The sequence below is a fragment of the Nerophis ophidion genome, linkage group LG05, assembly GCF_033978795.1.
Source record: "Nerophis ophidion isolate RoL-2023_Sa linkage group LG05, RoL_Noph_v1.0, whole genome shotgun sequence".
Classification (NCBI taxonomy): domain Eukaryota; kingdom Metazoa; phylum Chordata; class Actinopteri; order Syngnathiformes; family Syngnathidae; genus Nerophis; species Nerophis ophidion.
Genome location: NC_084615.1, coordinates 51,144,031 through 51,212,474, shown reverse-complemented (window position 1 = coordinate 51,212,474; position 68,444 = coordinate 51,144,031). Strand labels below are relative to the sequence as shown.

The following is a 68,444-nucleotide window of genomic DNA, read 5'->3' as shown; positions in this document are numbered from 1 at the left end:
AAAAGAATAATTCAGCTAAACCCGTCCAGACTGGGAAAAACGTCACAAATAGAGCTACCTTTCCTTGGCCGCACCCACCTGGTCCCAGCGGGCCTTCCAGGTACTTCTGGTACTCGGTCTCTCTGATGAAGCTCCGGTAGACCGTGCGCTTGACGAACCGGCACACAAACTGATTTCTGTGAACGCAGTCGAAGAGGGTGCATGTAAAGTGGTCGGGCACGTCGTGCTGCTCCAAAAGCGCGATGTTACAAAGGGTATTCGCGCAGCACGCTCGCCGGCAGTCGGCCATTGTGGGCGCGTGCTCAACGGCCAATATCACCGCGCCCTCTTTCACCGCGTCCTCCACGTCCAGGACGAAGCCGTCCTTACCCGACCGGAAGCTGGTCTCGCAGTCTGCGACCCCGTCCAACGGTACAACGAACAGAAAGAGGAAGAGGAGGGAAGATGAAGACATCACTTTCAGTCTGGAATTCTCCCCTGAACGTACTTCAACGTCAGGAGTGCGCGTTTAGATCCTCCCAGGTGTGGTCACCCGCTCAATAACAGGAAGTCAAATGAAACTATAGCCCCGCCCTGCTCTGTGACGTCATACAGGTGAATCATCTCACAATCGAGGATTTGCAAACATGTTTCAACTCTTGTGTTGAAGTTAACATTTGAACTCTTGACTACGTTCACATGCACTGTGCGTCATTGTTCTTCCAGTGCGCATGCTCACCAGATTAGTTTATAGTGGCTGTCTCCACCTGTTGAACACGAATCGCACGACAATGATGAGCCCAACAGTTATTATTACTGTAATAGACATGAACAGTCTTTCGCCAGAGGCTAAAGAACAGAGCACAACAATAACATGTTCAACTTTTTAATGACAAACTTGACAGCTGTGTGTGTGTGTTCAATGTGTTGAAAATTTGGGAAGCTCATTTCCAAGAATGACTTTTCTCTCCACTCCGTCCTCTGAAATTGATGCGAGTCTGATCACACCGCCGCTAGAGCCGTCCCTCTCCATTGCCAGGGATAACGCTGAGGGTGATATAATTATGATATATAATATATATTATAGTACATTGTGATCACTGTAACAAAACAATAACTTAGCGAGAGTTTTAAGCATGAACCTTTGCCTGCTATTAGCACAAGAGTAAAAATACATCTAAAGTTGCATCCATGATTGAGTTATGACTTGTACTGGGATATAAACCCCACAGGAGAGCAGCCACACATTTCAGCTGTAAAAATCAGTTTCGAGGACAAGTGACAACTCAGCTTTGTTTTAAAGCAGAAATGTTTTCACATTTTAATCTCACCAAATCTTATCACCCCCCCGTAGTTTATATTAATAGTGTGTGTGTAATGGAGTGTGTAGTACTGTACCTGCAGCAGTTAGCTCCAAGCATTTTTCTTTGCTCATTCCTGCTTTGTAGTTGGAGTCCATGAAGCCATAAATGTACGAGCTGCCACTACCGCCAACAGACACTGGCTGCCTCACCAACATTCCACCAATAGGAACACAGTACACCTGACGCACACACACACAAACATGCCGATTACTGCTGCTGAAACACTAACACACTAGTCTACTGTGTACTTTACTTAATATTTAATTCTATGTCATGTAATATAATGTGTAGTATGGTACACACTACTAGGATAATAATGTACTGTGTAGTATAATACACAGTACTATGTTGTGTACTGTATACAGTAGAGATGTCCGATAATGGCTTTTTTGCCGATATTCCGATATTGTCCAACTCTTTATTACCGATTCCGTTATCAACTGATACCAATATATACTGTTGTGGAATTAAGACATTATTATGCCTAATTTTGTTGTGATGCCCTGCTGGATGCATTAAACAATGTAACAAGTTTTACCAAATAAAGAGAACAACTTCAGTTCAAGTTATGGAAAAAAGTGCCAACATGGCACTGCCTTATTCATTATTGACGTTACAAAGTACATTTTTTTTTTAAACATGCCTCAAAACAGCAGCTTTGAATTTGGGACATGCTCTCCCTGAGATAATCCTGATACCCATTACAACTATGGGAAATACTATACTTGGACTTTCACAAAGTGCATTATTTTTATTTTAAACATGCCTCAAAACAACAGCTACAAAAACAATAAAGGCACACAGCTTCAGTCCGGAGTATACTAGAGTAATAAAGTACTAAATAACATAGTCCTACTTTAGTGCAAGACTACCTGGTTTACTGTAAAACAGGAGATTATAAACTGGGCTCAATCTGCTCTGCTCTGAAGTATTCGTATGAGTAACAAGAATGTGCTGCAAGCTAATGGTGAGTGCTTGAAGTGGCCTACCAGTCAGTTAGAGCTTCTGAAATGCTGCGTTGAGACAGGGCACCTCTGTTGCAAGCTGCAAAGTCTGCGCCATGCAGGGCAGACTATCCACACCAAACTCCACTGTAGCTTTTGCCATATTGCGTGGGCTCTCGCCTTGGGGTGGGTTTTGTTGTATTTTTGTGTTTTCTCGGCGGAGTCTTTAAGCAACAGGGTCTACAGGCCGCTGACTGTGAGAAGCAACTGCTCTGTACTTCTCCCTACGTCCGTGTTTTATCGGATATGTACCGCTCCTTACAGCGGCGTTTTAAAAAGTAATTAATTTTACTTTTTGAAACCGATACCAATAATTTCCGATATTACATTTTAAAGCATTTATCGGACATCTGTACTATGCAGTATTGTATAGTGTATTGTAGTGGCAGTATAGGTGTAATAGTCTCATACAGTACTGTGTGTGTAGTGTAGTGCATAGATACCTGTCCACCCTTCCTCTTATCCCATCCTGCCACCAGTATCCCAGCCATCAGTTCTTCTCTGTAGCGGTAGCAGCTAGCTCGGAATAGATTAGCGGCCGTCTCCACCAATGGGGGCTCGTCTAGCTCGATGCTGGGGGCGCACAAAATCATTGGCACAAGCCTGTCAATCAAAGAGTAGATGCAGTCAATTACATGCACATGGCAGGGTGTGTGTCACCTATGGAAGCCCAGCTGGTAAGTGACCACATCAGCGATGGCCTGAGTGTCGGCAGCTGATCCAGACCTGCAACACAAAAACACATCCACAAATGAGGAAGAGAAGTGAATATGTGGAAAAGGAGGAAGTGGTGCACACTGACCTGCAGCAGAAAATTCTGTCATGAATGGGCGTCAGTTTGTCCGTCACTCTGTTGGCGATGTACGCACTGAAAGAAAAAAAACACAGTTGAAAAAATAGCAAACATGATGATAAACACTAGATGTAACTGTTGCGACTAATAATTATAATTTGTTTTATTTCTCTAAAAACGGAATAAGTTAAGTTCATCAAAAGGAATTTAAATCAAAATGTATAAAAGTTCATCAGAAGGCTTTATTTATGTTACTATGGTTAAAAATGTAATTTCATGCCTTTTTGTTGGGTTTGTGGGCATGCTTTTGTTTTGAAGTGTCTCGATTGGTCTGTGAACAGATATAAGGAAGCTGCTTCCGGGTATGAGTGAACATTTGTTTGATGCAATGAGAAGGGATAAAGAGAGCGACTGATCGTAACAAGGACTAAAAAGTGTCACAAGGACTTTCAGCGTTTGGGCTATAAGAGACAGAAGATCACAATTTCCTCCTAAAAGAAGCATGCAGGCCAACGAGGTATTTGTCATTTCTGTTTGTATTTTACTTCGGTAAAATGTTTAAGCCACATGCTGTGCATGTTATTTTGACGTTTGTAACGTGCTTTATTTTATTAACAGTTTTCACAGTGAATTGAAGGGAAAGGAAGCCTTCAATAAATCAGTCAAAGAAAGCCAGTGTCAGTGCTATTTGGAGGGCGTTACACTAGAGATGAAACAATACTCACAAAAATACCAGAACCTGCAGTCTGCTATGCACAGGAAAATATGCCTTTCTAGATCGCTGTTCATGTGTGTGTGTGTGTTACTTATACTGCTGCACCCCTAATAAACACAAAAGGATAGTTACCCAGTTGTGGTACGGGAGTCCGCACCGATGACCACGCCTCCATCATACTCAACTGCCATGATGGTGGTCTAGAACACAAACAGCATAAAGTTATGCACAAAATACAAATGGTGACGAGTGGTAAGGTAAGTGCTCCCAAACGAGCTATAGGAATGTCTGATATTAGAGGTTAGCCCTGGGAAATATGGTCTAAAAATAAAATAGTTTCATAAATAATTCCATCTACAATTTTTTCCCCTACTAAGAAACTAATGAATACAAATGAGATCATTCGAAATCTTCGAAATGTTATTTGATCAAAAACTAGGGTACTGCATACATTAAATCTTACTCTATGCACAATTATAATATTTATAAACGTTTTTGTTTTTTTTAGAACTTTGCATAAATTGGAGTTTGCATCCTCTGCAAAAGGCTGAGGGTGTTAGTTATTTGTAGAAATATTCCCTTTCATTGTTCATGTGTCCGAGCAAACGCAAAAACTCTTGAGTATTCAGTGGAGTACATGTGCGCAACATCAAACATGCACACCGTCCAAAACCTGACTTAATAACAAGTTAAATGTTTTATTATAATAACCAAATGGCAGCAGTCATTTTCATGTGTTTTTTCCTAACATAAGTAATTTGGCCCACTTAGAATTAAAAAAAGAAAAGAAAAAGGTTTTTATGAGCTATGTACTAGTATTGTATGCTTGGGTGGTGGTCCTACTTTGGAAACTATTTGTACACCTTTCCGATATCACATTAAGTTCCCCTTAATACATTCTCATGTTGCACAATGAGATGTAAGTATGGGTTATAACTTTCTGTCCGTAATATATATATATGTATATATATATATATATATAAATATAAAAGCAATTTTAGTAGTAAAAGCATTTTGTGATTAATACACATCATTTAACATTCTTAATAAATTACAGTAGAATAAGCACTCTTTTGATTGAGGAGTCCATCCATCCATCCATTCATTTTCTACCGCTTATTCCCTTTCGGGGTCGCGGGGGGCGCTGGCGCCAATCTCAGCTACAATCGGGCGGAAGGCAGGGTACACCCTGGACAAGTCGCCACCTCATCGCAGGGCCAACACAGATAGACAGACAACATTCACACTCACATTCACACACTAGGGCCAATTTAGTGTTGCCAATCAACCTATCCCCAGGTGCATGTCATAGTGTTAAAACATGGCATTTACACTTTGTATGATGTTGGAGTTGTCAGACTTTTTTGTGGCCACAAACATCAATGGCTCAGTGCCATGAGTGCCCATGTTGGATGCAGGTGAGACAGAGTGAGCGGCTGCTGTTTTTGTGACAGATTACAAAAAGTTGCTTTTGGCCTGGTTTGTATGGCAGAAAATTACCAGTTTTTGTAGATAGAAGATCTTGACTACTGTTTTTGGTATGGTAACATATAAACAGTTTTGCTCAAAAAAGTGATCGATGGAATTCCTGTACTCTTAAAGCGTCTTGACTGAAATTGCAAGCTTCTCGTCACCAGTCATATTTGGTCAATCGATAAACTTTATCGTGCAATCTCAAAGCAGCCCCAAAGACAAAATAACACCAGGTTATTTTCGAATTTTAATTAACTGCACACTGCCAAGGGATAACATTCGATATCAAATTATTGTTATGTCTAGCAACTTGAACTCGGTCTGCTGGTCCAGTTTCAAATGAAAACATGAATCATCACTTAGCGTTTGAAAAATATACACGTTTTATTTAATTCACAGCTTAAATACACGCCTAAGCGAATGAGAAGATGAATGTTCCTGCTAGAACAAATACATGGTGCTTGTCAACAGTTAGCTGTTAGCTATTAGCTGCTACAGAATCGCTGTCTCATTCAGACGCTGTTCAGTGTTTTAAATACTTCATTAAACGTCAAGTGAACCCACTTACAGCTCAACATGTCGCCATTAACGATGCTTACCCCGGTGCTGACTTCTTTGCGTGTCCAATCCGGCACCATATGGTTTTTTAAAGAATTGCGTTGGTCAAAACGCAACATTGCTGATGAAGCTCCCGCCATCTTGATTCTGGTTGCCGCACACTTGGAGCGGGGACCATCGATTTCGCCTATTGTAATATCTATATGCAAAATGAACATATGATGTTGTGAAAGGACACAATTCTGTCTGTAACAGCAAAACGTAATTAAATACCATTGTCTATGTATGTGTGTGATTTGATACCTACATCTACCGCATAATGCTTTACGGTATTATTCAGGCATTTAGAGGGAGGCCTCGACATTTGGGTCCTAACGCAATTGTGTTGAGTGATACTGAATTGGTAGTATCGGACCCATACCAAATAAATACTTGTATATTTTTCAAGATTAATAAATCATTTTGTGATTTATTTTGTTCACCATTGTTATAATCAGAATAAAACCTTAAACAAATATTCGTTTTACAAGTCTTTAAAACAATATGTAAACACAATTATTTAAGACAATGTAAAATATTATAACACAATAATATAAGTATTGCCTTTTATTACATATTAAAATTGTGGGAGCAAAATACATAATTTGTTCAAAATAGAAAAGCACGGTACTTCGGCTCTCATTTAAATCATTATGTCCAAGTGTTTATTTCCTGACTTTAGGCAATATACAAATGTCTACGATAAAGCTAAAACACACATTGTGAATACATATAATGTACAATGTATAAAAGTATATTTATATTCAGTGCATTAAACATGGACGATAAACTATCATCTCATCAGTATCAAGTCGATACAGTACGCTTTGTTTCAATACAAATCATATTAGGATTGACCCCCTCGCTCACGTTTATGAGGGCCTGATAAGCAAAGACAGCAATCTAAATATTGTATATGTATAATTTGTTAAATCAAGTTTCATTTAACGTCAAACCAAGCAAAACGTTGAATAATGTAGTGTTTTTGCCAGGGTTTTTAAAATATTGTGTATTTTTCTATTAATAGCTGTGTCAAAAACTGGTACAATGTCACATCCATTTTAATGTATTTATTTCATACCATTAACAACTTTGTAGACCCCATGTAGTAAAATGCGTATTTGTTTATTTAAGGAATGAATGTACAGAAATACAGGGAAAAAACACTCTAATTTAATTTCCATTGGTATCAACATCCATCCATTTCCTACCGCTTGTCCCTTTTGACAAAATGCAACCATACAGGACAAGCAAGGAAAAACACAAACAATTGAAAATAACAACAAAGTAATTATACGTCAAATTATTGACGTGAATGACGTTCAACCATTGAATACTGTATGCGGTAGTAATTGATGGATGGATGTTTATTAATCCATCCATGAATTGATTAACGTGGACCCCGATTTAAACATGTTGAAAAACGTATTCGGGAGTTACCATTTAGTGGTCAATTATACGGAATATGTACTGAACTGTGCAATCTACTAATAAAAAGTATCAATCAATCAATCAATCAATCAATCAATCCATAGGCACGCTTTTGTTTTATCAGGGCAAACTCACACTGAACGGAAGTGACGAGGTGAATTGTGGGTTGCCATGTGCGTATAAGTGAACGCAGAGCCGGGTTAACTGTTTAGAGTGCAATACACGAAACATTTAAATTTAACTGAACTAAAAACATAACTAGGATATAATAAAATTATCAATAGCAATTATTTATAATCACTGTTCAATCTCTAAAGTATTTTTTAACACTTCCGACTTAAAAGTGTTTCCGTTTCATTCCTTGAAGCTCCGCCGAGCATAGATAAAAAAGTTGGGTTGATTAGATGCTTGCTATTTTATCCAATTAAATTAAGCTTGAAAAAATACCTTAATGGTTTTAATAGTTCAACTCAGTTGTTTTAATAGTTATTGTAATTCCAATGAAATAGAACGTCATTTCAAATACAGGTGACATTTTCTGATTCAAGTACACCTGGCAAACCAAACAGGATGAAGAAGAGCACGGATTATAAACATACGAGCTCTCAAAAAGTCGCTTCCAAAAGTTGCCATGACGAAAAAACATTTTTTTAAACAAAGTCAATTGGTGAATTTGAGGTGGCGATACAAGGAGAATTGGCGATGATTTGTGTTATCTTGTGAAGAGTACTTACTTTCATCGTAAGTAGTTAGCAGTTAGCCAGTTGGCTAGCAGCTCGACTTCATTTTTTGAGGTACATTTAAAGTACATGTTTAAGTACATGTTGTTTTTTAGGCCCTGTTTTAGGATGGTGGGCGGTGTTATGGTGGCTTTAAAGCGAGCACTGAGGCTGGACGTCGTCTGTAAAGCAGCCTGTCAGTATCCTGTCTTCTGTTTCCTGCTTGTCTTCATGCTGGGACTCACCTTGCTGCTCAACAGGTAAATCAACTCGTAAGAATCAATCTCTATAAATGTATACATTACCATAACACACTGTTATAATGAACGTTGGAGCATTCTTTATACAGTATGTACTTTTTAATACTATCAATATCAGATACTAATACCATGAATACCATGAATTGATTAACGTGGACCCCGACTTAAACAAGTTGAAAAACTTATTCGGGTGTTACCATTTAGTGGTCAATTGTACGGAATATGTACTGTACTAATACAAGTATCAATCAATCAATCAATCAAATCTGTTCACATCAAAAGTTTAATTTTTGATTGATTGATTGAAACTTTTATTAGTAGATTGCACAGTTCAGTACATATTCCGTACAATTGACCACTAAATGGTAACACCCAAATAAGTTTTTCAACTTGTTTAAGGCGGGTCCATGTTAATCGATTCATGGCTAAAGAGACAACACTTGATTGTAGCTGTTTTAAGGTCCTACCTTGTATTTTGAAATGTTTTTGTGCATCAATTGATTGTATACTTTGCTAGATTACGTTATTTATTTAATAACCCAGCTAGGGTCACAGGTTGCAAATTAACAATAGCTATAAACTCTTGCATTAATGATTTTGGAACTATGTTGAAATGTCTCATCTCTTTTGAAATATAATTATATTTCCATACTATATATCTACTGTATCATGCGATACATCTACTTTATGGTACTCTTTTTACTATATATGTTTAACATTCATCATCAGCCGTTGTCAGTTCACTGTTGGACGAAAGCCTCAGCATGTTTCTGCCATCTTCTTGGCGTACTTTTCCTGCTGGTTATTAGCCTACACCTTCCACGCTGGCTTGGTGCGGGTTGGAAGGGGTATTTTATATCAGAGATCCTTCTCCTAGACTAATTGTCTTACTGGGCTGTTGAACTTAGTCTGTCCTGTTGGTTGTCCGCGCCCCATTTACCCAGGGACCCACTCAGCTTTATGGCGCTGACCGCCCGCCAGTCACAAGAGAAGGTGCAAACGGTTCTTTGTGTGCATTTTATTGACGTTAGTTGGGACTCACTAACTCCACACACAACCTCCCATCTCATGCCTGGATGTAATTTAATGTCATACCCCGTCATACTATACATTTATTAATATTATATTAAACTTACATTTTTTTTTAATATACCACATACTGTATGTTTGTGTTGGTTTTGTGCTAAAATGCTTATTGCAATGGATAATTCCATGGTGTGATGACTCAGCATATTTTAAAAACGGTTGTTCTATCCATCCATCCATTTTTTACCGCTTATTCCCTATCTCAGATATACAATTGGACGGAAGGCAGGCTATACATTGGACAAGTTGCCACCTCATGGTATTGTTTTGAATTTTATCACACTCATTTCTGGGGCTGAGGTTGCTAAAGTAGTTAAAAAGCTCCTTGGTGGTAGAGCCACGGGGGTAGATGACATCCGCCTGGAATTGATTAAGGCTCTGGATGCTGTGGGGCTGTCTTGCGTGACAAGACTCTGCAGCATTGCATGGACATCGGGGCGGTGCCTCTAGATTGGTTGACTGGGGTGGTTGTCCCTCAATTTAAGAAGGGGAACCAGAGGGTGTGATCCAACCACCGTGGTTCCTGGTAAGGTCTATTCAGGTATACTGGAGAGGAGGCTATACAAGATAGTCGAAGCTCGGATTCAGGAGGAGTATTGTGGTTTTAGTCCTGGTCATGGAACTGTTGAAAAGCCCTATACTCTCGGCATGGTCCTCGAGGGTGCATGGGAATTTGCCCAACCAGTGTGCTTTGTGGACTTTGGGGGCAGCGTGGCTTTGTTAGTCAGATTTCCGCTTCTGCCATTCTAGTCACTGCTGTTTTGTCCTTGGACAAGACACTTTACCTACCTGCTCATAGTGCCGCCCACACTGGTTTAAATGAAGTTCAAAGATGAAGATAATGAGTTTCACTCTGTAAAGCACTTTGAGTCTCCAGAGAAAAAAGCGCTAAAGAAATATAATTCACTTTAATTCACTTAAACCGTGTTCATTGGGAGATCCCGTGGGGAGTGCTCAGAGAGTAGGGGTACCAGACTCAGCCGGTGTCAAAGCTTGGTCCGCATTGCCAGCAGTAAGTCGGACCTGTTTCCAGTGAGGGTTGGACTGCGCCACGGCTGTCCTTTCTCACCGATTCTGTTTATAACATCTATAGACAGAATTTCTAGGAGCAGTCAGGGCGTTGAGGGGATCCTGTTTGGTGGCTGCATGATTAGGTCTCTGCCTTTTGGTGATGATGTGGTCCTGCTGGCTTCATCTGGCCAGGATTTTCAGGTCTCACTGGATCGGTTCACAGACAAGTGTGGGGAAGTGTTTAGGTCACATCCAACCTGTCGGAGGCCGCGGGGAAGACCAGGAGACGTTGTAGGGACTATGTCTATGTCCCAGCTGGCCTGGAAACGCCTTAGGATCCCCCGGGAGGAGATGGACGAAGTAGCTTGGGAGAGGGGAGTCTGGGTTTCTCTGCTCAGGCTGCTTTCCCTGTGACCCGACCTTAACTAAGCAGAAGAAGAGGGTTGGATGGATGGATAAATGTTATATAAAACTAAAAAAGGAAACACTAATGAATAATAGCAACAACAGTTACAATAGTAATGACAATAGTAATTGTAATTTTTAAAAGCCTTAAATAAGCAAAAACAAACCAAATGATCACAATCTCAATAATAACAATATTTAATATCATCACTTCCATCACCACCGCAGCCAAAAATAATAGCCAAATTACAACAGTCAAAATGCATCTCATTAGCTCGACAATGTCATAAAGTGAAGTGAATTATATTTATATAGCGCTTTTGTATAGGGACTCAAAGCACTTTTACATAGTGAAACCCAATACCTAAGTTACATTTAAACCAGTGTGGGTGGCATTGGGAGCGGGTGGGTAAAGTGTCTTGACCAAGGACACAACGGCAGTGACTTGGATGGCGGAAGCGGGGATGGAACCTGGAACCCTCAAGTTGCTGGCACGGACACTCTATCAACCGAGCTATACCGCCCCAAAGTGCTACACTATAACCATTGTTCATGGAATCAGATTGAAATGTATATTTTAAGTTTATTGATAGTTAAAAAAAATCTTACAATTGGATCTAATATTTCAAGATAATCTAACTCGTTCTTGTTTAATTTAAATGCAGTTGTTTGTATTTCCATAGCTTGTGTATTATTTGTTGTACCATCATCATCTATCATTGTTTTTGTTTTAATGCATTTTGACAAAAATGCATTTTTATTTTTTGATGACAGAATTGTAAATTAATGTCCCGTAAATGTCAAAGAGGCAATAAAGTTTCAAACAATTTTTTGTTTTACTTACACAATATCACCTTCAATCACTTGTTGCATGATCTGAATCTGTATTCATATGACAGCTTCTTCTTTTTTCCTTCAGGTTATTAATGGTTATGTTTATGATATATCCAGGTTTCTGTAGTCATAGCGAATCAATAGTGGCAATGCCATGCATGTACTGCTTACAGCCAGTAGGGGGCATGCATGTGTGATATTGATGAATCGATATATGTTGTGATGAATATGTGATGATGTGGTTGTTGTATTTGCAGGTACATCCACATCCTGATGGGCTTCTGGTCCTTCCTGGCAGGTGTCATCACGTTCTACTATGCTCTGGAACCAAACTCCCTGCTCCCAAACGTCTTCTTTAGCAGGACACCAAGACAGCCTGTGAGTCTTAGTGGAAGTGGGCATGTCTCGTGAAGATGATAATGACAACGACAATGAAAAAGATGATTATGATGGTTTCCTTGCCATCACAGCGTCAGGAACAAGAGTTGTTCCCTTCTGGTCACAGCTGTGCAGTGTGTGGGAAGGTGAAATGCAAGCGTCACAGGTATGTTGTTGTGTTGCCATGACAACACAACTGTGTCATCTTACTGCCACCTAGTGGACATTAGTAGCGCATGTGTACATGTTTTTTTTTCAAGGTCAACGTTGCTGCTGGAGAACCACCAGCCCTGGTTGGGCCTGAAGATTCATTCTAAGATTGACTCTTCCATAGCAGAGGTCCGGAAATATTAATAATGTCTGACATTGATCATTAATATTAATCACCTCCATTTATCATCGACATTGATCATGTCCAATGTTTATCACTAACATTGATTACCTACATTGATCACCAATATTGATAACATCCAGCATTAATCACTGACATTGATCACTAACATTGATCACATCCAACACCCATCACCTAAATTGAAAATGTCTCACATTGATCGCTAATATGGATAGCGTTCAACATTGAAGACTTCCAACACTGATCACCAAAACTGATCATGTCCGCCCTTGATCACCAACTTTGAACACCAATATTGATCACCGACACTGATCACCAACGTTGATCACATCCAACATAAATCACCAACTTTGATCACATCCAACACTGATCACCAACATTGATCACCCATATTTCTCATTAACCATGATCACCAATACTGATCACCAACATTGATCACATCCAACAATGATCATGTCTGACATTGATCACCAATACTGATCACCAACACTGATCACGTCCAACATTGATGGCATTCAACACATACTGTATTGATTAATAACATGTGTTGTTGTGGTTGCAGGTCTTTGAGCTGGTTCTGGAGAACGTTGTGTACCCGTGGTATCGGTGAGTCCATGCGCTTGTTTTTCTTCTCCCAAAGTCCAACTTAATGTCTTCTTGTGGGCTGCAGTGACATCACAGATGACGAGGCGTGTATTGACGAACTTCGCATGAGCTTTCGCTTCTTTGCGTCCGTGTTGGTGCGGCGAGCTCAGAAGGTGATGTATCTTTACACTGCTTCCATGCGGGAACTGTAAAATGAAAGATGATCGCTGTGTGTGCAGGTGGACGTACCTGCTGTGTTTGCAGACAAATTGATGAAGGCTGCAGTCAAACATATAGAGATTCTGGTTAAAGCTGGAGCTAAAGGTAACACTGTTTGTGTGCTCAATGACATCCTTAGTTTTTTTTGTATTAATCTCCTTAACATCCTTACAGCTCGTCAAGGTCGTGCATTGCAGCAGGCATGTCTGGAGGAGTACGGCGCTGAACTCCACGTGGCTGTGCGCAGCCGCAAGAAGGAGCTGCTGTACGTCAGGAAGCTGAGCGAGATGCTCTTCCCGTACCTGATGCCTCCAAAAGCAACAGAGTGCAGGTAGGCTCACGCCTCAATTTGAGGAAGTTCCGGTTGTTGAGTGTCTTCTCCCGCCAGGTCTCTGGCGCTGCTGCTGAGGGAGGTGATGGCCGGCTCTGTCCTTCTACCCACCATGGACTTAATAGCTGATCCGGTGAGTCAGACTGTGCTGTTGCAAATTGCTCTTTTTTGACTGCATTGTGCTCTCACTTCTTTGCAGGACACGGTTAACTTAATGGTGCTGAAATTTATCGACAACACGCCAGTAAGTCACAGAAGTGTCTTCACATTTGTCTTTAAGTTGAATCTGTGTGCTTGTTGTGTAGACAGACGCTGCCTCAGAAGCTCCATCAGCTCTGGTTCCTTTCCTTAACAAATACACAGACTGCAGCCACAAGAAATCCACGGTCAGTCCTCAGCTCTCACATGAGCTTCTCAATTGGCATGAGTGTTTGGTTAGTTACTGAAAACCAGTAACTAGTTACAGTTACTAGTTACTTTATTTCAAAAGTAACTCGGTTACTAACTCAGTTACTTACACCAAAAAGTGTGAAAAGTAACTATTTAGTTACTTATTTTTTCCCCTTTTTTTAAAGCTCCGTTAATTCCTTTTTAGCCTTCATTTCAGTACTGTTATTGCACTGTAGAATAATACAATCTGTTGATCAACTTGACATGTATTTGCCTCACTGAACTTTGCTAAGCAATATGGTCTACATAGAACAAATTGAGAAAACTATTTTAAATAGCTGCAACATAACATACATAAGTAACAAACCGCATAATAACCACATAGCTGTAAACCTGGCTTCACCCAAAGAAGGGACAAATGACATACACAACTAACCAGCCGTTTTTTTCTCTCAAGGAATTGTGAAATAAAATCATGTCTTCGGGAGATCAACACTGTACTGAAGCCCAGAACACTACGCATTTCCCCAGTTTTAGTTTAGAGATAAGGAAAGGTTGTCCTGGCCCACTAGGATCCCTCTTTATGATTGTGAACTTTATAGTCTATACATTTAGAGTGATGTGATAATCAAACACTCTAGAAGTCTAGAATGAAAGAGCAACAGTATATGAGATAATTGACAGTGTGTGTGTACCTTCAGTGCTGAATGATGAGCAGCGGCAGAGTTTGAGTTTGGAGTGTCTTCTTTAGCTCGCTTTTTATGTTTATGTCCTCACTGTCCAGGTACATGAAAATGTTCTCTGTGCCATTTGCTGTTTTCACGCCAGTATCATGCTAATTAACTGCCTGAAAGCGGGTGACTCCACTGTAGAAATAGCCTGCATGTCTTCTAGCACATACGCTCTATCAACGTTGTCCTGGCTAGCAGTGCCTCTGTTAAAATCTTTAGGTGGAGGTGAAGTGGCATCAGAGTCTGTGTCTCTCTTTACTGGCTTTGTCGAACATGTTGCTTTTGTAGCTGTTTCAGCAGATTTGAATTGCTGTTTTGGCCTGTAGATGGGATCTTTGATCCAAGACACAACTTACATTTAATCAAAATGTTCTTTTCTTTGTGCTCGACAAAAGAAAAGTAGTGGGATTATCTCCATGTTAACATACTTGCCAACCCTCCCGGATTTTCCGTGAGACTCCCGAAATTCAGCGCCTCTCCCGAAACCTTCCCGGGAAAAATTTTCTCCCGAAATTCAGGCGGAGCTGGAGGCCACGCCCCCTCCAGCTCCATGCGGACCTGAGTGACGTGTCAACAGCCTGTTTTCATGTCCGCTTTTCCACAATATAAATAGCATGCCTGCCCAATGACTTTATAGCTGTAGAATGTTTGAGGGCGAGTTCTTGGTTTCTTATGTGGGTTTATTGTTAGGCAGTTTCATTAACGTGCTCCCAGCGCGATAACAACACACAACAACAGCAGTCACGTTTTCGTCTACCGTAAAGCCATTCGTCTGCCGTAAACAGCAATGTTGTGACACTCTTAAACAGGACAATACTGCCATCTACTGTACATGCACCACAACACCTCTATGCAACACCTCCAGGCAACTTCAACCCTCCTCCCCGGATTGTAAATAACCTAATGTAAATAATCGAATATATTTCTAATGTATATACTTGTTGTTATGCTATCTGAACTCACTACGTTCTCTGCCCGCTGTACATATCCTACTAAGTAAGACCTACACTGTTTCAATGTCCATTTCTCTGTTGATGCAATAGTTGATGACTGAAGTACTGATATCAACCAAAACTCCTCATCCCAACCCCTGGATTGTAAATAACTAATTGTATATACTATGATGGTTAACTTGTGTGATGACTGTATTATGCTGATAGTATATATTTGTACCATGAAATGATTAACGTGGACCCCGACTTAAACAAGTTGAAAAACTAATTTGGGTGTTAACATTTAGTGGTCAATTGTACGGATTATGTACTGTACTGTGCAATCTACTAATAACAGTTTCAATCAATCAATCAATCATGCATATGTGACAATAACATCTACGCTTTTAGAGAGTGCAGTGCACAACTGCGCGCACACAGCTGTAAATATACTCCTCCCCTCTTAACCACGCCCCGCCCCACACCACGCCCCCCACCCCCACTTCCCGAAATCGGAGGTCTCAAGGTTGGCAAGTATGCATGTTAAGAAACTCGACTGCGGCCCCGCAATGATGTTTTGTTAGTGTTTCTCCCCCCCTCCCCACACCCACACACACACACAGCGCACTTCTTCTCTTCTCCCCGTTGTGACACAAGAAGATTCAGAAGGACGACACTGCAACTCTCCAATAAAACACACTCAGATCTTCTGTTTCTAGCCAATACTACATAAAAAATAACTTAAAATAACGCAGTGATGCATCATGTAGTAACAGTAACTCAGTTACTGAATATAAAAAATAACGCATTAGACTACTAGTTACCGTCAAATAACGGCGTTACAGTAACGTGTTACTTTGTAACGCATTAGTCCCAACACTGCTTGGCACACACGAGCATTGCAAGCTGAAGACTAGCATGTCCATCCAGCAGGTTCTCAAGTTGGAGCTGAAGGAGATCAGGGAGCAGCAAGACCTTCTCTTTCGTTTCATGAACTTTCTGAAGCAGGAGAGCGCCGTGCACGTGTTGCAGTTCTGCTTGGCCGTAGGTGAGAGCCTACATCATCTTCTTTTTCTCCTCCTCCTACGACTTCTCTTCATTTGAATCAAACCTGCAGTGAATTTTGGTCTTCTCACAATCATCCATAAATGGTCATGCTAATTAGATCATGAATATGCTGATGAGTTAAAGGATTTAGTGTTGGACCGTCAATAAAAGGCAATATTTTCATATTGGTGTTTATTACCTCCTCTCTGAGCTGCAACCTTATCGTGGTAGAGGAGTTTGCGTGTCCCAATGATCCTAGGAGCTATGTTGTCCGGGGGCATAAAGCCCCCTGGTAGGGTCTCCCAAGGCAAACAGGTTCTCGGTGAGGGATCAGACAAAGAGCAGCTCGAAGACCTTTATGAAGAAGAAACATCATGGACCCAGATTTCCCTCGCCCGGACGCGGGTCACCGGGGCCCCCCTCTGGAGCCAGGCCCGGAGGTGGGGCACGATGGCGAGCGCCTGGTGGCCGGGCCTGTTCCCATGGGACCCGGCCGGGCACAGCCCGAAGAGGCAACGTGGGTCACCCCTCCAATGGGCTCACCACCCATAGCAGGGGCCATAGAGGTCGGGTGCATTGTGAGCTGGGCGACAGCCGAAGGCAGGGCACTTGGCGGTCCGATCCTCGGCTACAGAAGCTAGCTCTTGGGACGTGGAACGTCACGTCACTGGGGGGGAAAGAGCCTGAGCTAGTGCGCGAAGTAAAGAAATTCCGGCTGGATATAGTCGGACTCACTTCGACGCACAGCAAGGGCTCTGGAACCACTTCTCTCGAGAGGGATTGGACCCTCTTCCACTCTGGGGTTGCCGGCAGTGAGAGGCGACGGGCTGGGGTGGCAATTCTTGTTTCCCCCCGGCTCAAAGCCTGTACGTTGGAGTTCAACCCAGTGGACGAAAGGGTAGCCTCCCTCCGCCTTCGGGTGGGGGGACGGGTCCTGACTGTTGTTTGTGCTTATGCACCAAACAGCAGTTCAGAGTACCCACCCTTTTTGGGAACGCTCGAGGGAGTACTGGAAAGTGCTCCCCCGGGTGATTCCCTTGTCCTACTGGGAGACTTCAACGCTCACGTTGGCAACGACAGTGAAACCTGGAGAGGCGTGATTGGGAAGAATGGCCGCCCGGATCTGAACCCGAGTGGTGTTTTGTTATTGGACTTTTGTGCTCGTCACAGTTTGTCCATAACAAACACCATGTTCAAACATAAGGGTGTCCATATGTGCACTTGGCACCAGGACACCCTAGGCCGCAGTTCCATGATCGACTTTGTAGTTGTGTCATCGGATTTGCGGCCTCATGTTATGGACACTCGGGTGAAGAGAGGGGCGGAGCTTTCCACCGATCACCACCTGGTGGTGAGTTGGCTGCGATGGTGGGGGAGGATGCCGGACAGACCTGGGAGGCCCAAACGCATTGTGAGGGTCTGCTGGGAACGTCTGGCAGAGTCTCCTGTCAGACAAAGTTTCAATTCCCACCTCCGGAAGAACTTTGAACATGTCACGAGGGAGGTGCTGGACATTGAGTCCGAGTGGACCATGTTCCGCACCTCTATTGTCGAGGCGGCAGATCGGAGCTGTGGCCGCAAGGTAGTTGGTGCCTGTCGGGGCGGCAATCCTAAAACCCCTTGGTGGACACCAGCGGTGAGGGATGCCGTCAAACTGAAGAAGGAGTCCTATCGGGTCCTTTTGGCTCATAGGACTCCGGAGGCAGTGGACAGGTACCGACAGGCCAAGCGGTGTGCAGCTTCAGCGGTCGCGGAGGCAAAAACTCGGACATGGGAAGAGTTCGGGGAAGCCATGGAAAACGACTTCCGGACGGCTTCGAAGCGATTCTGGACCACCGTCCGCCGCCTCAGGAAGGGGAAGCAGTGCACTATCAACACCGTGTATGGTGCGGATGGTGTTCTGCTGACCTCGACTGCGGATGTTATGGATAGGTGGAAGGAATACTTCGAAGACCTCCTCAATCCCACCAACACGTCTTCCTATGAGGAAGCAGTGCCTGGGGAATCTGTGGTGGACTCTCCTATTTCTGGGGCTGAGGTCGCTGAGGTAGTTAAAAAGCTCCTCGGTGGCAAGGCCCCAGGGGTGGACGAGATCCGCCCGGAGTTCCTTAAGGCTCTGGATGCTGTGGGGCTGTCTTGGTTGACAAGACTTTGCAGCATCGCGTGGACATCGGGGGCGGTACCTCTGGATTGGCAGACCGGGGTGGTGGTTCCTCTCTTTAAGAAGGGGGACCGGAGGGTGTGTTCCAACTATCGTGGGATCACACTCCTCAGCCTTCCCGGTAAGGTTTATTCAGGTGTACTGGAGAGGAGGCTACGTCGGATAGTCGAACCTCGGATTCAGGAGGAACAGTGTGGTTTTCGTCCTGGTCGTGGAACTGTGGACCAGCTCTATACTCTCGGCAGGGTTCTTGAGGGTGCATGGGAGTTTGCCCAACCAGTCTACATGTGCTTTGTGGACTTGGAGAAGGCATTCGACCGTGTCCCTCGGGAAGTCCTGTGGGGAGTGCTCAGAGAGTATGGGGTATCGGACTGTCTTATTGTGGCGGTCCGTTCCCTGTACGATCAGTGCCAGAGCTTGGTCCGCATTGCCGGCAGTAAGTCGAACACGTTTCCAGTGAGGGTTGGACTCCGCCAAGGCTGTCCTTTGTCACCCATTCTGTTCATAACTTTTATGGACAGAATTTCTAGGCGCAGTCAAGGCGTTGAGGGTTTCCGGTTTGGTAACCGCAGGATTAGGTCTCTGCTTTTTGCAGATGATGTGGTCCTGATGGCTTCATCTGACCGGGATCTTCAGCTCTCGCTGGATCGGTTCGCAGCCGAGTGTGAAGCGACCGGAATGAGAATCAGCACCTCCAAGTCCGAGTCCATGGTTCTCGCCCGGAAAAGGGTGGAGTGCCATCTCCGGGTTGGGAAGGAGACCCTGCCCCAAGTGGAGGAGTTCAAGTACCTAGGAGTCTTGTTCACGAGTGAGGGAAGAGTGGATCGTGAGATCGACAGGCGGATCGGTGCGGCGTCTTCAGTAATGCGGACGTTGTACCGGTCCGTTGTGGTGAAGAAGGAGCTGAGCCGGAAGGCAAAGCTCTCAATTTACCGGTCGATCTACGTTCCCATCCTCACCTATGGTCATGACCGAAAGGATAAGATCACGGGTACAAGCGGCCGAAATGAGTTTCCTCCGCCGTGTGGCGGGGCTCTCCCTTAGAGATAGGGTGAGAAGCTCTGCCATCCGGGAGGAACTCAAAGTAAAGCCGCTGCTCCTTCACATCGAGAGGAGCCAGATGAGGTGGTTCGGGCATCTGGTCAGGATGCCACCCGAACGCCTCCCTAGGGAGGTGTTTAGGGCACGTCCAACCGGTAAGGAGGCCACGGGGAAGACCCAGGACACGTTGGGAAGACTATGTCTCCCAGCTGGCCTGGGAACGCCTCGGGATCCCCCGGGAAGAGCTAGACGAAGTGGCTGGGGAGAGGGAAGTCTGGGTTTCCCTGCTTAGACTGTTGCCCCCGCGACCCGACCTCGGATAAGCGGAAGATGATGGATGGATGGATGGATGTTTATTACATTAAGCAATATAACATTTTTAAAAGAGCTAAGTAATGTCATATTTAATAAAAACTATATGAATGTCAATATTAGACCAATCGTAGTGTCAGCTCCATGTTGACAGAGAACTGTTGCTTTGTCCAAATCACGTATGATAATGTATTTATTTTATATATATGTATTTATTCTGTCAAGTAAGGCATAACTGACATTGTGTTGCATAACACTAGTAGTCATCAGGTGCAATATTTTTAAGGCTCTTGAGAACAATTGTTGATCTTATATAGATATTTGAGTAGTGATAATATAATATTCTTAATACATGTTGCGTGATATTTAAACATTTGCACTTCAAAGTGTTATAAACTCCAGAATTCTAAATGCATTGAAAAAAAAGTAGTTGTTTTAAGTCCTAAAAAATACTTTTTACTGTGGCACTGTTATCCTGATATATTTATATATTTTTATCATTCAATTAAAATGATCAAAGTAAACAATTCTTCAATGACCCACTACATGGACAATATAAATACATGGATACAGCACTAAAGTTTCATATTTAGGCTCTAACAAATAAATATACCATATATATTCATAATCATGAAATATGTGTTTTTTTTAGGATTATGAGCTTTATTTCGTGGTGACATCATCGGGCATAGCTGGTTCCTGTGTCTAAAAAATGTAAAAGTATATAATGTTTATAAATGACGCACTTAGTCAAAAATAATGATCGTCATGTTTTAGTCTGGCCAGTCGGGTCGCAAGTCTTGAAGTCTTTCAGGTTGAGGTTGGAACACCCCATGCCACTTGTGTTCCAGTTTACGCGTGAGCCAAACTTTGCATGGAATATCCCCTCCTACTGATGGTGGGGTGTTTTTAACAGGCTGCATGTCCTGCCATTGAATTCTCCACAAGTTAGTCCAAATTCTTGTCATGTAGTTTCATGGAAGCGTTGATGAAGAAGACTGATGGACGTCTACAATTCCAGCAAGGACAGGCAAAAGCTGTGTGGACATTGTGATGATCGTAAGAGTAAGAAGGGTTTAATATATTTAGCTTGTACGTTTACGATGAGCTGGCAACAAAAGTCCTTGTTGAATGTTCGCTTCCAACCTCCATAACTGCCAACACAAGAGGACACAAATGATTGCCGTGACATTCCACCAGAGGAGCTGAACGACAAAATCTTGAGTCCCGACTTGTGCAACTCGGAGCTGCAGCGTCTACATGGCGAGGTGGTGCACATCTATGAGACGTACTGCCTGGACGAGAGCGTGGACAAGATCAACTTGGACAACGTCATCGTGAACGAGATAAGGAACGGTTAGGCGTCATTTCATCATCATCTCCAGATGCTTCGTTTTTAGTAAAACCTTGTAAGCTGTGGTCACTTGACCTCCTAAACAGTGGCTGAAGGTCCATACTACGCCGTGGTCAAGCTGCAGACCATGCGCTGTCTATTTGAGGCCAACGAACACGTCCTGTCTCTTCTGGAAAACGTCTTCACGCGCATGTTCTGTCAGAGCGATGAGGTAAGACAGCTGCACACACTACGCCTCCTGACCGTGCCTGTCCAACATTGTGCGTGTGTGCGTCAGTACTTCAGAAACCTGCTGAAAGGCACTGAGTCACCTGCAAGGAGTTCACGAGTTAGCAGGTTTGTCAATCAATCAGTGCCGGAGTGGTCCTGCTGAGAGCGCTGTGTACCATGTGACTTTGGCAAACTGGAATGCTTACAGAAACGCCTCCAAGCGGGGGGAGTCGTTTGGCATCAGCAGGATTGGCAGCAGAATCAAGGGCGTGTTCAGGAGCACCACCATGGAGGGTGCCATCTTGCCGCTCAGTTCCATGGCCGACGGCGATGACGACTTGGTGAGTGTCCTCTTCAATGTTGCCTGCCCCTGGTCGGCCAGTCATGTGACGCGCCTGGTCCTACACAGGTGGAAGAGGCCACGGTAGTAACAGAGGACGACTCGCCTGCTGAGCCAGCATGCACAACAGGAAGCTTAAGGAACCTTTCTGCCTGGACCATCACCATCCCATACATTGACTTCTATGAGGACGAGGCCAAGAAGGAGAGGATTCCTGTCTTCTGCATCGATGTGGAGCGCAACGACAGGATCAAAGGTAAGCCATGCCAAGACTCCTTTGCTGAATGTTGTCATCCTGATGGACCTTTTTGCAGTGAGTCATGATGCAGAGAGGTGGGTGGTCAACAGAAGATATTTGGAGTTCTACGTGCTGGAGTCCAAGCTCACAGAGTTTCACGGTAACACTTGCACCTTTGCTTCCTTTCTTGCCGTCACTGTCCTCAAACTCGAAGACGTGATGATTGCAGGGGCCTTTGTGGATGCGCAGCTTCCTGCCAAACGCATCCTGGGACCCAAGAACCACGAGTTCCTGGCCTCCAAGAGGGAAGAGTTTGAGGAGTATTTACAGGTATTTCATCTACACCAAAGAGCACCAAGGATGGGAATTGATCTTTGTGTGTGTTTTTGTGTGCGTGCGTGCAGAGACTCCTGCAGCATCCAGAGCTCAGCAACAGTCAACTGCTGGCAGACTTCCTGTCTCCTTATAGCATAGAGTCTCAGTTTGTGGACAGGATGCTCCCTGACGTTAACTTGGGTACCATCATCATCTTTGTCTTCATCCTAATCTCATGTCTTCTCAACTAATTATTGGTCCTGCAGGAAAGATCTTCAAGTCTGTTCCTGGAAAGTTGATGAAAGAGGTCAGTGTTTTTCCATCACTTCTTCTTATGAACAGTAGAGGGTGTTTGCTTGCAGTCATGTCATTTAGCATGTTAGCATCCTAGTTACTTGGGGGCCCAACTCAAACCTCATCATCACCATGAATTATGGGGCAGTCGGCGGCTTTGTGGAGGTGTGGTCTATGGCGCGTTGGGGTGTTTGGCGGGCATGGGCCGATGTTTGATGGGTTGATTGGCTAAACAATGGAAGAGGTTGGGCTCAAAGGGTTTGGAGGCTTCTGTAGTCGCTGTGTGTGCGCGTTTTGATTGCGGTGTCGTTTTCTCTTTACGTTGGTTTTGGCGGCTGCAGTAGTGTTTGTATTGAGATGGGCGGTGATGGTGGTGGCCGCTGAAGCTACTTTACCGTTACTGTGTTGAATTGAAGTGATCGGGGGGCCGTGGTTGATGGTTCCACGGCAATGGAATTGTGAGGGTTGACTGGCATTGACTTGCTGGTTGGCTTGGATGCTGGCATATGGGCACGATGTATTGGTGTCGCTCCGCGGTCTAAACTTATGTGATTGCATTGCTGTCTGGTCAGCTGGGATGCTGTGTTTGCGTTGAGCGTGGAGTTTGTGCAGTTTTTTTGCCGAATTGTCGACGTGGAGTCCACAGAGTGAAGGGCAGGTGGACGGACGCTGGCTGTGTTCGGCGGGGGGGCAGACTCGAGTGGCGTTGCGTGGGCCAGGAATAGGACGGCTGTTCGCATATGTTCGGGAACCTTCTATAGCGTTTGCGTATTGAAGTGATGGAGGATAGACATGTTTGGGCGCGGATGGAGATGGGACGGGCGGGGTTTGGTGGTTTCTCTGCCAAGACAGTAGGAAAAGTGCAGCTTTGTTGGAGTCTTTTGGCAAGGCTGTGTTTTTTGTTTTTTTGTTCCGTGACTTGGTTGAGTAGCTGCGCGGTGTGGTCTCTTGGTGTAAGGGACATCGGGTGTTGTTCTGGATTCTCAGGTGTCATGGTATTTTTATTTGTGTGTTTGGATGAGTTTGTCTTCCGTTTTGGTTTGTGACGTTTTGAGGGTTTTTTGATCGATGTGGATAGGATGGTCAGTTATTTCGCTTCAAGTTTGTGTAGCAGGTTTGCTTCCTGTTGGGCAGGGTTCATGTTCGTCTGTTTTGGCTTGGTGCTGTGGGGTTTCTAGCCATGGCTTGGTGCGGGAGCAGTTGAACCTTTTTGTTTGGTGTGGGTGCTGTGGGTTGGTTGTTTGGAGGGGGTGATGTGTTTTTGCACGTTTGGTTTGGGGCGTGGCGTTCCTTCGTTGGGCGGTGGTGTTGCCGTCCCCTGTTTTCACGTAGGCGTTTGGGCTGGCTAGCAGGCTAGTGCTGGTTGGTCTCCATTGTTGTCGGCTTGTGATTTCTGGTCGCGGTTTTTTGGTTGTTTTGATTTGGTGCGATGGTGCTGGCGGTCAGGTGTTTTCCGGCAGCTGTTGTCATTGCTGCCGTTTGGTGGTGTTGCATGTGCCTGCTGAGGCTGGTGCAGGGGGGTGGGTGCTATTGTGGTCTTTGGCGACGCATGCGCATGGCAGTTATTACAGCTGGCGGACTTGCCGGCTTGGTTTTTGTTTGTCGCCATGTTGATTGGCATGTCGGGTGTTGGCCCGGGCCTGCCCTCGCGTTCTGCCGCGCTGCGCCGGGCTTATTGGGAATTGTCCTTGGGCGCTCGACTGTACATCCATTTATTAAAGTCATATACAAGTCATGGTAGCATTTAGCTTTGGTGTTTTCCAGAAAGGTCAGAACTTGGATGCCTTCCTTCAGTCCTTCTTCAACTCATGCGAGTCTCCTAAAGCTAAACCCAGTCATCCTGAGCTGACCGTCTTCAGTCCTGGTGCCGACACCAGCAAGCGGGTAAGACGTCAGCGTCTCCCATTTGTCCATGCCTTAGCATGGTATTGATCATGTTTTACATGCAGCTCAACAACAAGCTCTACAGGAACAACGGCAACATGGCAGCAGGCGCCGAGAGGCAGCACCAGTACAACTGCTTCCTGGAGGCGGTCAGCATTGATGGCATGTATGACTACATGTTGCACATCGGTAAGACACCGCGCTTCCTATCAGTGGACGCACACGCCAGACGCACTAACATTTTAACCTTTTCACTACCAAGGTCGACTGTTGTTCCGAATGCCGCCATGGCTTCACCACTTGCTGTCAGCTGGCAGGATCCTCATGAAGAACACTTTCGAGGCCTACATTGAGCAGTACATGCGGTCCAAGCTGGACCACATCCTGCAGGAGCACCGCATGGTCTCACTCATCACGCAGCTACGAGGTCAGATCCCCGTCCTCATCCTTAGAAAGCGCCATGCTCTAAATGCCACGTCTACCGCCAGACGCCATCTTCTGTGAGAGCAGTGAGGAGCGAAGCATCCTGGACAAGCAAGCCAGAGCTCAGCAGACCTTTGAGCAGATGATGGACTACCTACCTGGTGAGTCTTCAGCACCTTGACACTGGGAGGACTCACTTTACAACGTGTGTGTGTGTGTGTGCGCGCGCATGTAAACAGATGTAGTTGGAAAGTGGGTTGGTGAGGAAAACAAACATGACGGTGTCCAGCTTCTCTTTGAGGGTCTGCAGCAGCCACTACTCAATAAACAGGTGCAAAGATGATTGATTGATTAATGAACTTGTCTTGTAATGATTGGTTGTTGTTTTTTTTGCGTGCTCAGATGTCCTACGTCCTGCTGGACATCACCCTGCTGGAGCTCTTTCCTGAACTGGACCATGTTGACCAGCATCAACAATGACAGCAAAGAGTTCATGTTTCCCCCTCAGTGTTGAAGGACGTTGCCATGGTAACTATTTGAAGGAAAACAGCTGATCAATCGATCCCAACTGGACAGTTCAGTTTGTCTTGAAGACCTTTTCGCCTCATCCAAAGGGCTTCATTAGTTCATGTTCATAGACTTGGATCGCGTCAGATGTAATCTAGATGCTGGTGCCAAAGTCCTAACTATTTCTCCTCCAACAAAATAAGAGCATGCTCAGGCAAGGATAGTTCCGCCCTAATGTAGTAGGAAAAAAACAACTGTTGAGATGCAAATGAGCAACCCTTCTCGTTAACATTGTGGTAAGGTGCGGCAAAACCTAAAGGTGCACCTGGAACCAGAAATGTGTTATTTGTTGGAGGCTAAATTCTAGTCTTTTTAGGAATGGTTGAAAGGACAATGTTGTCTGCGGGAGATAGTCGCTGGTGTTGCAAACCACCTCCTCTGGATGCTTTTTCACCCTTGACGTACAGTGAATGGCTTTCCTAAATCCCCTTTTGATTCATAACATGATTTAGGGACAATTTTGGTTCCAGGAACTTCTTTTGTGCCATTTTTACAACTGAATTGGATGCTACAGTGGGTTTTGGTTTACCACATTGTGCAGACTTCTTGTGCCGTCTGCATTTCCTCTTTAATGCCATAAAGGTCAATAACAAAAACGTTTCTGGAGAACATTTAAGATGACGTGATCAATAATTGTTTGTTGTTGAAAGAAGTAACAATTCAATTAAATGTCCGGCTCATTGATTGTCAAGCCAGCGTCTGTTCACAATGGGTACTAGGCAACCTTTTGCCTTTCTCTGAGAAAAATGTCTTAGGCTTGCGTTGATTTTGGTTGTACACATCGTTCAAATCGCGAAAAGGATAAATGTTTCATCAGAGTTCCTCGAGAGATCACAAAGGCGCAAAGGTGCAACATTTTACGAAAACATGAGAAAAGTAGCACGCTCTCCAGTCTAAAGGAGCAGTCGAAGAATGCACGAGTTTGCAGTGATAACTTCGTTAAAGGTTTGTTTGATATACTTTTGGTGTTTGTTGTTTCCCCATTTAAGTATTATCTTGATATTATTTGTATTTCTTAAGACACATTTTTGCTACAAAGTCTAAATAAAAGAAAGCAAATGTGGGCAAAACCTATAAGGGTAAAACAAAGGCTACAATCCTAAAAAAAGATGCTTTCAGCCCATACACAATGTTGACATTAATGGTTATATTTTGGTAAAGACGGGGCACACGCGACTTGTAAACGATGCGCGCAAGCAACAATTAGGCAATAGACATGACTGTAGAGGTGAAGTTAAATCATGAAATGCAACATTACCCGAGCAAAAACGGTGCCTATTAATCTGAGAGTCTTGATACCAATTTCCTTGACCAAACAACACACAAAAGTTGTAGACCTCCATGCTTTTCTAAGTTATCTGTTTTTTCGTTTAGAATGATTTAGGGAGTACAAAAGTTTGATGTGTCTGGGAACGCGACCGACGTACAATCCTTAATATCACTCAACAAATCTTTTTTTGATAAAAGTATAGGGATCTATTCCATTGCATAGTTAGATTTTTTTTGCTCGTATCTGCTTTTTGCAGGAAGATTTAAGCCTCTTTTGTACTTGGTGTACAACAGCCATCTTGAATGGTTGACCACCTCTGGTTTTCACTTCCGGGAAGAAGTCACGTGACGGAATACAAGCAATTCAGCAAACAAACGTTGCAAAATGAAAGAACTTCTTTCCTAAATTTCATTGTCGACTGATAGCTAAGACTAATATGAAAAAAAAAAAGTTGTTTGTTAAAATGTTGTTTTCAGATGAACATGACAAAAAGTATAAAGAGCACAATCACATAATTAAAACATTATGAGATGAAGATATTTGTTTGTATTTGTTTGCTTCTGACATGAATGTAAAATAAAAACACTCACTTCAGGAGCGCCACAATCCTCCACACTATGATGGCAAACAGAGGAAACTCCTCAGAAAGAGCAAACATTCGTTGTTCCAAGTGAAGGAGGCGGTCCACCCACTCAGACCAGTCCTCCTCTGGCACCGCCACCTCACTGGTCTGCAGATGCTCCTCCAGGATCCACAAAATGTGACTCAAGTTCTGGTAATGATCCACAGGAAACACATCAAGAGGAGAGTCGTCCTGCACGCACCGATCAATGTTAGCTACGTCAGCGGCTAATGCTAATGTGCATGTGATCAAACAAAATGTTATTCATTCATTCATTCATTTCAACATTCATTCAGACACATTCATTAATTCACACATCCATCCATTAATTCATCCAGCCATTCACATACACATTCATTCATCCATTCCTTCACTTTCATTCATACAGTTCATTCACACATTCATCCATACGTTTAATGACACATCCATTCATTCATCAATTCATTCATTCATGCTTTCCTTCAAACATCCATTCATACAAACTTTCATTCACACATTCAATACTATTCATTCTTTCATTCACACATCTATCCATTTATTTACACATTCATTCATCAAATCATTGATTCATGGATAAGGCTTGTCACATGACCATAGTGTGTGCAAGCATGTTTATGCTGATTAATCTATCATTATGAATTTGATACATATTTGTAACATATCTCCAGTGCAGAATGAATCAATATCTCTGAATATGGAATTATTATTATAGCAAAACAATTTTCACATGACATTCTGATCTATACCTGTAGAAAAGATTTTTGTGTGACTTAACATTCCTTAACTATACTCACCACGTGTTAGCGCCAAACACCAATTAGAGTTTACAGTATTTGAGCTTTCACGTATTTGAATAGTGGATGATACTGATAGTTGATAACAGACTTTTTACTTGAACTGTCAGAAACATTGAATAATTTTGCCACTACTGTAGTGCAAAATAACGGAAAAAAACTGAATTGTTTTTAATTGTTGACAAGGCAATATTTCTATCAAAATTGCAAAGAATAAAGGTTTCACAAATCACAAATGGTGTTTTTTTCATCTTCAGAGTCTGTGTTATAACATACTTTCCAACCTTGAGACCTTCGATTTCGGGAGGCGGGGGGTGGGGGGCGTGGTTAAGAGGGGAGGAGTATATTTACAGCTACAATTCACCAAGTCAAGTATTTCATATACATAAATAAAATAAATACTTGAATTTCAGTGTTCATTTATTTACACATAAACACACACATAAAACTCATCTACTCATTACTGAGTTAAGGGTTGAATTGTCCATCCTTGTTCTATTCTCTGTCACTATTTTTCTAACCAAATGCATGTACAGTAGATGGCAGTACTGTCCTGTTTAAGAGTGTCACAACATTGCGGTTTGCGGCAGATGAACTGCTTTACTGTAGACAAAAACGTGACTGCTGTTGTGTGTTACCGCGCTGGGAGGACGTTAATGAAACTGCCAAACAATAAACCCACATAAGAAACCAAGAACTCACCCTCGATCATTCTACAGTTATAACGCCATTGGGCACACACGTTTACGTATATTGTGGGAAAGCAGACGTGAAAACAGGCTGTCCTCACTCAGGTCCGCATTGAGCTGGAGGGGGCATGGCCTCCATCTCGGCCTGAATTTCGGGAGAAAATTTGTCCCGGGAGGTTTTCAGGGGAGGCGCTGAATTTCGGGAGTCTACCGGAAAATCCGGGAGGGTTGGCAAGTATGTGTTATAATCTAATCCAGATTTGAATTTTAAGTAGAGCTGTATTTGACCTTGTCCCGAACTGATCTACAGGGTGAATGAAAAGAGACATTTGTGACTTTATTTTATTTTTACAACTAAAAGGTTTCACACATTTTACAAGAAAAGCTTAACAATTTGGCAATTTTCTGAAAATAGTCGTAATTTTACTTGACAAAAGTCACAATGTTATAGGAAAACTTTAACGTTTTGGCAATATCCTTTGTTATGACTATTTACACATGTATATTCATATTTTTGTCACATTGTTTTTTGTCGGTATTTTGCACAAGTGACAATTATTCAATGATGATGACCTTTCGAGTACAAAGTGTCTGTCTCATATTAAATGAGTATCACCCACCTTTAAAATTAAAACTTACTTCTGCTTAGCAAGTACAAACCCCGTTTCCATTTGAGTGGGGAAATTGTGTTGGATGTAAATATAAACGGAATACAATGATTTGCAAAACATTTTCAACCCATATTTAATTGAATATGCTACAAAGACAACATATTTGATGTTCAAACTAATAAACATTTGTTTATTTTTGCAAATAATCATTAACTTTAGAATTTGATGCCAGCAACACGTGACAAAGAAGTTGGGAAAGTTGGCAATAAATACTGATGAAGTTGAGAAATTCTCATCAAACACTTATTTGGAACATCCCGCAGGTGTGCAGGCTAATTGGGAACTAGTGGGTGCCATGATTGGGTATAAAAGCAGCTTCCATGAAATGCTAAGTAATTCACAAACAAGGATGGGGCGAGGGTCACCACTTTGTAAGCAAATTGTCGAACAGTTTTAGAACAACATTTCTCAACGAGCTATTGCAAGGAATTTTGGGATTTTCCATCAACGGTCCGTAAAATCATCAAAAGGTTCAGAGAATCTGGAGAAATCACTGCACGTAAGCGATGATATTACAGACCGTTGATCCCTCAGGCGGTACTGCATCAAAAACAGACATCAGTGTGTAAAGGATGTCACCACATGGTCTCAGGAAAACTTCATAAAACCACTGTCAGTAACTACAGTCGGTTGCTACATCTGTAAATTCAAGTTAAAACTCTACTATGCAAAGCAAAACCCATTCATCAACAACACCGAGGAACGTCGCTGGCTTTGCTGGACCCGAGCTCATCTAAGATGGACTGATGCAAAGTGGAAAAGTGTTGTGTGGTCTGACGAGTCCACATTTTTCAAAATATATTTGGAAAGTGTGGACGTGGTGTCCTTCGAAACAAAGAGGAAAATAACCATCCAGATTGCTTTAGGCGCGAAGTTCAAAAGCCAGCATCTGTGATGGTATGGGGCTGTATTAGTGCCCACGGCATGGGTAACTTACACATCTGTGAAGGCACTATTAATGCTGAATGGTCCATACAGGTTTTGGTGCAACATATGTTGTCATCCAAGCAACATCATCATGGACGCCCCTGCTTATTTCAGCAAGACAATGCCAAGCCACGTGTTACAACAGCGTGGTTTCGTTGTAAAAGACTGCGGGTACTTTCCTGGCCCGCCTGCAGTCCAGACCTGTCTCCCATCGAAAATGTGTGGTGCATTATGAAGCGTAAAATACGACAGTGGAGACGCCGAACTGTTGAACAACTAAAGCTCTACATAAAACAAGAATGGGAAAGAATTCCACTTTCAAAGCTTCAACAATTAGTTTCCTCAGTTCCCAAACGTTTATTGAGTGTTGTTGTTGTTAAAAGAAAAGGTGATGTAACACAGTGATGAACATGCCCTTTCCCAACTACTTTGGCACGTGTTGCAGCCATGAAATTTTAAGGTAATTATTATTTGCAAAAAAAAATACAAAGTTTCTGAGTTTGAACATCAAATATCTTGTCTTTGTAGAGCATTCAATTGAATATGGGCTGAAAAGGATTTGCGAATCATTGTATTCCGTTTATATTTACATCTAACACAATTTCCCAACTCATATGGAAACGGGGTTTGTAGTATTAGTGTAGTGCATGTGTAACTGTACAGTTTAAACAAGTATTTGTTTAGTAGATGTATAAATGTACAGTTTATGTAGTACATGTAAAGATGTAATGGCAATCTTCACCTTCAAATATATTGTCATTACTCAACAGGTTTGAGGGAGTGATCCTACGCAGCAGCAAACATTGCAATGAAGCGAGGTCCAGTCGGGAGTCCAGTTTATGCATATTTATTAACGAATTTGCAGGGTGAATGAAACATACCCGGGATAATTGCAGTGATATTGTGTTATATGTTTTCCTGCCTGTTACTGTCTGCTGTTGTCTGCTGTTGGTAAGAACGGTTTGTGCTCCCACACCTGAGTACTTCCTCGTTTGGCTCACCTGTGTTCCTATATATCCCTTCCCCACTGCACTGCTCAACTAAAAAGCCCGCCACCTAGTGACAAAAGAAAGTAAATGCCAACTCAAAAATAGGGATGCCTTAAATGGCTCCTACACACCGGCCCCTTATTGTTTACACTGTAACAATTACTTGAAAGAGAGCCATTCAAATTAACTTTTACATAATTCTTCTTCTCAGTTTTTTTTTCTTTTTTCACATTTCATTTTTTTTATTTTTTCCATAATTTCAAAATAAAAACATGTTGGCATTTATAGTTCATTAATCTTGAATCTTCATTAATCTTCAATTTCAGTCTTTTGGAAGAGACATTTCTTGGTTATTGGTCTTTCCAGTATGTTGTTTTTGGTCTTTTGTCGAACTGTGCGTACAAGACCTTTTGCAAGTTTCAAGTATCCTCCCCAGTAACCAGGATCCTCGTGGGGCAGTGGAATCGACCACCACCACAATGTCACCAGGGGCAAAACTTCTCTTGACTCTGGTCCATCGCTGACGTTCTTGGATTAAAGGTAAGTATTCATTTGTCCATCGTTTCCAAAAGAGATCTGTCATGTATTGTACTTGTTTCCAACTATGTTTGATGTACAGATCCTCCTTTACAAAGAGTCCAGGTGGCAATATTGGATTGTTTTTTAACAAAAGAAGATGGTTTGGGGTCAGCGCTTCCAGGTCCAAGGGCTCATCAGGGGATTTGGTTATGGGTCGGTCATTTAAGATTGCTTCAACCTCACACATTAAAGTTTGCAATCCATCATCAAGTATTTGCTGATGAAGAACGGAGCGCAACACACTCTGTATCATGCGGATTAGTCGTTCCCATACACCACCATGATGGGACGTTGCAGGGGGATTAAAGATCCACTTTATACCTTGCAGTAGCATAGCGTTCTGGATTTCATCCTGATTCAAGCTGTTCAATGCTTTCTTTAAGTCTCTTTCCGCTCCTATAAAGTTTGTACCATTGTCCGATCTCAGAGATGAAACTTGATCTCTTCGACAGATGAATCTCCTTTTAACAAGACTTCGTCCTCTTTTGAGTCTAATAAGACCGAAGTAGTCCACTCCTACATCCGTGAATGGAGGTTTGTCTGGTTGAATTCTTTCCAAAGGTAAGTCTGACATTTTTTGGTCTCTGACTTTACTCCTCTGTCGTTTGCACACAATAAAGTGTTTTATGACTTTTCTTGCAGCAGAATTGGCTTTGATGATCCAATATTTTTTGCGGAGACAAGATAGCATGTAATCTCTTCCTGCATGTCCGAGTTGTTTATGGATGTGGCATAATAGTAGTGTGGATATGTGGAGGTCCTTAGAGAGAATAATCGGATGTTTGATATCTTCAGGCATTGCTAGCCTATTCAGGCGACCACCTACTCTGAGAAGTCCATCCTCCAGCACTGGATCCAATTTGTACAAATAACTGTTTCTTTTGACATTTTTCTCAGTCTGTAGAACAGAAATTTCCCCTTGAAATCTTTCACTTTGACTGAATGAGTTGACTGCATTCTCTGCTTGGATTAAATCTTGGGGAGATAAGCACTGTCCATGAAGTGTGGCTTTAAATACATGCATCTCCTCTTCAATGTTCTTCTTTAATTTGACATGATCATTTTCAACACTACTCACAGCAGTTTGAACTTATTTTCTTTTCCTAATCAGTTTCAAGAGTGTGGTCTTTACTTTTAAAAGCCAGGCTATTGCAATCTTCAGTCTCATCCAGGATGAGAAGTAGTGGATGAAATAGTTGGGTTCAACTGACTTTTGACAATGTCATTTGCTGTGATGCCAGGTTTGATTTCTGGATCATCAACAGAGATTTTGGATTCAACTTGCAAGATTGGCTATTCTTGGATTGCTTTCCAGAGAAAATCTGTTCCTCTTTTCCAATTTTTGTAGCCTAGGAAGCGATCTGCTGTCAGCCCTCTTGATGCTGCATCTGCAGGGTTTTCCTTTGTGCTCACGTATCTCCATTGTGATATGTCGGTAGCATCCCTTACAAAAGAGACTGTTTGCTACAAATGTTTTAAAGCGTTTGGTTTCGTTGCTTATGTATTTAAGCACGGTTGTGCTAGCCGTCCAGAAAAATGATTCCTCCAGTTTTAACTGTAGGTCCTTTCACAGCATTGTGTCAACTTCGACAGCGAGGACCGCTGCACCCAGCTCCATTCTGGGAATTGTCATTTGTTTTAAATGGTGCCACTCTTGATTTTCCTATAATGAATGCAACATGTACTACTTTGTTTTTGTTTTCCAGTCTTAGATATGAGACGGTTCCGTAGCCACTCTCACTGGCATCCGAAAAGTGATGCAGCTGTGAGTGTGTGATTTGACCAAAGTGTGTAGGCTTCATGCACCGGTCAACTTTAAACTCCTTCATTTTGCTGAGATCTGCTAGCCATCCTGTCCACTGTTGAGAGAAAACGTGTGGTATGGTTTCATCCCATTCAAGCTTTTCCTTGCAGAGCTCCTGCATAATCATTTTGGCTGGCAGAGTAAATGGTCCTAGAAATCCTAAAGGGTCGTATACAGAGCTGACCACAGATAAAATGCCGCGTCTAGTGTGTGGTCTTTCTGGTACAACAACTGTGAACTTGAACACATCAGTTTCCACACACCAGTGTAGTCCTAGGGCTCTTTCCATTGGTAGATTGTCCTTGTCCAAATCCAACTCCTTGATTTCTTTAGCCCTGTGCTCTTGTGAAATAGATGTTAATACAGCACGGCTGTTGCTGATCCATTTGGACAGAGTAAACCCACCCATTTGACAGAGAGCAGTCAGATCTTTTACTAATTGTACTGCTTCTTGTTCTGTGGGAATCGAACGTAAACAGTCATCTACATAAAAGTTATGGCGTACTGTGTCTGTCACCTCAGGTGGAAAATGAGCTTGGTTGTCTTCAGCAGTTTTCCTCAAAGCGAAATTTGCACAACTTGGTGATGACACAGCTCCAAATACATGTACTTTCATCCTATATTCAGTCAGATCTTGCAGCATATCACCGTCAGGCCACCATAAGAATCTCAGGTAGTCGACATGCTTATCAGACACCTTAACCTGATGGAGCATGGCTTTAATGTCTGCCATCAAGGCAACCGGTTAATGTCTGAATCTGATGAGGACTCCGATAAGTGAGTTGGTAAGATCAGGACCCTGAAGTAGTTCACAGTTCAGTGATGTTCCTTTAAAGACTGCACCACAGTCAAAAACAACTCTTAATGTTACTCTTTTTGAGTGGTGCACACCATCCATCCATCCATCCATTTTCTACCGCTTATTCCCTTTCGGGGTCGCGGGGGGCGCTGGCGCCTATCTCAGCTACAATCGGGCACACCATGATGTGGAATATACCAGAGTCTTACATCTTTTCTCTTCAGCTGGTCTGCTGGTACCAATTCAGCATACCCACTGTCAATCATATCTGTGAGGAAAGATGTATATTCTTTATGGAACTTTTCATTTTGGTTGAACTTGCGTTTCAGGCTCTGGATGCGTTGCTCTGCAATACAATGGTTGTTCGGCATGATGGGATCTTCTTCTTTAAAAGGTAAATTTAAACAGTAATGTTAATCTGTAATCTTTGCAGATTGGCTCACAATATCAAGAAACGTTTCCTCTTCTCTTGACATTTCCTCTGTTTCCTTACTGGATCTTTCACTGATATCTTGGTTGTACTGTTTGATTAATAACTCCTCCAGGTTTAGAATATATATTCTATTGACATCAGCAACAGGGCAGCCATTATGCCTGCTGGTGTCATCTCCTTTTAAAGGACCATAAATGACCCATCCCAATAGGGTCCTCACTGTGTATGGCCCGTCCTCCTGGCTATTGACCACCTCCCAGGGTTCCAGTGCCTTAGAGCCATTCGTGCCAATGAGGAGGTCGATGTCAGAGTCAATTTCAGGTAATGTGATATGGTTTAGATATGGCCAATGTTTCAAATACTGCTGTTTTGGAATATTGTGTGGTGAAACTGGCAGGGTTTTGTGTGTAAATACATCTGGCAATTGAATAAAGTAATTTGTATTTATCCTGGCTATTTCCAGTCCAGTGATGTGGTAGCTGGTTTCGGGTTTCACTTGATTCATGGTTTTGAGAAGGATAGTTTTTCTTTGTCCTGTAATGTTCAGTCTTTGCATCAGTTTTTCTGTGCAGAATGTGGAGGTGCTTCCATGATCCAAAAATGCATGTGTTTGTAGCACTGTGTCTCCCTTGTTGCTTTTATCTTGTACAGGTACAATGGAGTAGATGGAGGGGTCATCCACAGCCCCAATATGACCACAAGTATGCTTGGGAGGTGGGACAACAGTATTGGTTCCAATTGAATTGGTTTGAGTTTGTTCTATCTGTTCAATGTGGAGTATTTGTGGATGTTGTTGTTTACAGATTTCACATAATAGACGATTTCTGCAGTCTCGACTTAAATGTTCTATTTTCAGACAGCCAAAACAGGCTCCTTTTTCCTTAAAGAAGTCTATTTTTTCTTTGTGCTTCTTCCTCTTGAATTGTGGACAACACTCCAGTGTGTGACCACTCTTCTTACAGAACAGACAACTGTGAGATTTGACAATCACATTCCTTTTTCCTTTATTTGGCTCCACAGTTTCTATGGGTATTAATGTTGTTGCAAAGCTGCTTCTTGGACTTGACTTTACTCTTGGCTTAGGGACGGATGACGGCTTGACAGTTGATTGCTTAGTGTCCTGAATGTTACCAAACAGTGGATCAGAGAGTATTTTGACATGTTTTTCAATAAATTTCACAAGGTCTGGGAAAATGACACGATGGCCTTGCATCTCCTGTAGGTCACAGGCCTTGTTCCTCCACTGCTCTCTGAGCTTGCATGGAAGCTTTAGGATGATGGTCCTCATATTAGAAACAAGATTAATTTCTTCCATATAGGCCAGACTTCCCATTGCATTGGAACAACGTCTGAGGAATAAAGAGAATGCTCTTAAACCTTTTACATCCTCCAAATTAATTGTTCCCCAGGAAAAAGCCTTTTCCATATATGCTGTTGCAATATGATATTCATTACCAAAATGTTCTTTGAGTAGCTGTCTTGCCTTCTGGTAGCCCTGGGACAGAGGCAAATGTTGGCAACTTTGAACCAGCTCTTTTGGATGCCCTCTAGTATATTGTTCCAAGTAATGCAAACAGTCATAGGTGTCACACTTTTTCTCCATTCCATTTTCAAATGCCCTTATAAAGGTTTCATACTGAAATGGATCTCCATCAAACACAGGTATGTCTCTTGATGGTAAAGAGGAATGGACATTCTGCTTAATAAGGCATTGAAATCTGTTGTCCTTTTAGTAAATCAATAATGTGATCTTGTTTGATGGCATTTGTGACAGGGGGTGTACTGTGAACTGTATGACCTTTAACATCATCTTTTTTCACATGAGTATGATTACTTTGCCCAGTTGTATTCGACACATTTTTCATTTGCATAGTTGATTTTGATACATTGTCAGTTTGCATTAAAGAGAGAGCAGCCTGTCTTGGAGTCATATAATGAGCGTTGGTGTACTTTTCATATATGAATTGTTTTGGCTTCACAACCTGTGTGTCAGAGAGGGGCATTGTTTTCTTTGGAGCAGCAGCTCCCTTGTGTGATTCAGAGCTCATTCTTGACACTCTTGATCCTTCCCTAGATCCCATGGTTGCAAAACCTGCTCCCTTGCATTTGCTGCAGCCAGCTTGGTTTCCATTTCCAACTTTTCCTTTTCCATTCTGAGTTGTTCCTGTTGTTTTGCGAATTGTTCCTGTTGAATTCTTTGTTGTGATTCAATCTGATGTTTTTTCTCCAATGCAGCAGCCTCTGACATGAGAGCAGCCTTTTCGCCCTGGGCTCGAATGCGAGCAGATGAGGTAGAAGAGGTTCTTGATGTTATGGAATTGCGTGTGATTGAGACATTCGATGCACTGTCCTGGGCTCCGATATCAGAAAGTGTAACACATAAATGTTCATCATGGGCAAGTGAAACATGCATTTCATCTTGGAATTGTGTTTCAACTGAGCCAGGTGTTTGAGAAGGATGCAATTGTGACTCCTCTTCTACAGGAGCAGTGTCATGTATGGTTAGCTTTTTCACTTCTGAAAACCATTCATGCACAAGTTTTATGAAACCTTCTAGTATCTTAATCTTTTCTTGAAACTAGTCATTTTTCTATCAAGTTCCTCTTCAGGCAATGGTAAGGCAATCAATGAGGAATGATTCTCCCTTTCCTCTCCACACAAATGAATCAATTCATCCAAGTGACCTCTTACAGCATTTGCATTTTCATCATTTTCATTTGAATGCATGAGTTGTTTCATTGTGTTCCTTATTTTAGCAGCTTTTTAACACACGCTCCTATTGCTTTATGATAATTGTCAACTTTCATTTCCAAGCCTTTGGCAGTATACTTTATGGCTCTTTTTTCCTTTTCAGAATATTGTACATTTTCCCTTTCAGGATCCACATTTTCGCCACCTTGTGGCTGTACATAATCTTTGCCACCAGACATAATTGGCCAAGTCTCTCCCTTATGCTGCTTTCAGCTCCACACAACTCACCCTATAGAGCTGGCAGGTGTTTCCAATCACCCTGGCTGATGAGCAGCAGCGTGGCCGTGGCACAATTCGTCCTCTTGCAGCTTTATGATGTCCTTCTGTGTTCTTCTTCTTGTCCTTTTCACTCGAAGAGCACCATTCTTAATTGATGTGTAATGGCAATCTTTACCTTCAAATGTTCAAATTTATTGTCATTACTCAACAGGTTTGAGGGAGTGATCCTACGCAGCAGCAAACATTGCAATGAAGCGAGGTCCAGTCGGGAGTCCAGTTTATGCATATTTATTAACGAATTTGCAGGGTGAATGAAACATACCCGGGATAATTGCAGTGATATTGTGTTATATGTTTTCCTGCCTGTTACTGTCTGCTGTTGTCTGCTGTTGGTAAGAACGGTTTGTGCTCCCACACCTGAGTACTTCCTCGTTTGGCTCACCTGTGTTCCTATATATCCCTTCCCCACTGCACTGCTCAACTAAAAAGCCCGCCACCTAGTGACAAAAGAAAGTAAATGCCAACTCAAAAATAAGGATGCCTTACAGTAAATGGCTCCTACAACATGTGTAAATATAGTTTATAGAATTAGTATAAGTGTAGTACATGTATAAATGTACAGTTTATACAAGCATACTTGCCAACCTTGAGACCTCAGAATTAGGGAGATATTTAAAAGGCTTGCTGGGGCGGGGTGTATATATAAATATGTATATATAATTATATATATAGCTGTAATTCACTGAATTTCAAATATTTCATTTATATATATACATACTGTATAAGTATATATATATATATACACACATATATATGTATATATAAATATATGTGTATATATATTCACACATACAGTATACACACATATACTTATACAGTATGTATATATATATATATATATATATATATATGAAATATTTGAAATTCAGTGAATTACAGCTATATATATAATTATATATACATATTTATATATACACCCCGCCCAACAAGCCTTTTAAATATCTCCCTAATTCTGAGGTCTCAAGGTTGGCAAGTATGCTTATATATATATATATATATATATATATATATATATACACACACACATATACATATATATATAGCTGTAATTCACTGAAATACAGCTGTATATATATAAAACGGCTCCCAGTGAAGGATAGGGATGATGTTCGTTAAGAAATTTTTGATGTCGATACCATTAGCGAATCCTCTTATCGAACCGTTTCCTTATCGAATCCAGAAAGGTTGTTGTGTGTGCACTGAGTTCCAAAAGTCATAGATGTAATATGACTGGTCCAGCACGCTGCTTATATGTAGGGAAAGAGGACGTGACTGAGGACAGCATGCGACCGTTAAAGGGTGACGGTTGCAGGTGAGAGAGGACGCTAAAGTCATGCCCCAATATTGTTGTCCACTTGGAAATCGGGAGAAATTTGTGAGAATAGTTTCCCCCTGGAGATTTTCGGGAGGGACACTGAAATTCGTGACTCTCCCGGGAAAATCGGGAGGGTTGGCAAGTATGTATACAAGTAGTATAAGTGTGTAAATGTACAGTTTATACAAGTAGTTGTAAAGTGTTTTGGTTGCTCTTCTGCCTCCTATCGTCTCTCTGTTCCAGCACCTGGTTTTTGTAGTTCCGGGGCTGAGACACTCTAGCCCACATGCAGCTAATTTGTTTCTAGCCATTTAAGCCATTCTACCACCCCTATCATTGCCAGTTGATAGTCGATGCTTCGCTCACCTCCAAGAACGTTTAACACTCGCTTGGCAGTCACCTGTGATCAACATTCCTGTCTTGGCTGGGCTCACACTTACTTTCCCAGTGGCTTGGTCCTGGTATAGTTGTGTGGTCTATTTCAGCACTCCTAAGTGTATTTTGTATTCCCCACTCATATTTAGTGCGTTTTCTGTTCTTTTTCCACTCCTCGCAAGGGCGTCTTTTGTTATTAAACATTGTTATTTTTGGTAACTGTTTTAACTTTACTTCATAATCTAATTCCGGCATAGCCTATCAAAACAGTAGTATTCCATCCCATCCATCCATTTTCTACCGATTGTTCCCTTTTTTTTTTTGGGGGGGGGCCACGGGGGGCGCTGGCGCCTATCTCAGCTACAATCGGGCGGAAGGCGGGGTACACCCTGGACAAGTCGCCACCTCATCGCAGGGCCAACACAGATAGACAGACAACATTCACACTCACTTTCACACACTAGGGCCAATTTAGTGTTGCCAATCAACCTATCCCCAGGTGCATGTCTTTGGAAGTGGGAGGAAGCCGGAGTACCCGGAGGGAACCCACACATTCACGGGGAGAACATGCAAACTCCACACAGAAAGATCCCGAGCCTGGATTTGAACCCAGGACTGCAGGACCTTCGTATTGTGAGGCAGACGCACTAACCCCTCTGCCACTGTGAAGCCCAACAGTAGTATTACTTTAGTACATTTACAAATCTACAGTTTATGTAGGACATGTAAAAATGTACAAAGGTAACATGACAACAAGAGTGCGATTACCTGCATGGCCTTCCACAGCCTGTCAGCCAGTATGTTGACCTCACACAGGAAGTGGCCTACCAAGAACGACTTTGACATGCGACTGTTTGCCAATGTCACCAAGCAGGCCGTCAGCAACTCTACATTCTGGAAGACACGAGTGTGTAAATTATGGCCGACAAGTTTAGGAAAACAAATAATCATTTTTATTTGTGTTCTTCATACTTTATTGTGTACAATGAAAGAACAGCATGAAAATTATAATGACGCTCAAAGGCCGTTAGCATGTTCGAAAACAAGAACATGATAGTAGCACGTTTAAAGAAGGTTAGAGAGCATGTTAGCGTGTTTGTAGACAAGGTTAAAGAGTATGTTAGCATGTCTTCTTTCCAAGTAAAATTCATGAAAACAGACTTAAAGAGCATGTTAGCCTGTTTGAAGACAAGGTAAAAAGCATGTTAGCATGTTTTCGTTGTCAATTAAAGTTGCTAAAAACAAGGTTAAAGAGCATGTTAGCATGTTTGAAGACAAGGTAAAGAGCATTTTAGCATGTGTTCTTTATCAAACAAAGTTGATGAAAACGTGGTTAAAGAGCATGTTTGAAGACAAGGTTAAAGAGTATGTTAGGATGTTTGAAGAAACAATAACAAGCTTGTTAGCCTGTTTGAAGAAAAGGTTAAATAGCATGTTAGCATGTGTCAAAACAATGTTAAAGAGCATTCAACAATGTTTGAAATAAATGTTATGTTACGGCCGCACATTCAGCACACTCAGCTGTGCGCTCCTCTGAGATGGACATGTCCTTCGCACGGCTGCACGAAATCTTCAATCAACGGTGATGAAAATTCCCCTGCCTTTATAAGCCAGCGGATCCTATGTTCCAGTGCCAGAACGTAGCTACTTGTACCAGTACAGTAAGCCTCACGGGTCTCCAGCTTTCCTCACTTATGTGCTTCCTTGCTCTCTATGTTTCCCCTCTTTGGTGCTCAATGTGTACTGTCCTGTGTCATCACCCTGCAGTTCCTCTTTGTTCCCTGAATTCTAGTTGTGTTTCTCGTCTTCCCGAATTCCCTCCTGTCTTCTTGCTGCCTTCCTGGATCTCGACCTCTCACCTAGACACGGACTCTGACGCCTCTTTCCTGCCCTTGCCATCTGGCACGCCCACGGAACTCCGAAACTGCCTTGCTCCTTCTGGACTTACGCACCTTCCTCAACACGCACCTTCAACACCTCACGGTAACACTCAACGGATAATCGCTTCACTTAGTCACACACCACATATTTGGCTTAATTACACACGTCACACATTCGTGCAAATAAACACGCTGCAAGCGTAACAATGTCCCTGTCTCGGGGCCGTCTCCTTCCTCACTGTACCTTTACAGATTAAAGAGCATGTTAATATGTTTGAAGACAAGGTAAGAGAGCATGTCAACATTTTTTAAGAAAAGGTTAAAGAAAAAGTTACCATGTTTGAAGAAAAGGTTAAATAGCATGTTCACACGTGTGAAAACAATGTTAAAGAGCAGTTTACCATGTTTGAAGTAAAGGTTAAAGAGTATGTTACCAAGTTTGAAGAAAAGGTTAAATAGCATGTTAACATGTTTAAAGACAATGTGAAAGTGGATGTTTTATTTATCAAAGTGAAAAATTGTGTGATGTTCAGTACTGTTTTCTCCAAAAAAGTATTGTCCTTTTTCAAAACGTTTTCAATTCAATTTTTCATTTATTGTTAGATGTTGGTACTTTGGTACAGTAAAGTATGGCAAAGTACAGTAGACTATGGTACATTTGAGTACGGCAGTACAGTATGATATGGCATAGTATGCTACAGTATAGTACAATATAGTATGCAAAAGTATGGTTGGTAAATGGGTTGTACTTGTATTGCGCTTTTCTACCCCTTTTTAAGGAGCCCAAAGCGCTTTGACAGTATTTCCACATTCACCCTTTCCCACACACATTCACGGTGGGGGCTGCCATGCAAGGCGCTCACCAGGTCCCATCCGGAGCAAGGGTGAAGTGTCTTGCCCAAGAACACAACGGACATGACTAGGATGGTAGAAGGAGGGGATTGAACCAGTAACCCTCAGATTGCTGACACAGCCCATCTACCAACTTCGCCACGCCGTCCCCCACGTTCGGTATATTAACACGTACTACAACATTTGTACTAGAATAAGAAGATGATGCAAAGATGAAGTGAGGAAGAGAGAAAGGAAAAGGTTACTCACAGTATGGCGCTGGTTGGTGTGCATTAGGATGGCGGTCAGCTCCTTCAAAGAGGAGTGCATGTGCGTTATCAAGTCACCACACGGTGCGTTCTGACAGAAGAACCAATCCAGTGCTTGTGTCCACGCCCGACACGCCTTTAGGGCGAGCTCGCCTTCTTTGGCGGTGCGGCGGTCCCTAAACGCCGACACCACAGAGTCCATGAGCACACACAGCGTGTCCGGCAAAAGCGTACCCGCACTCTCGCCCGGACCGAGCCACAGCGAGTCTGGACCACTGCCTACTCGCTGTAAAGTGCACAGTGACTGCAGAAAGTGTACGTGAGGAAGACTCGCCGCCCCTCGTTCAGGATCTTTGGGCTGATTGGACAGAAAAGCCAACGGGAGGAGTTCTGGCGTGTCCGAGAAGCTGCCTGTTGGTGAAGACCTGCTACATGTGAGACACACACCTTGACATCCTCGCTCCGTGAACACACCTGCTGTTGTCAACTTGAACACACCTGCTGACGTCGTGGTGATTATGTTCAGCATGTCAGCTTGGCTCCTCCTCCTCCGCTCTTGGCGTTGCAGGCTGCTTGCTAAAGCTTCAACGTGATGGCGACTGCTCACGCCCGGCGGCCGGCTTTTGACCACTGCCACGACCACGGCCAACATCGCTTATGTTTGAAAACATTAGGAATGTCATAAGTATTGTATTTGTAAATACAGTACAATATAATAATACAACAATACACCCTTGGTGTGCTACAGCAGTGGTTCTCAAATGTGGGTACGCGTACCCCTGGGAGTACTTGAAGGTATGCTGCCAAGGGGTACGTGAGATTTTTAAAAAATATCCTACAAATATCAATAATTCAAAAATCCTTTATCAATATATTTAATATATTAATACTTAATATAATACTTAAACAAAATATGAATGTAAGTTCATAAACTGCGAAAAAAAATGCAATATTCAGAGTGGACAGCTACATTTTTTGTGGACATGTTCCATAAATATGGAAGTTAAAGATTTCTTTTTTTGTGAAGAAATGTTTAGAATTAAGTTGATGAATCCAGATGAATCTCTATTACAATCCCCAAAGAGGGCACTTTCAGTTGATGACGACTTCTAAGTATAGAAATATTTATTTATAATTGAATCACTTGTTTATTTTTCAACAATTTTTAGTTACTTTTATATCTTTTTTTACAAATAGTTCAAGAAAGACCACTACAAATGAGCAATATTTTGCACTGTTATACAATCTAATAAATCAGAAACTGATGAAATAGTGCTGTATTTTACTTCTTTATCTCTTTTTTTTCAACCAAAAATGCTTTGCTCTGATTAGGGGGTACTTGAATTAAAAAAAAATGTTCACAGGGGGTACATCACTGAAAAAAGGTTGAGAACCACAGTACTGCAGTATTCCTACCATACTTACCAGCAACAAAGACAAACCTGAAAAATTATGTTCTTGCTATCTAAATTTGATTATTAGTGAAATATTTGATGAAGACTTGCAGTCCAACACGAGTACTAATAGTGTGTTTTAGCGAACACCTGCTAGCTAAGTTAAACAGTATTAATTCAACTTTAGTAATATCGCCTGAACCTTTGTGGTAACATTTGTTGACTCGTAAAAGTTATCATTTACCGGCTGAACAAAAAAACTAAGTCAAAGAGTGACGATTAGAAGTTGGAATTACCTGTCAATCTTTTCTGTTTCTCCATTAGATGAGCTAACAATGCTAACCGCAGATAGCAGTCAATTGTCTATTTTAATAACATTTAATTAGAAAAAAAAAACAGGTAGCATTCATACAAGTGTGTTACGTCATGTCACTTCAGGCTTCTTCATCGTCAACTTCCGGTTTGGGTATCCCGACTCAATAAAAGCATCCTATCTGTTAGATTGTTAAACGTTTATTTTGTTGACGTGTGTTTTTTTTTTTTTTTTACTTAGCGCTTGTACTCATTCATATTTTTTGGTTTGTGGATTTCGTGTTCTGTATGGGGACACGGTGATTGAGACCCAAGAATATAGGTCCAATGAGATTAAAAATAACTCCAGTATCAGTGCGACCGTCTACAAAATATGCAAAACATGGGAAGAAAAAAAGAAAAATAGTGCAAAAGGAGGTAAGGTGCACAGTCCAGTCCTGACTGGCTGCCTGTACATTCAGTCCAGTACAACATGTTATCTGTTACTTACAGGGTTTTGGCTATTGCTTACTTGGTAAATCTTTTTTGTTTTCACTGTCCTGCTAGGTCCCTGCATGAATTAACGCGGACCCCGACTTAACAAGTTGAAAAACGTATTCGGGTGTTACCATTTAGTGGTCAATTGTACGGAATATGTACTGTACTGTGCAATCTACTAATAAAAGTTTAAATCAATCATTCAATGCGGTCTGCTTTTTTTTTTTACCTCGTACAAAATAAAAAAAATGAAGGTGATAGAGCCTTTGAGTCATTTGCTTCTAAATGATGGAATGCACTCCTTTATATGCAGCAAGCTGGTAGCAAACATGGCGCCTGTTGTTTAGTGGTCCATACTCTGTATACGCAACTCTGCACTGTCTTCTTGGAACGTCATCTGGTGGTTACATGCTGACATCGTCATAAATAAATAAAAAAAAAACATATTTTCTTTCATCTGATGTGTATCTAATGAAGAGAACAGGTTATTTGTACACAGCCTGAGATGCTGCCATATTGAGAAACACAAGCTAAAGTACTATGTAGGTAGGATACATAGCAAGAAAACGACCGTACATTTACTGTGAAACTTTTTTTTCTTTCATTTTTTACATTTTACCATCTTAATCAGACCTGGGCAAAGTAAGGCCCTGGGGCCACATATGCGGCCCGTTAAGCTTTTAAATCTGGCCCGCTGGACATTCCCAAATAATATTTTTAGATCGTTAAGATGGAAACTGTATAGTTTCCATCTTAACGATCACTAACTGCCATTATGATATGCAGTGATGTTTTCAAATGACCGTAAGTCTTGAACTTTACTAAGTATTTCAATTCTTGAAATCTGCACTTTAGTATGATATTTTAGTAACAAGTGTTGTCCTGATACCAATATTATTTCGATACTTTTCTAATTAAAGGGGACCAGAAAAAATTGCATTATTGGCTTTATTTTAATAAAAAAATCTTACGGTGTGGCAGACCAGTACTTTTCTGAGTCGGTATGGTACTGAATATGATTTATTAGTATCGAGGTACTACACTTATACCCGTATACCGTACAACCCTACAAGTTACAATGGTAATCTACGTCACAGCGCAGGTCAGACGAGGCACCAAGCAGTGTGGGTGGGGAGCGTTTCCACAGCCTGAAATGCGGGTGTCAGGGACAAACGCGGAAGGGGATTTTTACAAGAAAGTTCTAAAGCTATAATGATATATCAGATTGTAGGTGGGTTTATGTTTTACCCTTTGCGTTCATATTTCGCTGTATTTATTGCATTTTTGTTGCATTTGGCTTGATTATAAAATATGTTAATTGAGAGGGGAGGGTGCTATTCAAATGTTCTCAATATTCAAGGGTTTACTGTTCACATTCCGTTTTTAAGGCGGTCTGTCATAACGTTTTTAGCATCCAATTAGACTTTATTGTTTGGTTTTTTATTAATTTTCCTCAAAATAGATATACCGGCCCCAGACATATTTTTTTCTCTAAATTTGGACCCCCGAGTCAAAATAATTGCCCAGACCTGATCTAAATGATTTATGACTACAAATTTAACAATCGACATAAACCAGTGGTTCTTAAACTGGGTTCGATCGAACCCTAGGGTTTTGGTGAGTTGGCCTTAGGGGTTCGGCGGAGGACAAGAGGGTCGGTATAGCTCGGTTGGTAGAGTGTCCGTGCCAGCAACGTGAGGGTTCCAGGTTCAATCCCCGCTTCCGCCATCCTAGTACTGCCGTTGTGTCCTTGGGCAAGACACTTTACCCGCCTGCTCCCAGTGCCACCCACACTGGTTTATATGTAACTTAGATATTGGGTTTCACTATGTAAAAGCGCTTTGAGTCACTAGAGAAAAGCGCTATATAAATATAATTCACTTCACTTCAAAACACACCCGACTCATTGTGTAACTAACTTCTCCCTATCGGCGTATTACGGATACGGCAACAGGTGACTGATTTGCAGGTGTGTAATTTGTTGTGAGTTCATGCACTACATTGGTTTTGTTGTTTTTGTACAAGGTGTTCATGCACGGTTCATTTTGTGCACCAGTAAAAAAAAACATGGTAACACTTTAGTATGGGGAACATATTTACCATTAATTAGTTGCTTATTAACATGCAAATTAGTAACATACTGGCTCCTAACCAGTCATTAAGTACTTATTAATGCCTTATTCGACATGGCCTTATTATAACCCTAACCCTAACCAAATAACTCTAAATTAAGTCTTTATTGCTTAGAATATGTTTTCCTAGTGTCCAAATAACTCTAAATTAAGTCTTCGTTACTTACAATATGTTCCCCATACTAAAGTGTTACCAAAAACATATAACTTTGTCTTGAATTTGAAAAAAAAAAACAAAAAAACATTTTCTTTTTCACTAAAGAAGGGTTCGGTGAATACGCATATGAAACTGGTGGGGTTCAGTAGCTCCAACAAGGTTAAGAACCACTGACATAAACGATATCTATATAGGTAATGCTTTTGATGTGCTTCTCAAAAAGCAAGGTTTGGTTAGATGGGGTAAAAATGATAGTGTGTATGCACGCTACAACAGCTCTTCTTTCTGGCTGGATACAATAATAATCTGTAGATGAAAGGATTTAACTTTTTATTACAACCACCCTGATGTTATTTGTGATGCTAAGCGGTGTTTAGTACAAATGTTTGTGAAGCCATGACAAACATAAGGGTGGGGGGAGGGGGTCACAGGGGGCAACGTGACAGTTGGATAACTCAATTGAATCATTTGATACATTACATTTTATATGTATTTTCAACTAAATAGTCACATAGCTCTAGGAACACAGTCTTGATGAAATCGTTGTCGGCTATTGAACGTCCGTTAGTAGCAGGACATCCCCTTCAAATGTGGTTGCACTCAGCAGGTCAAAGAGAAAGTTAAAATACAAACCCCGTTTCCATATGAGTTGGGAAATTGTGTTAGCTGTAAATATAAACGGAATACAATGATTTGCAAATCATTTTAAACCCATATTCAGTTGAATATGCTACAAAGACAACATATTTGATGTTCAAACTTTTAAACAATTTTTTTTTTTTTTGCAAATAATCATTAAGTTTGGAATTTGAGGCCAGCAACACGTGACAAAGAAGTTGGGAAAGGTGGCAATAAATACTGATAAAGTTGAGGAATGCTGATTAAACACTTATTTGGAACATCCCACAGGTGTGCAGGCTAATTGGGAACAGTTGAGTGCCATGATTGGGTATAAAAGCAGCTTCCATGAAATGCTAAGTGATTCACAATCAAGGATGGGGCGAGGGTCACCACTTTGTAAGCAAATTGTCGAACAGTTTGAGAACAACATTTCTCAACGAGCTGTTGCAAGGAATTTAGGTATTTTACCATCTACGGTCCGTAAAATCAGCAAGAGGTTCAGAGAATCTGGAGAAATCACTGCACGTAAGCGATAATATTACGGACCTTTGATCCCTCAGGCGGTACTGCATCAAAAACCGACATCAGTGTGTAAAGGACATCACCACATGACGCAGGAACACGTCATATAACCATTGTCAGTAACTACAGTTGGTCGCTACATCTGTAAGTGCAAGTTAAAACTGTACTATGTAGAGCCAAACCCATTTATCAACAACACCCTGAAACGCCGCCGGCTTCGCTGGGCCCGAGCTCATCTAAGATGGACTGACGCAAAGTGGAAAGGTGTTCTGTGGTCTGACGAGTCCACATTTCAAATTATATTTTGGAAACAGAGGACGTGGTGTCCTCCAGAACAAAGAGGAAAATAACCATTCGGATTGTTATAGGCGTAAAGTTCAAAAGCCAGCCTCTGTGATGGTATGGGGGTGTATTAGTGCCGAAGGCATGGGTAACTTACACATCTGTGAAGGCACCATTAATGCTGTAAGGTCCATACAGGTTTTGGAGCAACATATGTTGTCTTCCAAGCAACGTTATCATGGATGCCCCTGCTTATTTCAGCAAGACAATGCCAAGCCACGTGTTACAACAGCGTGGCTTCGTAGTAAAAGAGTGCGGGTACTTTCCTGGCCCGCCTGCAGTCCAGAGCTGTCTCCCATCGAGAATGTGTGGCGCATCACAAAGCGTAAAATTCGACAGCGGAGACCCCGGACTGTTGAACGACTGAAGCTCTACATAACAATTCAACAATTAGTTTCCTTAGTTCCCAAACGTTTATTGAGTGTTGTTAAAAGAAAAGCTGATGTAACACAGTGGTGAACATGCCCTTTCCCAACTACTCTGGCACGTGTTGCAACCATGACATTCTAAGTTAATTACTATTTGCAAAATAAAGTTTATGAGTTTGAACATCAAATATCTTGTCTTTGTAGTGCATTCAATTGAATATGGGTTGAAAAGGATTAGCAAATCATTGTATTCTGTTTTTATTTACATCTAACACAATTTCCCAACTCATATGGAAACGGGGTTTGTATTAGTTTGTTCTGATTGTTACCTCATTAAACAATCAATGGAGTCATGGTGAAAGGAAGACTGTCCCTTAGACCTGGGAGGACATCAGCATCATCACAATTTTAACACCAGGATAGCAGGGAGTAACACTGTTGACGAAACATATATGGAAACCACTTTAAAGTGTGCACTGCATACAGTACAGTGTAGCTGCGATTGGAACCTTTTTCCCTGAGGGCACACACCCAAGAAATCAATAAATTTATATCTAATCTCATAGGATCTGATGACATTCATTAAATACATTAAGGACAGAAAGTAAATAAAGACAGACACTAAGTAAAGCTAAAAAGTAAGTAAGGACAGACATTTAGTACATCCCAGACAAAAAGGATAGAAAGTAAATAGGGACATCCATAAGGTAAGGACAGACATTATGTAAGGACAGAAAGTAAGCAAGGACAGAAATTAAGGAAGGACAGTATGAAAACTTGGGACAGTGTCTCAGCTGTCAAAGGTGAATGTTTTGACGGCACTTTCTTTTTTTTAATCAGACAACTGGACCCCCCAGCACGAGGACAAACTGGTGGTCTTGTGGGCAAAAAGCCACTAACAGGATGACGGCAATGCTGCGGCTGCCGCAGGGCAAAGTCGGATTACGTCTGAGCAGCAGATAAACAGATTATTCCTAAAACAGAGTGGACTTTTTTTAACCTCACTTGTGCCTCCGTCCTCTCAGCAGACCAAAGACTGTCCCTTCGTCTGCATCCCACATTACATGAGGACGTTTTGAGCCACAGTGGTCCTCCGTGTGAAACAGAGCTAGAGAACACACACAGCTGCCAGACCCTTTCAATTCAGATCTGTCCCACAATGCTTTGGACCTTTGGACTGTTGCTGTTCCTCGCTTGGCATGTCAAAGGTGAGTATGATGCAGAAGACCGAGATCACAGCCTGGAAAGTGCATTAGCATTGTTATTAACATTAACATTGCTATCAGCATTATTATTGCTTTTAGCATCGGTATCAGTATTATAATTTGGATTGCAATAACACTAACATCGCCATCAACACTGTTAGCATTAACACCCCTAGTACCATTAATAGGGGCGGCATGGCGTAGTGGGTAGAGCGGCCGTGCCAGAAACCTGAGGGTTGCAGGTTCGCTTCCCACCTATTGACATCCCAAAAAAATCGCTGCCGTTGTGTCCTTGGGCAGGACACTTTACCCTTTGCCCCCGGTGCCGCTCACACTGGTGAATGAATGATGAATGAATGATAGGTGGTGGTCGGAAGGGCCGTAGGCACAAACTGGCAGCCACACTTCTGTCAGTCTACCCCAGGGCAGCTGTGGCTACAGATGTAGCTTACCACCACCAGGTGTGAATGAATGATGGGTTCCCACTTCTCTGTGAGCGCTTTGAGTATCTAACAATAGAAAAGCGCGATATAAATCTAATCCATCATCATCATAATATTGCTATAAACATTAGCATTGCTATTAGGATTGATAATGCTATAAGGATTAACACTTTTTTTTCTTCCCAATTGTAATCCAACATAGGAAGGAGCGCTGGACTCGATGTGAACTTGGAGCTGAAGAAGGAGGTGGCGGCGGTTCTCACTGATCGCGAAGCGGTGTTACGCGGGTTGACCCCGTCCACCAAAACTGTGGCGTTTGACCTGTTGAAACGTCGATCAAAGAGGTCTGTGTTTCTTCACTCTGGGGTGAGAATCTGTCCTCGGGAGAGCATTGGCGAGGTTCTGGCCAGTTTTCAGGAGTACTACCGGCTCAGAGGTACGGCTGCCACCACCCACCAAATTGAGCAATCTCTGACTCATGACTGTCTTATTGGATAGTGTGCCAGGAGGCTGTTTGGGAGGCCTACAGGATCTTTTTGGACAGGATTCCTGGGACCATGGAGTACCAGAGATGGGTTCAAGTGTGCCAGCAAGAGTCACTGTGTATCTCCAACATTGCCAGAAACTTCAGCGGCTCCGAGGAGCACCTGAACCTGATCCGCAGGGTGAGCTGTGACAGTGCTATTTGTGGCTTAATGTAGTTATTCAGAGTAGTAGCATGCGACACTAGCTAACATCATACTAACATGTTTAGTCTGCAAGTAAAACCTGGTAACATACCAATATGCTAATATAGCTAACTTCATATTAATGTTCAGCAGGAAAACAAGGTAACACATCATTACGCTAGCATTTTACGCTATTGCTTCAAATACACTTAGACTTGTGTCAAATATCCTTAAACGTTGCAAAGTCAAGTGTTGAGATGTAGTGAAGACTAAAAGAAGCTTGTTTCATGTAATAGTACTGCCAAGTAAGTGGTAGTAAGAAGTAATCTACTTAGTTGTATCTTTAATCTAAAAGTAATCCTCTTTTACTTTTGGACCAACTAAACACTCCAGACTTTACTTAATGACATCATTGAAAGAGCAGTGAGTGTGTCTGTGTGTGTGTGCTGTTTTGTGTCATCATTGTGTTGTTTGTGTGCAGAGGATGAAGCGCCTGAGAGACGAGAGTCTGCCATCACGGTAGGCGTCAACGTTCTTGTTGGTCAAAACAACTCAATATGTCTTTTGATTCATTGATCTTGTTATATATTTATCAGAATTATTAATCATATATTTATTGGTATTGAATAATTTCTTCTCATTAGTGAATCTTGTTTTGATTCGTGATATTTTCATTGGTCATCAGAGATCATGTGACTCACGCTGATGTCATTCCCAACGGTAAGATCGGTTGTACCAAAGACTTTCGGGTGTGCTGCACATTCTGTCACACAGTTTTTCTGACTCACGTACACCTTCTTCAGGTCCAGAAGTTCAGACCTCTACCATAGTCCTGAACTTGTCGACTTCCCCTTCTAGCTCCACTCCTGGTGATGAGTGGACCACCAAGGATGAGGTACCAGCGCCATGAACACATTTGTTGATGACACAATGTCCTCTGAAGGATCATCTATTCGACTTGTTGTCCCCAAGGACTTGGACATTCCTAACATCGTCCCTGAAAGTCTGGCACAGCAGATGGTGGAGTTTAGCATCGACTTGGTAGATCCAGGATACCGAGAGCTGCTGGATGACCCTGACTCGCCTCAGTACATAGACCTGGCCCATCACCTGCAGGACCAGGTACTGAGAGGGGCTTCTGGATATCTGGAAGTCAAGACGGGTTGGGATAGGTTTGGTGAAACTGTGATGTTGTTGTGTAGAATAATATTAGCGACTGAGAGGAAGAAGAACAACAACAACAGGTATTTCCCAGCAGGAAGTTATCTGATTGCACTCCAAAGACGATTATGTCACGCAAGAGTCTTGTTGGCCAAAGATAGATGCAGCCATTCATGTGCTCAACATAATGGCGCTCTGCCAGACGATTAGCAACTACACCGTTTGAAAAAAAGTTTCTCTTCATAGATGCAGCACGTTTTCGACAAACTTCCAGGATTTCAAAGCATCCGTGTGCTAAGGATCAGGTAAGAAGAATCTTAGTCATGTGACGTCAGCATGCTGTCAGGCGCTAAGTTGTTTATGTGCGAGTGTTTGTGAGACAACTCAAAAGACTGAAGTTCTGTTAGAAATGCCAAAGTTAGTATGCAAGAGTAAAGGCGTATCTAGCATCTAGTGCACATTGTGAGATATGTACAAGATATTAGTTGTCATCGTAGAAAAAAATTACCTGTCTTTAATCTGTTCTTCTCTACTTGTTTCCAATGCAAGCGAGACACAGGACGCCGGCGGGTAATTTTATTTTTCACTGCACATTGTTTTAGAACCCGGAGCACTTCTATTGAATTTTTGCAGCATTTCTATGGAGCTAATAAAGTCTTAATATTCAGAAGGTCTTTATTTGACTGCTGTCACCAACGTTTAACGTTAACATGTTTAGGGTTGGCGGTATAACGGTCTACTACTCCCTCGTCTTTGAAACGCCCTCCTCGAAAATCAGCCCTGAGACAGCTGGAGCTGTTCCAACAGCGTCACCAGACTCCAAACTTTGGGAGATGGTAAGAAAAGCTCTACGAGAGGACGCGTCTCTTCCGGTGGACTTAGATTCTTTGAACTTTGACCCAGGTATACAGCACACATATATGACACTGTTTGAACTTGTGACCCTATGATGACAAAGCCTTTTTTTTTTGTCAGTGGCTGCCCTGCCGGCACGGACTTCGTCCTATTCGACGGGCATTGATGGGGAGGTAAGGAGACAAAACTTACACAGAAGTGAACAAAAAACTAAGTGAGAATGTAAAAGGTGGGCATAGAGCTGATTGGCAAATCATAGGGGGTAGGCTGGCAAGGATGAATAATTCTGATCATGTGACTTGTTTTCAGGACAGTGAACCAGACTCCCACAACGAATTTGAAGTATTCACTGATGATTCAGAGTTGGCGAAAGTCGTCCCTGCGCTGGCCCTCAGCCCCTCAGAGAAGGAGAATGCCCTGGTCACATTACTGGATCCCTCGGAAGAGGACTTAATGTTTGCATCAGAAGCACAGGATGCATCCAACCAAGAAGAAGAGGAGCTGATTATTTCTCATAAGATTGAGAGCGTCCATCATACTGAAACTGGCGAACTCATTCGAGACTACACGCCAAGCCCCCCTACCATCGTGGATGAAGACACTTTGGATCAGCTGACAACCACCACACACACTTGGTCCAGGACTTCGCCTGCTGATGACCAACCTTCAGACTCTGACTTCACCATCACCACCACAGGCCAGAGGCCCACTGACTCCATAGAGGTTGTCCAGCTGGAGACAGAAACGGAAAACAAAGAACCTAAAGGGTTAAAGCCACAAGGCTTGGCACTAGAAGAACAGTCAGATGACATGCTTGAACAAAAGGAAAATGTTAAAAAGGCACCTGAGCAAATAGAAGAAGCTACAGAGGAAGTAACAAAGATGCAAGAGGCAGAAGGACAAACTGAGGCTTCACATCCCGATGAACAACACATCAAACATCAAAACCCTGGACCTGATGCTTCAGAGGACACAATACCTACATCTCTCGAAGAACAAACATTCACTGGTGTTTCAGAAGAACTCCTTCCTAATGTTCAAGAAGAAACATTGCCTGGTATTTCAGAAGAACTCCTTCCTGATGCTCTAGAGGAAATCGGACCTGGTGTTTCAGAAGAACTCCTTCCTGATACTCTAGAGGAAACATTACCTGGTATTTCAGAAGAACTCCTTCCTGATGTTCAAGAGGAAATCGTACCTGGTGTTTCAGAAGAACTCCTTCCTGATGCTCTGGAGGAAACATTACCTGGTGTTTCAGAAGAACTCCTTCCTGATGTTCAAGAGGAAATTGTACCTGGTGTTTCAGAAGAAGTCCTTCCTGATGTTCAAGAGGAAACATTACCTGATGTTTCAGAAAAACACCAACCTGATTTTCTCGAGGAAACATCAGAAGAATCAGTTGCTAAAGGTTCCAAAACAATTGAGGAGAACATGATTGATGTTACAGAACTACTTGAAGAAGTCGTCACTGTAGTTCCAAAGGAAGAAGTAGAAGTTGTTGAGGCAACAACTCTGGTGTCTCAAGCAGAATCAGAGACCAATGTAAAGGAAGTGAATGAAACAGCAGATGAAGTCGCCGTGGAAACAGAGATAAACACGCCAGATATTATTTCAAAATATAGCGAAGGTGGGCTAGAGGAACCAAATCTAGGGGATAATTCACAAGAGTCCATGCGAGTGGATATATCTAAAAAGCGTTATCCTGAGGACATCTCTGAAGCAGAGGAAGACATACTAGATATTCTTAAGGGAGAACCACAAGAAATAGGTGGCAATTCAGACTCATTCGAATCATCAAAACCAGGAGACATTGTGATCAGCCAGTCTACACCAGAAGGTGTTCCAGGTACTATACGTCACAGCCAGAAACATATCTTGATGCTGTAGAACCAGAAGGACAAACATTTTCTGTTCCTGAACTTGTTGCAGAACCAGCAGCTGAATCGATTAAGGTCTTTTCCCACTTTGAGGCTGAAGAAGATGATCTTTTCAAGGAGAACACTGGTGAGGTTGTTCCGGAGATCCCCCAATATGTCAGACCACAGGACAATATGCCTGTAACTCCCAACGCGGTTCGGCCAGACAAGGAAGTGGAAGGTAAACTGGAACATCTGCTTATTGAGGACTCTTCTGATGGTGCGGACACTGACGCGACCAGAGAATCACCTGAAACTTCCAACCCAGAAGGTGAGTAGAAGGTCATTGACCTGGCTGTTCAAGACCAGAGAAATTATCTGCATTGACTTACACTTTGTCATTTTTATGACATGACACTGCCAGAAGGGGGTGTCACATTAGAGGAGACTGAAGAAGAACATTTACGGCCAGGAGACACCTATATAATAGCAGCACCGCCAGTGACATCTGCTGCTGGACTCTCGTCTCATGGCCCGACTGTAGACTTTGGACTTTTTGAGGTGGCAGAGGTACCTGGACAAAATGAACCCTCTGTCACCGTTATTGACGAAGACCTGAAATCGTCTGAAAAGCAAACTAGCAGACCAACAGTAGCGGATGAGGCTGTAAGGGACCTGGCGGAGGAACTGGACCAAGCTGACCCGATAACCACAGAGTCACCAGATGAGGGGAGCGGCTTTGTTGAGCCACACGCGTCAATAAGTGTCACAGCCCCGCCCCCTGTTAAATACCTGACCACTGCCACAATGACGACAGCCAGCCATGGTCGGGAGCTGGTAGTCTTCTTTAGCCTGCGTGTCACCAATATGGACTTCTCCATGGACCTCTTTAACAAGACGTCAACGGAGTACAGGTCCCTGGAGAACACCTTTCTTAATGTGGTGAGTGAAGGAAGTGAAAAGAGGTGAAAGTGAGGTGAAAAGATGTCTTGTTGACGCCATTATGGACGTGAAGACGATCTGTGAAGCTGTTAGCAACAATTTGTCCTATGTGACCCTACAGCTGCTGCCGTACCTGCAGGCCAATCTGACGGGCTTTAAAAACCTGGAGATTCTGAACTTTCGCGAAGGCAGCGTGGTGGTCAACAGCCGCATGAAGCTGGCCAAATCAGTGCCCTACAACATCACTGAGGCAGTTCACTGTGTCCTAGAGGAGTTCTGCTCAGCTGCCGCCAAACGCCTGCACATACACATTGACAGCCGCTCTCTGGACGTAGAACCAGGTGAGACTTGTTAACCTGCTACGCACAATGTTACTGAATGGAACTTCAATAAATTTAACAATTCACGTCACCCGTTTCCTGCAGCCGACCAGGCCGACCCATGCAAGTTCCTGGCCTGCGACCCCTGGTCCCGCTGCATACTCGACCGCCACTCCCTTGAGGCCCAATGCCAGTGCAAGCCAGGCTTTCTGTCCGTGGACGGCCTTCCTTGTCAGAGCATCTGCGAGCTGCAGCCTGACCGTTGTGGGCCTGCCACTGAATGTCATGTGGATCCCGGACACGGCGCCGTGTGCAGGTGATGTCTTTACCCACTGCGACATCATAACCTTTATAAAAAAAAAAGACACAAATATTGTTAGCTGTAGAAATGGTTTGTATAGATTAAAACACACCTGGTCATGTGATCCATTCTTTGTCTTAGATCCAAAAGCAGCAAGCAGTTGGTGGGCGCTTCGGTTATGTGATGACCCCAGAATGTAGGAGTCAGCTGATCCACAAGACTTCTTCATTTTTCACCGTGTTCTTTTGTCTCCCGCAGACATCTAACTGAAACAATCCTCATCTCCAGTGAAGTCTCTTTTCTACCGCTTGTCAAATCTTTTACAACGAACTGTTCTTCTCACGTTGTCCTCTGGAGGTGTTGCAGTCGTTTTGAGGCCATTGTGTGTTTAATGGTCATTAGAGACGTGAAGGTTGTTCAACTGTCTGTCAAACGTCAAAAACTAAGTGATCGTCAAGTGTGTTGTCATTTTTGTCTTGTCTGCTAAGGAAACAATTGCACACACATTCAGGGACACAAGTCCAGGTGACACACCAGTGTGTTTATTTACGAGAAAGGAGCAAGGACATCAGATGCGTGGAAGTGAAGCATGGCGGCGTTCCTGTCACACAGCATCTATGTTTTCAATTGACGTTGGCTATCAGACTGAAACGTGATGCAAACCGAGGACAGTGAGGTCAACTGCAAAGCGTCTCATAAAGATGACGTCCCCATGCATTAGCCGCGACAAGAAACACATCCCCTGTGACGCTTACTGCTAAGCCACCCAAGTGGAAAGTTTCTTTACAAACAAACTGGTGTAGTCACGCTGTAGAAAAAAGATCCAGTGTGCTTCCAGTTCAAAGATGGCTCACCAGGTCACCTGACCTACTCTCACTCGGCACACATATCAAAACTAATTATGTGAACATGCGTGATTAATTTTTCCCTGTTGAAAAAGATCATTCTGCACCATAAAGCTTGCAGGGTGCTGCTTGGTAGTGTAGCCAACTGCTTGCTCATACAGCTAGTTCCATAGCATCAACATGCTAACGTTAGCATTATTTTGGCTGTTTTTTTGTTGTGTTAATTAATTTCAACATTGCACTTCTGAGAAACTTACATCACAAACTTGTTGATCATTAAAGAAAACATTAAGTCATTGATCATTAATGAAAAAAATTGATTTATCATTAATGAAAACATGAAGTTATTGATCATTATTGAATATTGATCAACCAAAACAGGAATCATTAGCAGCTTGGAATTACAAATAAAATTAGGAATGCTCGTTAACGTAATGTCCATGTCGACTTAAGGCCTTGTCATCATCTTATTTCTCCACATGAGGCGGATGCCTGCCTGGCTCCGCCTCTCCCAGGAAGCAGAAGCCCACAAGAAAGAAGAAGGACAAGAAAGGGAAAGAAAACATTCCCTGCGTTAGCTTGTTAGCTCGTTAGCCGGTCCCTTGGCTAGAGGCAGAGGGTGGGGCCTCACTTTAACATGTTCTGCAACATGGCTGTGGCATAAGTGGGCCGCGCCTGCCGGCTCTCAATGGCGCTGCGCAGGTACTGGATCCCGCCGCAGCGTTCCCAGATCTCCTCAAACTGGCGGGGCAGGATCTCGGCCCCCCTCTTCCGGGATAGACCCGTCTCGTCCAGGCTCAGCTCGCACATCTCCATGTCGTCTTTTCCTGGAAAACGACAAGTGTATGACTTTTGCACCAACATGAACGAGAAAGCAAGCCGGACTTACCTGCCACTAGCAGAATGGGAAGCTTGTCGGGATGCAGCTCCATCTGCCGGGCGATCCAGGGCCCGTCAAAATGGGCGTACCACCATCCCTTCTTCTTGCCCTGGGGATCTTTGTACTGGTCACCTGGGCGAATGAACGGAATGCGGAAGAAACGCTGCTGCCGATTCATAGCCACCTCATACTGGCGGGCTGGGATTGGGGGGGCTGAATTCTGCTGGGCTGTGGACAGAACACACCAAAAAAATGTCAGTGAGCCACGTGAGTGGGAAATTATGGGCCACGATGCATGACAGGCACAGCGCACCTGCTTGTCACTTCTGTATACAGTGGGAGGAGCTTAGCAAGAGCAGGAAGTAGAAGGTTCTAGAAAGACCGATCACCGAATGACTACGACTACTTTCATCAGGAAACATTTTTGGTCTCTGTTTGGGTCAGTGAGCGGGAAAGTTGCAATCAGGTTGTAGTTCTGGAACATAGTGGACTGGTGTCAAACTGGTGTCAAACTGGTGTCAAACTGGTGTCAAACTGGTGTCATGTGCTTTTATGGGTGGCACTTTTTTCTTTATTCCTACGGTGCTTTTGTCATCCTCCTACCCAGAAGCACATATTTTGAATGCAGGTTGCTATGGAAACACCTCCCGCTCCCCTCAGGAAAACAAAAAAAAAAAAATAGGGAAGTGCGGGAATTTTGAGCCATATCAGGTGGTCAGTGTAAGGGGGCGGGGTTAGTAGTGCGATACTAAATGACCACTTACGTGCGGTTCTCACAGGGGCAGCACGACCTGGAAGTAAACATGGCGTCACACACACGCGCACTACAGGAAGTGATGCAACACTCACAAAGACACACACACTCGATGTGAGCATGGCGCCCAAAGATGATTGTCAAGTCAACACTGGACTGGTAATACGTGTAATAACTTGTTTAGTAACACCTGCAATACTTCATACAATGGCATATTTATTTTAGGGCTGTGAAATGTTTTTTTTTCAGTCAAATTAATCACATTTTTGGTCACAGTTTTAAAAAAATGTTTTTTTTCAGGGTGTATTTTAGAGTAAAATTTGCCAGCGAGCACACCAGTTTAAGTCTCCTCACTCAATTTTGTACTGGCGTATGCATTGATCGCTGACCGTATAGCGGTTAAGGGAAAAGAGATTGTTAAGTCAAAATCAATTGCATGATTAATATAAGTGTCCCAATGATTATTTCGAAAACATTTTTGTAATTAATCACATGAGTTAACTGGTTCATTTTAACAGCCCTAATTTATTTACAATAACTTGATTAAATAACACTGCTTTATTACGGCGTGTAAAATTTCTTTGAATGCAGGCAATAACTTATGAATGTGTAATAAACAAATATAGAAATTACTCCTTCAGTAACGTGTGTAATTACTAGTTTATAACGCAAGTACTAATAACTCATTTAGTAGCTTTTAATAACTAATTTAATAACACACATCTGTGTACTGAGTGTGTAATTGTGTGTGTGTGTGTGGCGCAGACATATTTTGGAGAAAAAGGCAAATTGAGCTCAGCTTCTTCTCATTCAGGGCTTTTAACTTGAAAAGTTTGTGATAAAAAGTGTGGTTGCTAGGAAACAGTTGGGAAAAAAGTACCATAGTCTGTAATAGATTTTGGTGCCCTCTGGTCGGCGTCGGCAGTGTTCCTTTTCTTGTTCTTGGACTTCCAGGCGTGGTAGACCTTCAAACGGCGGTGGAACTCCTCCCTGCACGAAGCCAGCAGCTCAATGTCTGCAATCGACACGCCGCACAAACCACATTGTGAAGAAAGTATCACTTTACCAAAATAAAAGTGTGTGTGGTTGATGAAGAAATAAGAAGTGCCCTGGTGGTCAACATGATGACGCACACAAAAAAAGGTCCAACTCACCACAGGAAGTGTTAATGGCGTCCCTGAGCTCGGCGTACTTCCACTTGCTTAGCTCGTACTTTTTGGTGCCAGCTGCCGCTTTGGACGCTTGCACTTGAGAACCTCTGAGACAGGAAGGAGACAAGAAAGATGAAGGAAGTAAGGGGCAAACGTCCTGAGTGGAGAGGTGTGGGGTCAAACTGTTAGAGAAGAAATAGATGGGAAGGGCAACCTGCCAGCTAGGGTTTAACGTGGTTCACATCACACAAAGTCCAAAGGAGTCTGAGCAACACCACCACATGAGTACCGCTAGCTTCACCATACAGGTGGTGAGAGTGAGGAAGAAAAGAGGCTTGGCCACAGACAAATTACCACCACACCTCCAGCTGCTTCAAGATGTTTGGTTATGCCTGTCACAAATAGTGCGCTAACTGGACCTTCTACTTCCTGAAGGAAAGAGCTCAAACACTTCCTGTTTTATTCATTAGGAAAAAAAAAAAGTATTGTTGATGGATGTATTGTCAGATAAGATTGTAGAGAACACCGCCACCTAATTACGTCAATCAGACTTCACCGACAATCAGAGAGTCAGACACGCACCTCGCCAGCATCGCCGTCATTTCCTGGACCATCTCCTCCCTACGAGTCAGAAAACATGTCATCAGCTTCTTCACTTTTAACCACCTTTATGTCTCCTCCCACATGGGGCGAACTTTTAACTTTAAGCTCGGCGGAGCAATGGTGCTGACTCAGCATGAACCTTAAAACTGGACATACTGGAGCGCTGTTATGTTACCTACATGCTCAAACTCTTCACTGTTGGATTTCCGGCGCCGCTGCAAACAGAAGACCACAACCACGTGAGACGCGGCATCAACAACCAATCAAAAGAAGAAGAAGAAGAAACCGAATAAGAAGAAGAGGAAGGACTTCTCATCCGAACAAGCAAAGATTGATCCAAAGAAAAAGTCCAGACGTGATCAATCTGGATCAGATCAGAAAGTACCATCAGGTCCAATCAGAGTGAAAGACGTGGCCAGCAGACTGTGACAGCATGCAGGGTCATGGTGACAGGGTGGGGTCGGGTTAGAGGGAGAGGGGGGTTTAGAGGGGTACAAAGACCAATGTGTCGGGTCTTACGCTGCTCGTTCTGGAGACGACGGAACCGAGGATCCGTTACTGGGAGAAGAAGACAAGACACAGAAGAAGAATATTAGACAGCAAGTCTCCTCATCGCTAACCCTGGATTATCACCAGATGTGTAACGGCTGCTGAACGGCTACGCTGTGGAACATCTCCATTTTTTGTTGTCGGTCGATACAAACCGGCAGACATCTGTGACAACACTGATTGACTCATGGAAAAGATGACTACTTCTTTTTGTATATTTGTAGCAACAACAACTTAGCAGAAACAAGTTAACACTCCCTTGCTTCTCCCACCCCTGTCAGGTCAGAGTTCACACAGCCCCTCAAAATGGCTGTCCAGGTTATCCCTGTAATATCATTATTTGATTTTGGACCTTCAACGAGGGGAAATAACGTCTGACAAACTTTGACAAGTTGATTTCAGGTTCATTAACGCCCATTACGATGTTTACGGTGTAAAATACGATCTGCAGTAATTTTTTAATGTGTTTGTGCATGACTTCTTGTTTTGCAGAAGTGAATTTTTGCTGAATTAATCCGGTGTGCTCCGCCGTTCGGCAAAAATATAAGCTCAGCGTTTACAGTATTCGGCAGAGGGCTTTGGATCGGCAAAACTGTGGGCAGGGCATCTACTCGACACTTTGACAAGAATGTAAACATATAAACCCCATTAGCAGCTGTTACGCATCTCAAAGAAATCCAGGGTAAGACGATCAAAATTGAGCCTCCAAAAACTTTCAACAATTTTATCATGTGACATCTGTCAAGTCATTCATTGCTAGACTGGTCCTGGTATTGTGAAGCACACTTCAATGATGATGTCATGCTTACCTGCGATAGGCTAAGTCATTCTGCGCCTCGTCTGGGATAAGCTCTGCCTCACTTTTGGCAATCCTCAGCGCCAGCTCACGGTCCCGCCTCTCCTGTTCCAGAACCACCTGGCGGGACAGCTCCTCTTCACGTTCCGCCTCCAGCTGCAGCTCCATTTCCATCTACACACATACGCGCACACACACTTTTATTAATTGGATTTAGATTACTTCTGGCCTTTTTGGATACCAAGATACCACTGGATAATGTGCAAATAATGTGTATGTATAATGTATATAATAACTGTAAGTGGGTGTGTGTATACACATACACCCTCTATATACACTATATATAGTATATAATGCATGTATATATGCTGTATATTATATATAGTATGTAGTACATATACATATGTGTGTGTATATATAATTATATATACAGGCACATAAACACACACACAATATGTATCTATATAAACATGTGCATATATATATATATATATATATATATATATATATATTAATAACAGGTGATTAGTCACTTCCATAAATACAATTTGCATTAAAAAAAGACCTCTACATTTATACACAAATGCAAATTTATCATCATAATGTCATTCAGGAATGTTTTACTTGAATGCATGTCATTTATTTACACAAAACTTGGTAACAGTTTTAGCTTAAGTTTTGGCAGGCTGCATTTCGGCGAGAAATTTGCCAGCGAGCACACCAGTCGAAGGATCCTCACTTATTTTTGTGCGTACTTATGCATTGCGCTGATCACTGACCGGAAAGCGGTTAAGGTAGAAGAGCCTGTATGGTCAAAAATAAATTGTATGAATAATCTTACTGTGTTTATCATTAATGCGATACGTTTTTTTTAATAATCATGAGTTAATGCATTTATTTTGACAGCCCTAATATATTTAAGTTTATTGGTTTTCTGACATGGACTTGTTTCTTCAGCATTGTCCACACGTTTAAGTCATGACTTTTGGAAGGTCATTCTAAAACCTTCATTCTAGCCTGATCTAGCCATTCCTTTACCACTTTTGACGTGTGTTTGGGGTCATTGTCCTGTTTGAACACCCAACTGCGCCAAGGACCCAACCTCTGGGCTGATGATTTTAGGTTGTCCTAAAGGATTTAGAGGTAATCCTCCTTTTTCAATGTCCCATTTACTCTCTGTAAAGCACCGGTTCCATTGGCAGCAAAACAGGCCCAGAACATAATACTACCACTACCATGCTTGACGGTAGGTTGGTGTTCCTGGGATTAAAGGCCTCACCTTTTCCCCTCCAAACATATTGCTGGGTATTGTGGCCAAACAGCTTAATTTTTGTTTCATCTGACCACAGAACTTTACTTCAGAAGGTCTTATCTTTGTCCATGTGATGTCAGATGAAACAAAGATCAATCTGTTTGGCCACAATACCCAGCAAATGTATGTGTGTGTGTATATATATATATATATATATATATATATATATATATATATATATATATATATATACACACACACACACACGCACACACATATATGTACATACATATATGTATACACCACATATGTACATATATACATACATATATGTATATCTATAAATATATATATATATATATAATATATGTATATATATACACACACACACATACATATACATACATATCTATATGCCTTTTTTAAATCAACTTTTCAGCGTGCAGTCACTTGTTTCACATCTGCTGCCGCAAAATCAAACGACTGACAGCATTATTCTACAGTAGCTCCTGTGGGGAAAAATATATGCTGGAGTACGACTGACAGCATTATTCTACAGTAGCTCCTGTGGGGAAAAATATATGCTGGAGTAAGAAAACAAAAACATAACATATTTAATTTTTTAAGTCCTCTGCAACAAAAAAGTCAAATGTATCTATAAAATCAATTTATCGCTCAGGCATAATGTATAGTGTATATGTATATAATGTATGTCTAAAGGTTGTTTCAGATGATGTCCAGGTTGGTGGAGGACAAGGAATGTTGACAAAGATACCTGTAGCTTCTTCTCTTCCTCCTCCCTTATCTTCCGTTGTTCTTCTTCCTGTTTCCTCTTCATCTCCATCTCAGCTTTGCTGTGGAAAAACAAAAACACTTCAGGTTTAGCCACATTATCTGATGTAAAAATTACCTTTTTTCACCAAAAACAACTTAAGGTCCTCCCACTTACAGACGTCTCTCCTCCTCCTCTTCCCTGCGGTGCTGCTCTTCCTCCTCCCTCTTCTTCTTCTCCCTCTCCATCTCATCCTGGAGGCGCCGAAGACGCTCACGCTCCTCCTCCTCCTTCTTCTTGTTTTGCATGGATGTCAGCAGCTGCTCTGAGCGCGTCACAAGCGCCTGATAGTCGTGATCAATGTCCAGGCGGGTCATGATGGTGCTCTGATGAGGACAATCATCTTCATCATCAAACAGCAAACTTTTTCACTTGAAGGTTGATCATACAAATAAGGGATGGAAACACTTTAATAAATTGCATACGTTAAAGATGCTAAAATATATTCAATGTTTGTTTTGTGTTCCAGCTGACAAAACTATTTTCATATCTAATCTAGTCACATATTGGACACGCCCATCAAACGTGTGTGTAACGGCACAGTGTCATGTGACAGCATGTGGGATAGAGCTGGACGTTAATGGCAAAAATAATAATTATTTTTGATTGATATTGAAATCACCAATAATAACATTTTATTTCATTCATTTTAAAACATGAGTATTTTTGTAGCATCAATTATAGATAATTTAAAATAACAAATTCTGTTTTTCCTTTTTTTGAATTCCATTTTTTTTACCTTGTATATTTATTTTACCAACATAGAGTGTGTGATTTTTGAGTCATTAATACAATTTAAATGTTCGTTGATTAAATGCAAAACTCCTCAAATTTATTAGTGTAATACATCTTTGGACAATTTTGACTAGTGTTTTAAGTCAAAGCATAATAATGTTGTAAATGTATCCAGTATATTAATAAGTACATCATACTGGTGTAAGGTACTTTTTAAAAACCTTTATTTTGTTAGCCGAGTCAGACCGGCTCTTGCACACACCACTGTCATTGTGAAGGGGGGGAAGTGTGTTGCTGCTCTAAGCTTTACGAATAAGGAGACGACTTGACGCTGTTAAAAAAAAGGAGAGAAATCCTCTCAAGTTGCAACTGCTGTCTTGTTTGTACATTAATCTTACATCAATGATGTTGTTTACAACATAAGCAGATGAGATGTGTTGTGGGTATAAGGGTTGTTCTTGCTAGCTTTAGGTTCATACGTAGTTTAGTCTGTGTTTCAAAGACCGGTCTCTACATTGTTTAGTTCAGAACTGCGTGACTGAGTGTTTTAGGGATAGATGAGCGCTTCCGGACACATTATTTTCCTAAATAAATGTTCCTTCTCCTCACGATGATAGCATTGCAGTCACGTGTCTATATTTCCATGATATTCTGTGCTTAACCATGGTTTGATTGGACAATTCTGTGATTAGGTCCAAGGTTAAGTGAATGCTGAAATCAAATGGACTTACTTTTTCGTTCAGTTTAGTGCTTATTGAGTAGACATAGTAGCGCTGTGACAAATAATTAGCAATCACGGAGAGACCTCAAACTTCTAGTAGATGTCCTTTTTTTTTTACTCATTCACTCCTCATCTGTTTCACCGTTACATGCTTCGGAATTTGCATGCACGTCCTACTGCAGCCCACTAATTTTTTGTTTTTTTATTATAATATTTTTATAATCTTGAGAAGTAAATGAAATCTAAAAAAAATGTAATTGTCCAGCCCTAATGTAAAATGATATCATTTTACCCACCTTGATTTTGTGCACAAGGGCATCAATAGCGGCATCTAGCTGGTTAATCTGCTTGCTCATCTCCTCTTTGCCCTCTTTCAAACCTGCCACCACCTCGTTGAAACGCTCCATCTTGTCCTTCAGGTGGCGCACTTTCACCAGGCCGTCAATTCTGAAGCACACAAGCGCGTTAACGTGTTTGAACTCTTAAGGGCCAAAGTATTTCTTTCTTCACAAACTCAATCAAAGCTGGAATCACATATCATCATCATCATGGTGGAGCAGGCGGCAAGTAACCAGATCTAATAACCGCCATCCTCCTCCACATGATGTCACATGGTGCCATGTGAGACACGCCGCCTGATTTTGACCTGTGTCACTTTGGAAGGTGAAGAAGACCCACCGAGGTTTGTGCTTGTTCTTGCAGAGCCACATGCGCACCGTCTTTTGCATGCTGATGCAAGCCTTGGTCCTGTACAAGATCTTGTTCTTCACTGTACACACACACACACACACATACAACACAAGATGCTGACTCATCACTCCTTGCAGGCTCCGCCCACAACTCCAAATATGGTACAAACAGCTAATGCACGTTTAAGGATCTCACACGCTCATGCACGCACACACAGAAACACACTGTTAAAGTGTGATGATGGACAGCATGCACATCACAGGTTGACCATAAAGGGTGCAATCAAAAGCTACTAACAAATGCTATTAATAAATGCTATGAACACAAGTTGTATTTACTTATAATTAATTTTATTTTTTAAGTTGTCCCATTCTATTGCTGTTGTTATTTATTATAGCTTTTGTATTGTTGGTATTGTCTATTGCATTTTATTTATTATTTCGTACTCTATTGGTGCCCTTGAGAGTGTTTTAGTTATCCTTTCCTTTTGTAATCGAGCTACTTTGTACAACAACATCCTTGGAGATCAATAAAGTTTGTCTAAGTCTAATCACACTACGGTACTAACGCCACTCTAAATAACTAAATGCGCTTACGTTTGATGACTGACAGCGCACACCATTGGACCTTCTTCCAGCGGCTGTGGATGAGCCAGGTGTTGACGCGCTTTATGAGTTCTGCCAGGTGATCTGGGTCAGATTTCATGATCTGGTCGAACTCCGCAAACTGCACCCGGGGTGAAAACAAGAAGATCATGTCCCCAAAGAACTGGCACTTCCCACTCAAGTGACAGTGGACTCTACAGGTCTCACCTTGCCAGGTCGGAAGAAGACTCGAGTCAGTCCAAACTTGTAGTCATTCTCATCGAGTCCCAGAGCTTTGAACAACGCCTGCAACACAACCAGCACCATGCCAATCACACCGGTCTACAGGTCTCAAATGGAACCATTCACTGACTTTGCAGAAGAGGCGTGGGTCAAGACGGGTGAGTTTGGGGGGCATGTAGTTCTTGTACATGTTGTAGAGTTCATGGAAGGGAGCCCTGGATGGGAAGCCGCCCTGCATGAGGTCCAGTACGGACACCATACCTGTTCAAGAAACACAGACTCATCATCTTGTTAAGGAACTAATTTTAAGCTACCATGGAAGAAAGTCTACAAATACAAATATAAAAAATCTGTTATAGTTACTCTATCAGCTCACTGATCATTAATATAAGTGTTGGTTAATAATTTTCTCATTTTTCTCTATCCTTTTGTTGTGGGGCAAACTGGCTCGTACAAGCACATACGTGCTAAAATCCTGCACAGTTGCCATTTCGAATAAAAGTAGTGTATGGTTCTAACTTATATTGGTCAAAAGACTCCATATAGAAACGCTAAAACTACAGCATGTCTGACAAGGAGAAGACAGTCAAAGGGGGCTTGTGCCAGAGCATAGGCGTCAAATTCCAGGTCCTTGGGCCAAATATGGCCCGTCACATCATTTTAATGTAGCTCGTCACAAAA

The 68,444-nt window shown here is 42.3% G+C and overlaps 7 protein-coding genes across 12 annotated transcripts in view; 2 read left to right on the top strand and 5 right to left on the bottom strand.

Moving 5' to 3' along the window:
• Positions 1-558, bottom strand: part of LOC133553337 (kunitz-type protease inhibitor 1-like) — a 2,726-nt gene extending 2,168 nt beyond the window's left edge. Inside the window, exon 1 of one of the 2 annotated variants that reach the window (XM_061901425.1) lies at positions 79-558. In XM_061901425.1, the coding sequence (XP_061757409.1) occupies positions 79-454 (376 nt within the window). In that variant the 5' untranslated portion in view covers positions 455-558. Of the gene's footprint in view, positions 1-58 lie in introns of both variants that reach the window. The other variant, XM_061901427.1, reaches the window with a different exon arrangement.
• A 293-nt stretch (positions 559-851) lies between these two features.
• Positions 852-6,085, bottom strand: psmb6 (proteasome 20S subunit beta 6). Its single transcript, XM_061901431.1, has 7 exons — positions 5,928-6,085; positions 3,988-4,055; positions 3,150-3,215; positions 3,008-3,073; positions 2,791-2,920; positions 1,378-1,522; positions 852-1,026 (listed from the first exon to the last, which is right to left on the bottom strand). The coding sequence occupies exons 1-7, from the start codon at positions 6,024-6,026 to the stop codon at positions 899-901; spliced, it is 702 nt and encodes a 233-aa protein (XP_061757415.1). The 5' UTR covers positions 6,027-6,085; the 3' UTR covers positions 852-898.
• Positions 6,086-7,796: 1,711 nt separating this feature from the next.
• On the top strand, positions 7,797-26,466 carry LOC133553335 (sorting nexin-14-like). 2 transcript variants are annotated; one of them, XM_061901422.1, is made up of 28 exons: positions 7,797-8,097; positions 8,192-8,335; positions 11,929-12,049; positions 12,142-12,215; positions 12,310-12,388; positions 12,964-13,007; positions 13,072-13,159; positions 13,226-13,310; positions 13,380-13,536; positions 13,594-13,669; positions 13,736-13,780; positions 13,842-13,922; positions 16,520-16,637; positions 21,351-21,506; positions 21,591-21,715; positions 21,782-21,840; positions 21,923-22,055; positions 22,124-22,310; positions 22,369-22,452; positions 22,522-22,622; positions 22,697-22,808; positions 22,874-22,914; positions 24,666-24,785; positions 24,851-24,974; positions 25,048-25,212; positions 25,274-25,369; positions 25,448-25,539; positions 25,611-26,466. In XM_061901422.1, exons 2-28 carry the CDS (start codon positions 8,205-8,207, stop codon positions 25,686-25,688), a joined length of 2,772 nt encoding a protein of 923 aa, XP_061757406.1. In that variant the 5' UTR covers positions 7,797-8,097; positions 8,192-8,204; the 3' UTR covers positions 25,689-26,466. The 2 variants fall into 2 exon arrangements, with proteins under 2 accessions (XP_061757406.1, XP_061757407.1); XM_061901423.1 differs by having other exon boundaries at positions 7,800-8,097; positions 16,523-16,637.
• LOC133553339 (meiosis-specific protein MEI4-like) lies at positions 26,178-44,907 on the bottom strand. 2 transcript variants are annotated; one of them, XM_061901429.1, is made up of 5 exons: positions 44,743-44,907; positions 43,551-43,706; positions 43,054-43,463; positions 40,841-40,966; positions 26,178-27,859 (listed from the first exon to the last, which is right to left on the bottom strand). In XM_061901429.1, exons 1-5 carry the CDS (start codon positions 44,765-44,767, stop codon positions 27,632-27,634), a joined length of 945 nt encoding a protein of 314 aa, XP_061757413.1. In that variant the 5' UTR covers positions 44,768-44,907; the 3' UTR covers positions 26,178-27,631. The 2 variants fall into 2 exon arrangements, with proteins under 2 accessions (XP_061757413.1, XP_061757414.1); XM_061901430.1 differs by having other exon boundaries at positions 26,178-27,817.
• On the bottom strand, positions 31,580-34,853 carry LOC133553338 (uncharacterized). Its single transcript, XM_061901428.1, has one exon. It carries the CDS (start codon positions 34,851-34,853, stop codon positions 33,897-33,899), a length of 957 nt encoding a protein of 318 aa, XP_061757412.1. The 3' UTR covers positions 31,580-33,896.
• A 5,347-nt stretch (positions 44,908-50,254) lies between the features above and the next one.
• LOC133553333 (interphotoreceptor matrix proteoglycan 1-like) lies at positions 50,255-59,052 on the top strand. Its single transcript, XM_061901415.1, has 17 exons — positions 50,255-50,585; positions 51,228-51,461; positions 51,524-51,690; positions 52,175-52,212; positions 52,379-52,413; positions 52,497-52,588; positions 52,666-52,815; positions 53,101-53,159; positions 53,404-53,424; positions 53,573-53,757; positions 53,830-53,882; positions 54,019-55,555; positions 55,639-55,896; positions 55,990-56,507; positions 56,629-56,848; positions 56,933-57,143; positions 57,270-59,052. The coding sequence occupies exons 1-17, from the start codon at positions 50,537-50,539 to the stop codon at positions 57,310-57,312; spliced, it is 3,870 nt and encodes a 1,289-aa protein (XP_061757399.1). The 5' UTR covers positions 50,255-50,536; the 3' UTR covers positions 57,313-59,052.
• LOC133553331 (unconventional myosin-VI-like) overlaps positions 57,635-68,444 on the bottom strand; it is a 50,817-nt gene continuing 40,007 nt past the window's right edge. Inside the window, exons 21-36 of one of the 3 annotated variants that reach the window (XM_061901412.1) lie at positions 67,894-68,024; positions 67,749-67,826; positions 67,533-67,662; positions 66,925-67,015; positions 66,543-66,693; positions 64,908-65,116; positions 64,734-64,812; positions 62,720-62,880; positions 61,881-61,919; positions 61,541-61,576; positions 61,341-61,379; positions 60,762-60,865; positions 60,488-60,622; positions 59,618-59,644; positions 58,863-59,081; positions 57,635-58,800 (exon numbers count right to left, since the gene is read on the bottom strand). In XM_061901412.1, coding sequence (XP_061757396.1) covers positions 58,601-58,800; positions 58,863-59,081; positions 59,618-59,644; positions 60,488-60,622; positions 60,762-60,865; positions 61,341-61,379; positions 61,541-61,576; positions 61,881-61,919; positions 62,720-62,880; positions 64,734-64,812; positions 64,908-65,116; positions 66,543-66,693; positions 66,925-67,015; positions 67,533-67,662; positions 67,749-67,826; positions 67,894-68,024 — 1,829 coding nt within the window. In that variant the 3' untranslated portion in view covers positions 57,635-58,600. The remainder of the gene's footprint in view (positions 58,801-58,862; positions 59,082-59,617; positions 59,645-60,487; positions 60,623-60,761; positions 60,866-61,340; positions 61,380-61,540; positions 61,577-61,880; positions 61,920-62,719; positions 62,881-64,733; positions 64,813-64,907; positions 65,117-66,542; positions 66,694-66,924; positions 67,016-67,532; positions 67,663-67,748; positions 67,827-67,893; positions 68,025-68,444) is intronic. The other 2 variants (XM_061901413.1, XM_061901414.1) reach the window with 2 other exon arrangements.

What these genes read in the sequence shown, in the direction of transcription:
- LOC133553339 (XM_061901429.1), bottom strand. Translation starts at nt 44,767, where the DNA reads ATGGAGAAACAGAAAAGATTGACAG. An exon ending in GAAACAGAAAAGATTGACAG is followed by an intron (nt 43,707 to 44,742) that starts GTAATTCCAACT and finishes TTCAAACATAAG; the next exon opens with CGATGTTGGCCGTGGTCGTG. An exon ending in AATCACCACGACGTCAGCAG is followed by an intron (nt 43,464 to 43,550) that starts GTGTGTTCAAGT and finishes CTTCACCAACAG; the next exon opens with GCAGCTTCTCGGACACGCCA.
- psmb6 (XM_061901431.1), bottom strand. Translation starts at nt 6,026, where the DNA reads ATGGCGGGAGCTTCATCAGCAATGTTGCGTTTTGACCAACGCAATTCT. An exon ending in GCAAAGAAGTCAGCACCGGG is followed by an intron (nt 4,056 to 5,927) that starts GTAAGCATCGTT and finishes TTTGTGTTCTAG; the next exon opens with ACCACCATCATGGCAGTTGA. An exon ending in ATAAGAGGAAGGGTGGACAG is followed by an intron (nt 1,523 to 2,790) that starts GTATCTATGCAC and finishes TGTGTGCGTCAG; the next exon opens with GTGTACTGTGTTCCTATTGG.
- LOC133553333 (XM_061901415.1), top strand. Translation starts at nt 50,537, where the DNA reads ATGCTTTGGACCTTTGGACTGTTGCTGTTCCTCGCTTGGCATGTCAAA. An exon ending in CGCTGATGTCATTCCCAACG is followed by an intron (nt 52,414 to 52,496) that starts GTAAGATCGGTT and finishes CACCTTCTTCAG; the next exon opens with GTCCAGAAGTTCAGACCTCT. An exon ending in GGACACGGCGCCGTGTGCAG is followed by an intron (nt 57,144 to 57,269) that starts GTGATGTCTTTA and finishes TCTTTGTCTTAG; the next exon opens with ATCCAAAAGCAGCAAGCAGT.
- LOC133553338 (XM_061901428.1), bottom strand. Translation starts at nt 34,853, where the DNA reads ATGGCAGACATTAAAGCCATGCTCCATCAGGTTAAGGTGTCTGATAAG.
- LOC133553335 (XM_061901422.1), top strand. Translation starts at nt 8,205, where the DNA reads ATGGTGGGCGGTGTTATGGTGGCTTTAAAGCGAGCACTGAGGCTGGAC. An exon ending in TTGACTCTTCCATAGCAGAG is followed by an intron (nt 12,389 to 12,963) that starts GTCCGGAAATAT and finishes TTGTGGTTGCAG; the next exon opens with GTCTTTGAGCTGGTTCTGGA. An exon ending in GCAGTTCTGCTTGGCCGTAG is followed by an intron (nt 16,638 to 21,350) that starts GTGAGAGCCTAC and finishes ACATTCCACCAG; the next exon opens with AGGAGCTGAACGACAAAATC.